This window comes from Quercus lobata, chromosome 4 (assembly GCF_001633185.2).
Source record: "Quercus lobata isolate SW786 chromosome 4, ValleyOak3.0 Primary Assembly, whole genome shotgun sequence".
Lineage (NCBI taxonomy): Eukaryota > Viridiplantae > Streptophyta > Magnoliopsida > Fagales > Fagaceae > Quercus > Quercus lobata.
This window is the reverse complement of record NC_044907.1, coordinates 236,758-297,705: the sequence shown is the minus strand read 5'-3', so window position 1 is coordinate 297,705 and position 60,948 is coordinate 236,758. Positions and strand designations below refer to the sequence as shown.

The 60,948-nt window shown below is 37.0% G+C and overlaps 2 protein-coding genes and 1 long non-coding RNA gene across 4 annotated transcripts; 2 read left to right on the top strand and 1 right to left on the bottom strand.

Annotated features, from left to right (window-relative positions):
• Positions 1-4,699: 4,699 nt before the first annotated feature.
• On the bottom strand, positions 4,700-10,605 carry LOC115984132. 2 transcript variants are annotated; one of them, XR_004090405.1, is made up of 5 exons: positions 9,116-10,605; positions 8,120-8,226; positions 6,897-7,317; positions 5,522-5,710; positions 4,700-5,278 (listed from the first exon to the last, which is right to left on the bottom strand). It is a non-coding gene; the product is annotated as an uncharacterized LOC115984132 (long non-coding RNA). The 2 variants fall into 2 exon arrangements; XR_004090404.1 differs by having other exon boundaries at positions 4,700-5,710.
• Positions 10,606-11,606: 1,001 nt separating this feature from the next.
• Positions 11,607-15,594, top strand: LOC115987790 (G-type lectin S-receptor-like serine/threonine-protein kinase LECRK1). Its single transcript, XM_031111396.1, has 2 exons — positions 11,607-12,049; positions 12,815-15,594. Exons 1-2 carry the CDS (start codon positions 11,932-11,934, stop codon positions 15,136-15,138), a joined length of 2,442 nt encoding a protein of 813 aa, XP_030967256.1. The 5' UTR covers positions 11,607-11,931; the 3' UTR covers positions 15,139-15,594.
• A 14,742-nt stretch (positions 15,595-30,336) lies between these two features.
• Positions 30,337-30,711, top strand: LOC115987775. Its single transcript, XM_031111371.1, has one exon. The coding sequence runs from the start codon at positions 30,337-30,339 to the stop codon at positions 30,709-30,711; it is 375 nt and encodes a 124-aa protein (XP_030967231.1).
• Positions 30,712-60,948: the final 30,237 nt, after the last annotated feature.

The window sequence follows — 60,948 nt, the reverse complement described above, 5'->3', positions numbered from 1 at the left end:
TTAAGATAGATTTTTTTTTTTTTTTTTTAAGTAGTAAGAATTTATGTACTTAAATTTAGAACAGTTATTTAAAATATGATCATCTATTTACTATGCTAATTTACTATGATAATTTATTAAAACCTATTTACTAAAAACAGTATCTACTTGCAAAAAAATTCTACTAAGGATGATAACAAATGTTGTTATCTTCCAACAATAGACAACTAAGTTTTGATAAAACATTATCACATTATTTAAATTTTTGCAATAAATGATGTTATAGGCTACAATTGAAACTCTTCATTAAATTAAATACCTACAACCATTTGCAATGAATATTTTGTTATTCATACTTCCTTTTTTATCATCTTATGAGTCTAATTACGACGTTTAGCTTACTTAAATTTTAATGAACACATTTTTAAGAAAGAAAGAAAATATAAAAAAAAAAAGAATAAGATAACAAAAGACATATGTCATTGAAGTTTCTATTAGATAAAATTATAAATCTTAAAGATTTAAGAGGGATGTATCCATTTATGATACTCCGAGAGTACTCAATAATTTCCCCAACTACAATACTATACATCACCATTTTTACTTTCTAAGTACAACTAACATATAAAACGTAAAATACACGAAGAAAATTTTTGAGATTTTAAAATTTAGTGAGACATTTTAGATATTACACAATAAAATATTCTAGGAATCATAAGATTTTGTTAGGGTTTAACTAAGAGAGTAACGACAAGGACTATATGCTTGTCTACAAAATATAAATGAGGAAATTTAAAAAAGACAGGAACACAATAAATGTCACGATATTTTATCAATACCTTAATTTTAGTTATGGTGGATCTTGGTATGACATTTTATTATTTTATTTTTTAGCAATGTTACATCCACAAAATTTTGACAACAAATTCTAGGTGATAAATTGTTATTGGTTTTTAATTGGGACAACTACTTTAAACTATGCATCAAAAAAACAATAAAAAAACCAACTGAATAAAATTGTGTGTGAAACAGTGAATTTTAGCTCACCAAATTTGACTAAACCAAAAGGAAGCCTAGGAACATAATTGGTAAATTTTATCGATCTATAGCAGCTTACCAATTACCACCTATGATTTGTTATAAAATTAATGTAAAACTGTTGTGGACTTAGCATTTCTTTTATCTATACAAAACTAAGATCTCAACAATTGTGAAAATATTGTGATAATAACAACAGGTGTTACAACACTTTTGCAAAAGATATATTTTCAGTTATGGTTGATCATAGTCTAATCATATACCCCAAAAAAAAAGGTCAGTGAACAGTGCAAATTGAAGAAAAAAAAATGTAGCTACTACTCTTGCTTTGCGCATTCACACTTTTGTTATGAAAGTATTGTGAAAAATGTTGTGAATGTAGTACTTCTTTTTTCATAATTCCTTTATTTTAGTTGTTGTTGATTCTAGTATGATATTTTATTTTGACCTATAAGGAATTAACACATCAATAATTATAAAAATGTTGTGACAATTTATTGTGTTAACTAACAACTTTATATATAAAAAAATAAAAATAAATAAATAAATAAAAGTGGACGGGACGAAATTACCAAATAAAGAAAAAAAAAAGAAGCAAAATGAGTTGACGAAACCAAAAGGTTACTGTAGAGGCATTGGTACTTTTTATATAGGTAAAATTGTGGCTAGTCAGTCTAATCATACCAAAAAAGAAAAAAAAAAGGGGCCAATGATCAGTGCAAAATGAAGAAAAAAAAAAAAATGTAGCTACTACTCTAGTTTTACTCATTCACATTTTTATTATGAAAGTATTATGAAAAATATTGTGAATGTAGCACTTCTTTTTTTATAATACCTTCATTTTTAGTTGTGGTTGATTCTAGTATAATATATTATTTTGACCTATAAAGAATCAACCCATCAAAGCCACCTTGTTCGTCGAATTACAACTAAAAATGCAAAATGTTACTAACCGATTAGACCAACTAAACCCAACCTTTGTGCTTCTATAAATTCCAACCAAAGTCATCAAACTACAGATCCTCAACAAACTCCAAAGAAAACCCAATCCAAGTGACCATCTGTGCTTCTCTCTCTCTTAGATTTGGACCGATTAAACCACCCAATGACTACTGATCTGGGTTTTCAACTATGGGTTTAAAGAGAGAGAGAGAGAGAGAGAGAGAGAGAGAGAGAGAGAGAGAGAACAGACCAGATATCAAGAGCTTAAATTGAGAGAGCCTTAAAGATCTGGGTTTTCAGTCAATGGTGGCGGTGGCGATGGTGTGATCTATGTTCTACCTGTGATCTGGGTTTTCGGCCGCCGGATGCAGTGGCAATGGCTTGAACCGAAAGAGAGAGACATCCAATTGTTTGAAAGAGAGAAATCCAAGGGCTCCAACGGGTTTGAGGGAGAGAAAACTTGTTTGAAAAAAAAAATTTATTTGTTTTTAGGGCAAATTACAAATACATCTAAATTTAAAATTTATTGATTTGGGGCAAATTTCAACTAAATTTTTTCTGTTTTTTGTTTTTGACTTATTTCAGTTAAAATCAAAATTGTTCAGTTTTTTATTATTTTAGAGAACCTAGAATTATTTCAGTTTTTGAATTATTTGTGTAAGGACTCAATTTGCAACGACCCCAAACGATTATTGGGTTCGTACGTCAAAGACCCAAACAATAAAATTTGTAAAGCATGGATATTTGAAAACTAGATTAACTCTTCAAAAGAAAAACGATTCACCCCACGTTTATAGATGGATTAGAACCGATGTCATTATGGGTCTCTCTTTGAAATAAGTAAAGTTCTAAGGTTTCTCAGTCTTTTTCCGCTATATTCTTTTTTGTTTCCTCCTTTTTTTTTTTAATGTTCTGTCCCCCTTCCGCATGTTATTCTTTCATGTTATATACTGTCCCCTTCGTACCATCTTCACCGCACACGTGTAAGTTGGGTTCGGGGGATTTCTTTCTGTCCCATCTAACACATTCTGGAGCTTCTTATTAGTAGTTGTAAGACTGCTTCATCACTGTTTAGGTATCACCTCCACATTAGTACGGCCAGAGAGTTGGTTGAAAGGCAATTAATGCGGAGGCAACTGTTACTATAGATATTTGTTTGCTTTCTCTTTCTTACCCTTAGTCCCTTATCCCACTTTTAGTGGTGACATAGTTCCGAGGTACGTTTGTAACAAGATGGCGTCCTAATCGTCCTCGGACTCATGTTGCCAAGGAGGATTGTGTTCTCGGACGAATACTGAACTCACCTTTCGTGATATTCACTATTCCCTTCATATGGTTACCCTTACAATCTGACCTAGGTCTCCTCGGACAAATTTTCATCCTCGGATGGGCCACAGGCCCAATTAACTTGACCTTAATAGTTTTGGCGACTGTCTGGCCCCCACAATTTGTTTTTGTTTTTGATAAATTAATTTTTTTTGTTTAATTTTTTTATTAATTTATATGTTGACATGACAATTTTTAAATGCGAAATAATTTTTTTAAATATTATTTTAATGGCCATATCAGCATTTATTGTGCCAAAAGCATACTTTGTGTACCACATAGGACTTAGGACTTTTATGTTAGTGAGTTGATGGCAAGGACCAAAATGGAAATAATTTTCTATTTTTAGAGATTGAAGTAGGTGCAAAATCTATTTAAGAACCAAAATGAAAATTAACCCAAAATATATGGACCAAAAATGTATTTTTGCCATAATTTTATAAAAAAATAAAAAATTAATTTTTTTTTAATAAAAAATTTAAAAGTACACGATGCCTTAAAAAGTAAATTAGGGGTGTGCAGAAAACCCACCGACCCGCCAAACTCGACCCGACCCACCGGGTTGGGTCGGTTTTTAAGGCTTGGTGGGTTGGGTTGGGTTGGGTTACTAAAAAAATTATTATAGCGAGTCGGGTTGGGTTTGGGTCATAAAATTACAAACCCGCCAAACCCGACCCGACCCACCTATATTTAATAATTTTTTTTTTAAAAAATCAATTGTAGGGCACTTATATATATATATATATATAAATATATATTATATATTTAATAATTTGTATTTCCTCAATTCCTTCTACTAATACTAATTTAATATATATATATATATATATATATAATATATTATATAATTAATAAATTTTTTTAAATAACCAATTCTTCCTATCCTATATAAAAGCCAATTAGTTCACACAAATTCTAATAAATTGCTATTGTTGTTTAGTCATTAGTGTTGAGCCTTCAAGGAGTTAGATTGATATTAATCTTTAGGTTTTTTTAATATATTAATATTTATATTTTTTTCTACTCAAATTAATAATAAATAAAAAATTGTCAAACCCATGGGTTCAACCCGACCCAACCCGACCCACGTGGGTTGGGTTGGGTTGGGTTGAATTTATGTGATGGGTTGGGTTGGGTTGAATTTTTTTTGACCCACCATGGTGGGTTGGGTCAAAAAATTCCCTCAACCCGACCCAACCCGACCCATGCACACCCCTAAAGTAAATCAGTGTACATGTAATTGAAAGAATGTTCAATTACTTTCGTCTTCTGATTATGGGTTATCCAAGTCTGAGGACTAGAGAATAATTAATATTTAATATAAACTTAGTTACTTTTTCATCAATGGAGCAAGACAGTAAACATCACCATGCAGCTGCAGGTACTCCCAACAAAATGAAATTGACTTCCTATTAAAACCTTGAACACTTGAAAATGATTTGGGTATAAGTAAACAATGAAATCAAGCAAGAAATTCTATTCCAAAAAAATATTTACTCTAAATTTGACAAGCAAAATAGATATCCTGTCAAACCTTTCTCAATAACCATTTCCTCGCTGCAAATTTCATGGCCATTCTCTCGTCTATTTCAGGAACAATTTGAAGTGTTGTATCAATACATTCTATTCAATTGCAGTCTTTGTCCTTCTCGTTACCCACATTTGTTTTGACTACTCATGGCCTTTCCCCAAGTGCTTCTTGTAACTCTCCCTTGATCTCTGAAATTTTGAAGAACGTGCAGAGGCTAAAGAAGTTGCAAACATTTTATTTTTCCCCTGATAAGAGATTTCAAACTCCCTTGCTGGATATTGCATATCCCAAGTTATCGTCAATCCCATCCAAAGGGCATTATTGTTGACCTCCATTTTCATGTCCAAACAATTTGATCTTCCATTCTGACTTTAATTACCATAAATCAAGCACAAATCAGAAATATGGGATCCCCTATATTTGTATGCAGTTGCATCCAAATGTTCCTGCAACATGTCATTTCTAAACAAAAGCTACTCAAAATTATCCAATTCATTGATTATTATAGAATTGATATGATCATATATACTACATCCCTTGTTACCCAAAAACACTCAGTTTACTAAATGAATACAGAAGTAATATCATTTCATCAAAGGAGAAAAAAAAATACAAGTTTGTATGCGATGCTTTGGGGTGCTCTTTAATGATAACTAGAGGAAAACCCTTTATCCTAGCAAAATTACCAACGGGATAGAATGGAACCTTGATATAAGCTTCCCAAAGTTAAACATCAGCTGCCATAAGCTTCCCAAAGCTAAACATCAGCTGCCACAGTGCCACTGTTTTGCAAATTTCATCCCAAGAAAAGCCATTCTAATTGAGGAGACCCATAATGCCTGTATACTCTTTCATCAAGCTCATTATTAGCAAAGGATTGATCATTCTCTTCACCTAAAAGAACCACACCAATATAAACAAGTTAGTGTAATGACTTGAACTTTGTGGCTTTGATCTACTTTCTCCTCCTTTGTCTTGACCGACCACCCTCCTCTACAACCATACCATTTATCTTATAAATCTTAAATTTCACAAACAGTTCAAAATCATGGCAGAGCCTCACTAGATTTTTCTGCTTTATGATATTTATATTAGATATCTTTGCATATATACCATCTATTAACAAACAAATGATATAATTGCCCATATTTGTGTACATAATGTCACAGATGTCTTTCATTCTAAGTGATACCTGAATAACAAAAGTACAAGAATATTGTACACAACTCTGACAATATCTTCATGATCTAATAGGTCTTTTTTTTTTAAATTTTTTTATTTTATGGTAGGTCATTTCCTGATAATCCTTGCCTGATCTGAATTGAAATCTGACTCTCAGTTTTTATAAACACCATTATATTGAGAACTACATAAAACACACAAATAACTTAAACCAGAAAATAATGCCACTCAATTTGGGTACATAATCAAAGGTAATTAGCATACAAAAGGGTCCCTTAATGAAGATCATGTCTAGCCTATCTGAACTACAAGAAATAGGAGAGAAGAGCATATCACATAGCTAGTGCAAAAGAACAAGATTTATTTCAACTTCAAATAGAAGCAGATACAACTACATGTTAAGTGTTAACTTGTCTTAATGCATGATTACAAATAGATCATAGACAGGGCTCCTCCACCTTCTATATCACTGACTTGCTAACATGATTACAAATGCATTTGCAAAAAACAATGATTAAAGCTTTGTGACAACAAAGTTGAAAAGGGAATTATTCAGGATGGAAAAAACTGGGATCTGAGAAAGGGCAGCCCCTTCCACAAAGCCTATATTAGGGCAGGACAAGAAAATATATTAGACAAAATGTCTTTTTTTCTACAATTTTACAAATATTTGATCTGATACTTAGAACGAAATCAAACACAAAAATGGAAAATGCACTTCAATTTATCATACATATAAACCACCTATATCAGCATACTAAAGAAAGAAAGAAAATAAGTAGTTAAATGCACTTCAATTTAATGTCCATATTTGTTCAATCATCAAATTCCAAGCAGCCTAAAACAGAGATCCTTGCAGCAATTAATAAAGTTAATTTCGCATGGAAAGAGAACCTACCTTACAGCCTACAAAGCTGCCAATTCATCTTCCGCTCAAACCAATTCACTTGAACCCATATTCTTTTTTACTGCAGAAGTCTCAATGCAAAGAAGCAGATAACTAAGATAACCAAGCTCAGTTAAATTTCCAATCGAAGATGATGCAGGGATCATCTATAACGAAGTTTGAAATCTCAATTTCCTTTCCCACCTGAAACACAATAAGAATGCCACTTGCTGCTCTTGCAATCATCCTTTTCAGCATCTTCATAACAAAAAAGAAACATAAGAGAAGGGCTATAGGATCCCCCTTACTTAACCATCTATAATGCTGAAAAGGCCAGTTGAAAATATGTTTACCAGATCTGAGAATGTCATAGTGGAGATACCAGCTAAAACAAAAACAAAGATCTGAGAATGTCCATTTTGACAAACCAAATCTGAAATAAATACAAAGAAAATTACAAAATGTCATGCCCCTACGCATAAAACAAAAACAAATTAGGACATCCAGACTCCAAACCCAAAACAACATGCATGTATCTCAAGCATCACTCTTCCCAAGAACCACATATTATTGGCTACCATGTGATTGATGTTTCCTATTTTTGATCTGACACATGGAAAGTATTGAATTTTTAATCAAGTTCAAGTCATTGGGTTCCAAATCTTGCAAGATTATGTGATTGATGTTTCCTGTTTTCAGATATGTTCAATACTATCACTAAATGTCATCCTTTGTTGAGAAGCACATTTTCTTGTATGACTTCCAGACTTTTATATTGCACTCCAAGCTTTCAATGTATTTTATATTTTTCTGCCCTGCTTGATCTTTTGAAAATGTTGGTTTTCTTTATGCTGGAAAAAATGACTAATAATATTAAAAAATAAATAAATAAAAATGGGGTACATTTGCTTCTTTGTTCTTTGTTATAATTGGGCTTACAAATATACTATTTCTCATCAAGAATCTGTCTTTTTTAGTGTAATAAAATAGGATGGATCATGGTTGATACATAAATTGGTGTGTATGAGATAGAGAACCTAATATAATTTGATGCCCCTCAAATGAATATTATGATTTAGAATCATACGTATAATACTTAGATAAACAATAAATATCTTCTGGTATGTAATTCAGATTCCGGATACATGTGCTAAATTGAAAAGTTTTGAATTTCTCAAAAATCAAATCAACAAGTAAAATTATAAATATTGAATGGAAAGAAGAAGAAGAATCACCAACTGCAAAAATGTTCTTTCTATTTTCTTTTTTTATCTTCTTTGAATGGATCAAGTCAATTAAATTGTCCAATAGACCTTAAAAAAACTTATACCAAGTCCTCAGCCTGCAAAGAAAAATAAAGACTTTACATTGATGGTAAAGAGTGAAAAGATCATGTAAATGCCTATAAAATGAAGAATTTGCACGCTAAAAAAAATTTTAAGTTCTTAGGCTGCAACATTTGAAGGAAAAAAATAAAAATAAAAAACAGGTGTAGCCATGAGTTTTAAGGCAAACAAATTAAGCAGAAATGTATTAAAAACATGTTCAATTGGCAAAATACCGATTCGTGCATAAGGTTTCTCAATAGATAGAAGCATCATTGCACACAAATTTAAATATCTGATTGGAAGCCAACTTCTAGGAATGATGGTTCACCAGGGCTGAATTGCTAATATTTTTACCCTTCAAAGGAATAACTTATGTGATTATATTTATCATGTAAATACAAGAACACATGATACAAGAACAAAAAAAAGAAGACTTTTACAGAAAAAGTCAAGAGTCAGAAGATCATTTAAATGCCTAGAATAGAACACATTGGACAGCAGGTGAGCATAAGAGAAAATAATATAAACTGAAACAGTGTTGAAAACAAAATTGTATACTTGACAAAAAATCTAGTTCTGGGAAGTCATGAATTGATTGTACCAATCTTTTCTACCTATAGGTAGTATTGAGAGAGAGAGAGAGAGAGAGAGAGAGAGTCCCAGCTCATATTCCTCAATGTCCAGAGTTTGGTAATTTTGCCTTTCATCATGGTTGTCATTTCTTTATATAAGAAATAAATCTTTGAAAATTGGGAAAGTTCTATTATGGTATGTTCGTTCAAAAGATCTTAATTTGAAATTTTATAGAGTTCTTTAAGATTTTGCAACTTCAGAAAAATTCTAAATCAAAGTAAATATAAATCACTGTCAGTCTGTTATAGGCTTGTGAAAAGAAAATCTTACAGACACCATTACATGAAACCAGCATCTTGATCAACTTGCTAATACCTGAATTTTCATAAGCAGCTTTTACAAACACACACACCCCAAAATTCAATGAGTGAGAATCCAGGAAATTATTAGAGAATTTAAAAACATTAGGAAAAAAAAAATGCAGCAATAGTCCAAAGTCCAAACCATAATAAAAAAGAAGTCATAGACTTAAAAAATGTCTATTCCAACAATACTAAGGAATCATTCCCTACAAAATTGTAAAATCAGATAATGATCTTCACCTCTATTTGGCAGCCAAGGAAAAGAATAACATCAAGTTGAAAGTTGATTGAGAAAAATACAGAATAGCATATTACCAAATGTATTAAAACAGAACATTTTGTGAGATAATACTGATAAACAAAAAAATAAAAATAAAAACAAATCATAGTTCAGCAATGACAAACCAATAAAAGAAGCAACAGCAAGCCTTACTAAGAGTGATAATAAACTTAACCTGGTGTTGTGCTCACGAGGCTTGACAAGCTGAGTAGGGGCATCATATTCGGAATGTTGAGCCACAGCCCATGAGAGATGGCAGTAGACACTCCTTCTCTCAAGCTAAAGGGGTATCCACGAACGAAGTCAGCTCCTTCCCTATATGGATCATAGAGGGGATTGAAGAATAATGGTGTTGATGGTGTCAGCAGGTTCTATATGTGTTGTGCTAATGCATTTATCTCTTTCCCGCTCAGATCCTTTGCCACCTTTTTTCACATTTTATTCCAAGTTTCAATGACACAAACAAGATAAGAAAAAGTAAAATGGTGCCATACATATCAAATTATTGTGTCAAGAATGAATTAGCATTTTATTCAACTAACTAGGTATAAAATGTTATGTTCAATCAAATTAGTATTGATGCTTTATTCCACTATCCTTTATAAGATCCCTCATGGACCTTACGTATTGGAATCATATAGCATTAGCATTTTATTGTGACTGGTTCTTTGGATCCAGATAATATGAAGCATGACTCATGAACAGTAACACATAAACACTTGCAGAAAAGAATGCAGACTTCTTCTTATTATTAGAGTATTATTATTTATTTTTTTTTAAAGAAAGATTTCCTATCAAAAACATAAAATAGAATACGCCAAACCTCATTTTCGAGTTTAAAACTGTAATTTTGTCAAATTTCAACAAATTTGACAAATTACTACCAAAAAGCCAAACAGTTACTGCAATTTGGTGGCAGTTTGGTGCTTTATTCTCTGACAAAATCTCTGTCATCCGAAGCCCTTCAGAAGGCTTATTTTGCCACCGGCACACTGAACTAGGAATCACAGTTGAACTTTATTGAGGACGGATACATGTACATCAAGAATGCAAACGAACCAAACGGAGCGCACAACCTTACCAAGGAATATCCTGGCTCAAAAGAAGATTTCTACTACTGGGCTAGGATTGATCATGATGGAGGTTTCAGACTATACAGACACTTCAAAAAGGAGGATAACACTGCAATATGCAGTCATTTGAAAGTCACAAACAACAATGGTTAAAAAGTAATTCCAAAATATAAATTTGGATGATTCCTTAAAGCTTTCAAATCTTCATCATACATAGAAAACTTCATTAATTTTGCATGCCTTAAAATTATAAATTAATATTAATTAAAAAAGCAAAGTTCCTTCGATCGCCGACTTCGAAGCCGGCGGGTTCTCGTACCTCGCGACGACGCCGTTCAATTCGATCTGCGACAGTTGCTCCAAAAGCCGATCGAACCCGGACCCCAACAGAAAATCCGACCTGCTCGGCGGCAACGGCCTTAGACCCGACCCGCTTCCGTCGTCGTAAAAGAGCTCGACCGTATGGCGTCGTTCTGGAGCTGGCGCCCATACGGTCTTGATAAGTGGGTTTTGATCCTTTTTTATTCTTTGTTTGATCAGTGGGTTTTGGGAATTTTGTGTGGCTTGTGTGGGTTTTGGGATTGTTTGATCAGTGGCGTCGATCTTCTGTGGTTTTGATCAGTAGGCTTCATTGATGGTGGCTGGGTTGTTTTGTGGCTTGATGATGGTGGCTGGGTTGGTTGTGTTGGGTCTGTGAGGGAGAGATGATAGTGTTAAAGAATGAATATTTGATTGAATAAAAAAGGATCAGAACTTCGGTGCGGTGGCGCCAGCTCCAGAACGACGCCGCGGCGTTTGCTCTCTGATACGTGTGTGCAGAGTAAGTTAAAATTGTGTGTGACAGAGTGTATTGGTTTTTCTTTAAATGTGTGACGTGGCAAACACTGATTGGTGGCGTAAATTAACACTGCTACCTCTGACCGTATGTTTTCTCTTATATTTTTAGTCTTTTGCTTATATTTATATATATATATATATATCGATGTCACATTATTTAATAAAATATTATATTGTTAGATCAAAAAATAAAATCCCAATTATCAAACAAAATGTCATAAGGAGTAAAATTTTTCTAAATAATAATAACTAATTAAGAAGATATTAATTTAAGGTATTCAAAAGTTCACATTGGATACATGTGCAATACGGATATTGCTAATTGTTGAAGTATTCATGCTTTTTAGATGCTAGTCAACAAATAAAAAATTACTCGGTAGTCTTTAGTTAGACGTTTTCCAAACAATATATTATTAGTTTATTAAAATATATTTGACCATGACAAAATGACAGTGGTTCTTAGAAATTTCAATCACAAGACTTGAACAACTGCTTAGGAAAGCGAGTTTCAACCTATTAGACGTTTTCTTCTATATAAAGGTTGCCCTGGGTTCTTTCTAACTCATAAACCCATAAGCCATAACCTTTGCGACAATGGCTACTTCAACACTTCCTCATTTTTGTTGTCTCTTGCTTTTGCTTCTTCCTCTCCTTCCCACTGTTTTCAGCTACACCGAAGAAGACTGTAACATAAGGTTGGACAAACCTTTAGGCTGTGTTTGGTTCGCGTAAAATCATTTCCGGAAAATATGCTATTTTCCGGAAATGCTATTTTCCGGAAAGGAAAATGTTTTCATGTGTTTGGCTGTCACAAAATTCATTTTACGGAAAATTAATTTTGGTGTTTGGTTCGTTTAATCAGTTTACCAGAAAATACATCAAATCCGGCGAAACGCTCGTCCGACGAGCGGCCGACGAGCGTCCGACGAGCGGCCGACGAGCGGCGCTCGTCGATCGACGATCGCGCTCGTCGATCGACGAACGCGATCGTCGATCGACGAACGCGATCGTCGTTCGACGAACGCGCTCATCGATCGACGAGAGACGAGCGCGCTCGTCGATCGCGATCGTCGATCGACGAGAGACGAGCGCGCTCGTCTGTGCTCGTCGATCGCGATCGTCGATCGCGTCGCTCGATCGACGATCGCGATCGTCGATCGCGCCACTCGTCGGCGCGATCGTCCCTCTCTCTCTCTCTGATCTGGGCTCTCTTTTCTCTCTCGCGCGATCGTCCCTCTCTCTCTCTCGCATCTGGGCTCTCTTTTCTCTCTCGCGCGATCGTCCCTCTCTCTCTTTTTCCGGATTTCATTTGAAGTGAAAATGAAGACAGAATTCATTTTCCGTGGTCAAGGCTTCAAATTTTGGTCAACCGGAATTCGATTTCCGGAAAATAACGTTTTCCGTCACAGCCAAACGCCCCATTTTCCGGAAATTGATTTCCGGAATTCGTTTGAAGTCGAATCAAACACAGCCTTAGTTGCAGGGCAAAACAGTAATCCAATCACGTCGAGGTCAACAGAATTTGCCTTCGGATTCCATCCTCTTGAAAGTGAGAAAGAAAATCAATTCTTGCTTGCAGTTTGGTTTTACAAAACAAAAGAACCAACCATAGTTTGGTCTGCAAATGGGAATAAACCAGCACCAGAAAACTCTGAACTTAGGCTGTCTAGCAACAATGAGTTTGTTCTCTATGACCATGAAGACAATGAGTTATGGAAGGCTCCAACTCCAAGGAATTCCAAATCCAGTTGTGCGGCTATAGGGGACAATGGGAACTTGGTGATTCTAGACCAGAATAATAATTCGGTATGGGAGAGCTTCAAAGAGCCTACTGATACAATTTTGCCTGGCCAAATACTGTACATGAATACCACACTCAGGTCTCGAGAATCTGAGACAAATTATTCAAAAGGGCGCTTCCAGCTTTCTTTTCAGATTGATGGCAATTTCGTGCTTTACTCTCTTTCTATGCCATCTGAAGCCCTTGAGAAGGCTTATTTTGCCACCGGCACAACGAACTGGGAATCACAGTTGAACTTTACTGAGGATGGGTACATGTACATCCAAGATGCAAATACAAACAGAGTGTACAACCTTACCAAGGAAAGTCCTGCAGGCTCAAAAGAAAATTTCTACTACTTGGCTAGGATTGATTATGATGGTGGCTTCAGATTGTACAACCACACCAGAAAGGTGAGCACCCCAAGTGAGAGCTGTTCTTCATCATGGACTGTAGTGCAAAGCATTCCCAGTGATATTTGTGCTACATTTACTGGTGATGCTGCTGCTGTTGGAGGTGGGTTTTGTGGACCGAACGGATATTGCCGTACCGCAGGTGATTCTAGTGGGAATGGGCCAGCATTTTGCTTTTGTCCTGAGGGATTTTCTCCCTTGGACCAATCCAATAATTTTGCAGGCTGCAAACCAGATTTTTTATTGCCTAGCTGCCAAATTGGATGGGAAAAGCAAAAAGAAAATATGGAGTTTAAACTGTTTCAAAATGTGAATTGGCCGTTCACAGATTACGGTCGTGTTACCGTGGCTAATGAAGCAGAGTGTAGACAGCTATGCCTTGACGATTGCTTGTGTATTGTGGTCATTTATGAAGGTAACGGTAATCAATGTTGGAAGAAGAAGTATCCTCTGTCCAATGGAATGTATATAGAAAGTAATACTAGCAAAGTTCTCATCAAGACACCTAAAAATATAGATTCAGATAAGAAACACCAGTCTATGGTAGTTGTCTTGGCACTACTCCTTGGCAGCTCTGCATTTCTTAATATCCTTTTCTTCTTAGGTAGTATTGTGGCTATTCTCTACTTGTACCACAAAAGGCTCAATTCGCAATGGAATATTGATAGAACACTTACAACAAATGTGAGAAGCTATACATATAAAGAGCTCGAAGAAGTAACCAGGGGCTTCAGGCAAACAGTGGGAAAAGGAGCTTTCGGAACTGTTTATAAAGGAGTCCTTCCATCAGATTCTAAAAGATTTGTTGCAGTCAAGAAGTTAGGTAAGGTGGTAGAAGAAGGTGAGAAGGAATTCAAAACGGAAGTGAGCGTGATCGGTCAAACTCATCACAAGAATTTAGTCCGTTTGCTCGGCTATTGTGATGAGGGGCAGCATCGGCTTCTGGTATATGAGTACATGAGTAATGGCTCTTTAGCTAGCTTTCTCTTTGGGATATCCAGGCCTCATTGGAACCAAAGAGTGCAAATTGCTTTTGGAATAGCACGAGGCCTAATGTACTTACATGAAGAGTGCAGCACCCAAATCATCCACTGCGATATAAAACCTCAAAACATACTCCTAGATGAGTACTTTACGCCAAGGATTGCTGATTTTGGATTAGCAAAGCTTTTGTTGGCAGATCAAAGTCGAGCAGCTCGTACAGCAATAAGAGGGACAATTGGATACTTTGCACCTGAATGGTTTAGGAAAGCATCCATTTCGGTTAAGGTTGATGTGTACAGTTTTGGTGTGATGTTACTAGAGATCATTTGCTGCAAGTCTAGTGTAGCATTTGCACTAGGAGAAGAGGAGGCATTGATAGATTGGGCTTATGAATGCTACAAAGATAAAAAATTAGATAAGTTGATAGAAGATGATGAGGAGGCAAAGAATGACATGAAGAGGCTAGAAAGGTTTGTGATTGTGGCGATTTGGTGTATTCAAGAAGATCCTTCACTGAGGCCCTCGATGAAAAAGATCACACAAATGCTCGAGGGAGTGATTGAAGTTTCTGTGCCCCCAAGCCCTTCATTGTTTACTTCTTCTCCCCCTTCATTCAAAAAATAGGTCATCTTGAGTTTTGATTGCCCCATAGTTAACCATTTGTGGTATATGACAATGGCTGACTTTGTACATCTATTTTCGTCTAATTTTCTAACTTTTAGGTTTAGGCTAGGGTTGTTATTTCCTTAGGTTGGAATAAAGTTTTTGTCATTCATAATATTTTAGAGAGTCCTCTCCTATATTTTTTAGTAGATTCCCAAATTCTCTTTGTGAATTCAAGGATTTTTATGTTGAAGCAGATATGTTCTGCATGTTAATTATAGCTTTCTACCTGTGTCAACTGAATATAGCCATCCTTTTTTAAGTTTTGGTGTAACACCTTTTCTTATTTGTATTATGGTATCAGAATTTGGCCAATAGTGGTTGGTTTCCTGTCTCTTGCATTGCGGTTTGTTTTTTACTATAAGGCTCTCTTGTCTCATGCGTATTATCCTTTGGTGTATTTCACCTTCTTAGTTGTAATTTGTAAGCTTGGATTCCTTGTTCAAAATGATTTTATTTTACTGGTTTATATAATCATTTTTACGTGATTATTGTCGGATTAAAGATTTCTTGTGTTTGGGTTGATTTGGATTTGTAATTGTGAGAACCGAGAGACTCAAGGAGACTGAGATTCTTAGTATACCTCAATAACGAGTATCATGGTGGAGATCAGTTGTGGATATATAACTTACTTTAATTTATGCTAAAGAAAAAAAATTAACAAAAGCCTCAAAATAAATTTTACAAAAAAAAAAAAAATTATAAAAGTTTCTATAAAAAAAATTACATGGTTTCGGTTCTAAATACAATCCAATATAAAGGAAAATACAGATTTCATGTCCTCGTTGCATTATAATGAAAAATATCGAAAGCAAGAAATTACATCGAATAAAACCTAATCTACATATCTACATTCCTTAGACAAACTTGAGAGACTAAGTTATGAAGTAAAAAGGTGTTAGAGGTACAATGACTAATATAAACCATCTATCTTTCCATCACACAATTACATTAAAACCTAGAAAATTCAGTAAAATAACATCCAATGCATTCAGCATTTACAACAAAGAGTGTTAGTCACTAATATATAAAAGGAAAATGAAAAACAATCAAGTAATGCAACCTATCCTAAGATACATAGGTAATATTGAAATGCATGAAAATGCGTGAAAATGTAAAGAGATTAAAATGCACATCCTAAATGAAATTCCTACATGTTGTATGAGGAGGTGCCATGGTTTTCATTTAAAAGACAAATTTCATAGTTAATTTGGGATTTTGACCTTCTCAGGCAATCCAAATCATTTCATGTGAATGTTTTCAAGTTACATAGGGAAAAATGCAGAAACCCATTTAATGTATAGGAAATCAAATGTTAATGATATGTACGAAAGAAAATCATATTATATTTTTAGTTTTTCATTATTTCATGTGACACAAAAATAAAATAACATGCTGGAAATTTCCTGATGTAAAGTCTGTACAACATCATTTCATGTGGTTCACATCAAAATTTTGTTGAAACAAGAATTTTTTTAAAAAAAAATTCTAAACACACTGATTCACAAATCTAAGAAGATTAACCATAAAAAAAAAAAAAAAAAAAATTTAAAAAACCTCTAATCAAATGTAGGAGGCAGCTCATAGCAAAATAACATGAAACCTCATCCTAAAGATCATAATCTGACTTGACATATTCAAGTCGATGCCATGATTTAATGCATGTTATCATGTATGATGAATGAACATATTAAAATACATGACAAGATGATGAAATAATTGGTTTTTTTGGTGTTTATCATTATGCCAAGACACTAATTAGTTTTTAAGCGTAGGCGGGGATCGAACTTCAAGGCTCTTATTCGACCACAATAAACTTTACTAATTGAACTAATTAGAAGTTTGGAACCCACCAGTTTTCACCTATCCTAAAAGACTAATAAATGTAATGATTACGATTGTCAACAACAAGCACAATTTCAATTTGTACTTATTGTTAAGTCAGGTGAGGCGTCCATCTTTGACATTGGCGTATAAGCACTGGAGGTTAGCCCTCCACAATGAGACTTTTCATTACAGGCAAATATCCAGGAAGGTGACGTGATATGAAGTAAAAGCACAACCAACTAAAACTGTTGAATTTTTGATAAACAATTAAGTAATAGTAGGTAAATATATGGACTCACAAATATTTTATAAAAACTTGGCCCCACAAGAAAATAACATTTTATAAAGACTTGGTTTCCAAAAGAAAATAATTTGACCCAGATATTCATATACATGACTGGTCTCTTTCTCCCTTTCCCAAATCACACTATTCATTTTTTTTCAGCTTTAACTTTTACTCTTTTAGCATTGGCTTCATTTGGAAAGCTTCATCAGCTTCTTCCCAAACCTTTTTTTTGTTTTTTTTGTTTTTTTGGTTTGTTTGTTTCCTTTAGTCCTTTACAAGTTGAAAGTTGAAACTCACTTTTCTTTTTAAGTTCCAACAACTCAAACAAAATTCTTTTTCTTTGGCTTACACAAACCCAGTCGCCCAGTACTCTTCACTTCACACATAGATTCTACTCCACAAAAAAATTCATTGTACTCTTGTTTCAACTTTAGAATTTCAGATTCAAATCCAAACTAAATTATCTAATTAGTGACTCCAAATTGCATTTGATATGGGTATCTATAGCTTCTTTGGATCAAATAAAGGAGTAAAGGAGGAATTATGCATATTGTTTCCCACCCCTAAGCATAGTATTCTTATTTGAAGGCACAAAATTCTTTATTCAAATCTTCCCCTTTTCAGTTCTATTTGTTTATCTTGTGGTTTATCATTTATTTCTCCAATTTATTTTTGTTTTCTTGTAAATATAGTTTAGTTTTGTTAATACTTATATTTATTTCTTTTTTATTATTGTTACACGTGACTGTAGCAAATTAGAAAACTTTGGTATACTCAATAGAGTTTAGAAATATGTAAAGCTTTCATATAAGACAATTTTGTAGAAATGAGTTGTGTGTGTGTGTTGGGGGGGACCGTGTGGTACTTTGAGTTTTTCTTAAATTGTGAATCAATGTGATAGTTTAGTCTCGACCCTCAAAGTGAAAATTCCGGTTCTGCCCCTAGTTTGGAGAGTACAATTTAATTAGAAGTTTAGCATGTCTCCAACCCATTTATTCACCCACCTTGCCCATTTAATATCTATATCTATATAACATTTAAAAAATAAGTGTATCATTTATTGTTGTTACATTTCTATTAAGCCACATCAATGGTCATGTTATTATTTTCTTTCCATATATATATATAATGCATTATATACCTTTACACATATTCTCAAAATTAATTGTAATTACCAATAATAATAGGACCATCACTTTTAACTACCGTGACTTTACACATTCTTGAACCTAAATGTAACTTATAATAGAAAATACATGCAATGCAAACAAGTTGTGCAAAGACACCATTTATTTATTTTTAGTTTACACTTACCGGAAAAGCAAAAAAAAAATCATATTTCATCACTTAGAGAGCCATATGGAATTTTCATCAACTTCAAGAAATAGAGATAACAAATACCCACTTCGGTCCAATTTGGTCCATTTCGGTCTAATCAGGTCCACTTTGGTCCAATTCGGTCCACTTCTGTCCAATTCAGCATACTTGGTTCATTTGGTCCAATTCGGTCCAATTTAATCAATTTTAGTCCAGTTTGGTTCATTCGGTCCATTTAGGTCCAACTCAGTCTTATTTAGTTCATTCATTCCAATTTGGTCTACTTTGGTTCATTTGGTCCAATTCAGTTTGGTCCACTTCAGTCCATTTTGGGTGAGTATAAATTAAAAATAAATAAAAAATTTTATTTTTATGTTCCCTATCTCTTAAAGTTGATGAAAATGACATTGTCATTTAAGCAAGAGCGAAACCAAATCCTTCAACTTGACCTTGAATACTAGTACTTCATTATTATATGGATATGAATACAATGGTAGAATGTGATTTTTTTTTTTGGGTAAATATAAATTAAAAATAAATAAATCTGTTGTCTTTTTTTTTCTTTGATTTTTAGATGTGATCCTATTTTATTATAAATATAATGATATAATATTATTCTATTATATAGCATGACTTGGATAATTTGGTGTTTACAACTATAAATTTCATTTTGAATATTCTTCTCATTAAAGTTTATTCTATAAATTTGCTATTCTCTCTCATATTCTCTTCCAAAAAACGTGATTATGCTATCTCTCCCTCTAGAATTTTAATTCTTTCTTGCAACTCTACTTTAAGCTGATGAATTTTTATTTTTTTAATATCTTTACTTTGGGTTGATATGTTTTGGTGTTGGTTTTTTGAGTTTCCCATCACGAGTCATCTCTATCCCTATATAATTTTGGTTTGATCTTTTTTTGAGTTAATTATTTGTTAGTTTGGAAATGAGAATTTGAGTTTATATCAAAACACAATCTAAATGACTATGTATTTGAATGTGTCTATCAATTATTTGAGTAATATAAATTTTAATTATGTGATGAGTTTTGATTATGATAATAATCTCCTTAAGTGAATGGGAAATTTAAATGATACATTTGGAACTTAATAATTTTAGTTCTACCAAAGGAAATTAGGAAAATATAATGAATAATAACAATACTTAGAAAAATAAAGACCACTTCAAAAAGAATAATATCAATCAAAATACCAAAAATTATAAAATTTTATATTTGTAAAAATAGAGAGATAGAAATTACTTTTATAAATTGTTCAATTTTTAAGGAGAACTTTCTAACCGCTTAAACTTTTGACACATTGAATAATCTATCACCTATGAAAAAAAACAAGATTCTGAGTGTGACACTTTCATAGGGAATGCGTTGCATTTCATAATGAAATCTAGAAACTAGATCAACCATTGTCCAATCTAGAATTTGGTACGTGGAGGTGCAATTCTAAATGGTATGTAAAGTTTTGATAGTTGGCCAGAACACTTCATGCCCTTTCACAAATAAATAAAGCATGTATACTTGGAATGTGTTCACTGCATTCACACTTTCCCACTTTAAAAACCGAGAAAAGCATCACAGTTTGCTGACTCGCTAAGCCAATGTATAAGGTACTAATCGTGCAATACCAAGGGTGACAGGAAACATCTTTCTACACCAAATTACAGTGTTGTCATAATTCATATTTAATTAAAATGATTCTTTCATAAACCGGTTTGCAATGTGTAATCTGTTTTCATGATGAAGATGCTCTATGTTACGTTATATCCAATGACAATACAAATTTAAGTTCTAACAATAGGGTCTTCTTCTTTCTTCTTTGTTTTTTTCTTTTTTCTTTTTAATAAATCTAGAGACATAAGATTATTCATAATTTTTTCATGACCACTAACATAGTCTATTAAATGTTGTAATTTGGGTATAATAATAGTAAAGTTGGTAGTTCAAACCTCACTTTTCCCTCCACTATTTAAAAAGTCGAACCCTATGCGCATAACGAAATGTCATAGTAAGCAGTTTTACTCCAAATTTAATTTGGGGAGGCTGATTTCTGGACTCGAACTTGCAACATGTCACTATTTATTTTTCCTATCTTAAAAAAATGTGGTGTTGGTGATTGACCCAAATGAAAGTGATGTTGCTTCGATCACAATAGATCATGTCAAAAGTTGTGAAAAATAGTGTCTTAACAATGCTTTTTCCTTTTTCTTTTTTCTTTTTTCGTGCATACTATGAAGACTTAATTCCCATTCCTTTAGCCAACCAAGGTCACTAGTGAGTTGTAACAAGTGGATGTGGATAGAGAAGATGTATGTCATCGGTGAAAACAAGGTGTTGGTGCAAACACAATAACAATGGAAATAACACAGTGAGAAACTAAATAGTACTTCTGAATATTATTAATTCAATGAGAAAAATTACACAACACTATTTGAACTGAAGCGCGGCACTCGCTCTCTTTAAGGAGATTCAAGCCCTTGGTTGGCTAAACTTTGTAACTGGTGCAAATCGTCTCTGACTTATCTCCCTCAAGATACAACAGCTCAACAAGTGTCATATGGCTAGAACAACCTCTGCACAAGGTGTTCAAGCCCAAAGCTCCACTAGAAAGAACACCTTTCTTTGCCAAGAACCTCTATTTTTTTTTTTTAGTGTATATTGTTTTTTTTTTTTTTGGGTAGTAACTTGGATTGGGTCTGAATGAATCTATTTATTGGCTCAATAGGCCTCACGAAATTACTACCCAATTTATTCTGATTAATTAGGTCCATTATTCTGATGTAGTGGGTGTTACAAGATTAATTGTTGGATATTAATCTGATGGGCTAGAGTTACACAATTAATGGTGATAAGGAGTTTCTGATGAATGAAAAGGCCCAAACGGATAGTCCATTAAGTGGTTAATGGGTCTTCATTTTCCATAATAAAAATGGAGTATTAATTCGGGCCATTTACTCACCAACAGATATGGTAATTACTCTGAATGGGCTGTCAAGTAGGAAGATCCAAGAGGCTGATTCATTTCCATTTTTTATACCTCCACCCTTCACCTCCCCCTTGCACACGTATCTAGCCCAATATCTGAGACAATTTATGTTAGCCCATTAATCACCACAATTAAAAATAATAAAATAGTCTCTTTCCTTTTTAATGTGGGATTAAACATTTTCACTAACTCCTTATCTTCCATATTCACTCCCATATCTTTACATTTATGTTGTAACATTTATCCATTTTAATTATTTAATATTAAAATGCTCCAACAATCCCCCACTCATTTTAATATTAAATTTTAGTTAAAGAGAGATTACCAGGCAAAGATGGGTCACTATGCATCATGAAGGTGTGCTCTGTATTGAACTTTCACTTAGTAAAACAGCGATCTCAACTCCAGAGTCGTAGTGGTCTCCGACTTGAACTAGGACTGCTTTAGGGAAATTAAGCATCACTGCATACACATAACAACCTAGATGTTGACATGAGCTTTTATAGCTAGCACTTTACGGCCGTGTGTTGATCCCGGTTTCATGAGTGTATTTGAGATTAAGTCCAAATCTCATAGGGAGCGGCCCCACCCCCACACTCACATAGGTGAAATTTTGTCAAGGATGCTCCTGTAATTCTGACATCCCACTCATATGAGCTACAAATTTCATTAAGAGATTTTTACTCAACCTCTTCACATTACAGGATAAATGCACTTACATCATAGGGATGAATAATTAAAAAATTATTTACAAAATAAATAATTAAAAAATAATAATAAATAGTGCATTTCTTACGACCATTGTATGATTCGTTTTTCCCATTGAACCCAATTCTCAGGATCTCTGGTCCTTAGGTTGGGTATCCTCATACATGGCTTATAATTCTATGGACTTTAGTCCCATCCCCCTCGATGTATTCCAGACTCTATCTTTTGCCAAGGCATTGGTAAATGGATCTGCAAGATTGTCATTATATTTAATATAATCCACAGTTATGATGCCACTACTCAAATAAGATTGCAAGGTATTGTGCTTTCTTCTTATAGGTTTGGATTTACCATTGTGGTAACGGTTTTTAACTCTACCAATTGCGGCAGTGCTATCACAATGAATTAATATAGGTGGAATTGGCTTTTCCCAAAGTGGAATTTCATATAACAAATCTCTAAGCCAATTTGCCTCTTCACTAGCTGAAGCTAATGCTATTAATTTAGCTTCCATTGTTGAATTAGCAATTATTGTTTGTTTTTTAGATTTCCAACAAATAGCACCACTACCTAAGGTAAAAATATAACTAGTGGTAGAGAGAGAATCACCTGACAAATTATTCCAATCGGCATCACTAAAAGTTTCAATCACAGTAGGGTACTTTTTATAAAATAAGCTATAACTTTTGGTACCAATTAAATATCTCATGACTCGCTCAATAGTTAGCTAATGATCTTTACTAGGCTTGCTAGTAAATCTGCTAAGCACTCCTACTGCATATGCAATGTCAGGTCTAGTACAATCAGTAGCATAACGCAAACTACCAATGATGCTAGCATAATCCTTTTGATTAAAAATCTCATCATCATTATTCACAGGAAATAAATGAATATTAGAATCAAAAGGAGTAGCTACACTTTTGTGATCATGAAAATTATATTTTCTCAATATTTTCTCAACATAATGTGATTGATCAAGAAATATCCCATCACCTGTTTTTGTAATTTTCATGCCTAAAATAAAATTAGCCTCACCAAGATCTTTTATATCAAAATGGCTTTTAAGCATATTTTCTGTCTCATTTATAACATGCATATTTGAGCCAAAAATTAACATATCATCCACATAGAGGCTAATAATAACATGTAAATTATTCCATGATTTAGAATAAATACATTTATCACATTCATTTGATATATAAACATTCTCAATCATACAGGAATCAAACTTTTCATGCCACTGCTTAGGTGCTTGTTTTAAGCCATATAGGGATTTAGTTATCTTACATCTTGTCCAGGCTCTACAAAGCCTTCGAGTTGACCCACATAAATCTCTTCCTCTAGGTCCCCATTTAGAAAAGCATTTTTTACATCCATTTGATGAATTTTCAAATAAAAAATTGCAGCAATAGCAATTAACAATCTAATAGATGTAATTCTTGTTACCGGAGAAAATGTATTAAAGAAATCAAGATCAGCTTTTTGTCTAAAGCCTTTTGCAACAAGTCTAGCTTTAAACTTATCTATTGATCCATCCAGTTTCAACTTTTTTCTAAGGACCCATTTACAACCTATGGTCCTACAACCCTGTGGAAGATCTACTAATTTCCAAGTTCTATTAGAAATTAGAGATTTCATCTCATCATTTACAGCCTCTTTCCAAAATATAGCATCAGGTGATGTTAAAGCCTCTTTTAAATTTTGGGGATTTTCCTCAATGTTAAAAACATAATAATCAGGACCAAAATCCTTTTCAACTCTAGCTCTTTTACTCCTTCTAGGTTCCTTTTCAAAATTTTCTTGATTTTGTAAATGTGAAGTAGAAGAACTAGGTTGTGACAAAACATTTTCTTCACCCCCACTATTTTTCATTTTAAAAGGAAATTTTTCTTCATGAAAAATTGTATCACCAAATTCAAAAATTATTTTGTTTTCAAGATCAAAAAATCTATAGGCTGCGCTATTAATCGCATAACCAAGAAAAGCACAGGTAGTAGCTCTTATACCTAATTTAGGCATTTTAGGGTCAGTAAGCCTTACATAAGCAAGACAACCCCATACTCTCAAATATCCCAAATTTGGCTTATGTCCTTTCCACATCTCAAAAGGTGTGGTGTGTGACTTTTTATGTGACACCCTATTCAAAACATGACATGCAGTTAAGATAGCTTCACCCAAAAATGTAAAGGTGCACCAGATTCAATTAACATGGCATTTGTTAACTCAATTAAAGTTCTATTTTTTTCTTTCAGCCACACCATTAGAAGCAAATGAATATGGCACAGTAGTTTCATGGAATTCCCAAAAACTGAACAAATGAGTTGAATGCACTTGATTCATACTCACGGCCTCTATCACTTCTTATTCTTTTTATTTTTCTACCGAATTGATTTTCAACTTCTTTTAAAAAATCTTGAAATTTTTCAAAAGCATCACTTTTATTTTTCAACAAATAAACAGTTGTATATTTTGAGAAATCATCAATAAAAGTGATAATATATCTATTTCCTCCACGAGTTAAAATTCCTTCAAATTCACATAAATCGGAGTAAATTAACTCAAGCAATTCGGTATTTCTTACAACACTTTTATGAGGCCTTTTTGTAATCTTAGCTTGACTACAAGTTTCACATTTTTCAAAATCTTTTGACAATCTTGGAATTAATCCTAAACTACTCATGATTCCCACATATCTACTATTTATATGACACAAATGAGCATGCCAAAAATTAATAGAAGAAAGCATATAAACTGAACTGGTAGATGATTTATTATTCTCAACATTCAATTTAAACATTCCATCACAAGCATAACCCTTGCCCACAAATAATCCCTTTTTAGTGATTACATAATTATTAGATTCCATAGTTTGCTTGAAGCCAGACTTGTTAAGCAAAAAACTTGACATCAAATTCTTCCTCATGGACAGAGTATAAAGTACATCTTTCAATGTTAGCACACGTCCAGAAGTGAACTTCAATTCAACCTTACCACTCCCAAGAACCTTGGTTTTGCTAGAGTCACCAAGCATAATAGTTTTTTCTTCTTCAAAAGGAGTGTACAATTTGAACCAATTTTTGTCATAGCAAACGTGCCTATTAGCACTAGAATCTGCCCACCACCCTTCAACATATTGCGCCATATTGATGTCTGTAATCATAGTCACTAAAGGCTCTTCGGTTACGTTAGCCTGCGAGACAGATTCATGTTTCCGAAATTTGCAAAATCGAGCAATATGCCCACTCTTGCCATAGACAAAACAGGATCTATTAAATTGATCTTGTGAAGGGGGTCCTTGGTTCTTATTATAATTTTTATTCGGGTTTCCCCTTTCTTAAGGTCTATTATTATTTTTAAAGGCTCTCTTTTTAGGCTTCAATTGACTATTTCTAGGAAAATGATTTTTGGGCATATTATTATTGGCTGAAATAAGGTTTACCTTTGTGGTGGAATTACCAAGAAAGTCAATACTGTACTAGATGCTGTACCGGTTTGGCCAGCGGTACGATATATTTCAGATACCGGTCAATACCGGTGTACCGTTTCAGATTTATCGCGATTTTTTACTATTTTATACAATATATAAAGTTATATTTCTAATAACTCAATATATCACATTGGCAAATTTTTATATTTTTTTATGGAGTTATTAACTTTTACCACAACTTCTTATATGATAAGTTGTGAGGGGTGAAAAAAATTGTGAGTGTATGTGGGTTCACATTTTTCTCACTCACAACTCCTCACACAACAAATTATGACGAAAATTGTTTAAAATGTTGTAATATTAACATTTTTCTAAATATAAATTAGTTCCAATGCCGTGGCAATATGGCAATTCATGTACATTATGTCACATCATTTGGGCTCAAAGGCCAAAGCTGAAAAGAAGTGATGGAGAGCTCATCTTTTATTCAAAAATTCAAAGCTTTTAATATTTCCAATGCTTGGCAGCTAGTGTCAGTGTACTACAGTCACGTGGAGAACTTAGGAAACTTAAAAAACAAATACAAAACAAAGAAAGAGAAAGTGAGAAACCAAATCACATACATAAGAAAGTTCAGCCAAAAAGAAAAGAGAGGGAGATGGACAGACTGATAGAGAATAAGAAGAAAAAAAAGGAACAACAAAAAAAAAAAAAAAAAAAAAAAAAGAAAAGGAGAAGGAGACGGACAGACCGACAGAGAAGAAGAAGAAAAAAAGGTTCAGCCAAAAAAAAAAAGGACAAGGAGACGGACAGACCGATAGAGAAGAAGAAGAAAAAAAGGTTCAGCCAAAAAAAGAAAAGAAAAAAGAAAGGGAGATGGACAGACCGACAGAGAAGAAGAAGAAAAAAAGGAAAGAAGAAGAAGAAGAAGAAGAAGAAGCAGTTGCTTCATGGCGCCACCCCTGCTTCGTTGTCGTCTTCCTTCTTTTCTCCTTCTTCTATATTTTCTTTCCTTACAAATGAGACTTTTTGTGTTTCGGCCCGGTATCCATTTATTGGCCAAAATAGCTGGATTTTGCTGGTACAGCCGGTATGCGGCCGGTATGGTAGGTATTTTTTCCGGTACGAAACAAGGGGGTTATTTGTACCAGTGCATTGACCAGTACGGTATATATCGGCCGTAGCGGCCAGTACGGTACGAAATTGACTTCCTTGGGAATTACCATTGCTCTCTTGTGTCATGAGTGCATCTTGTCCTCTAGCCTCCTTCTCCACACGGATGCGTGCGATCAAAGTATCCAAGGATGTCTCCTTTTGTTTGAGTCGTAAAGTCTTTTGGAACTCCCTCCAAGATTGTGGTAGTTTATCAATTATGCCAGCTACCACCAAATTGTCTCCAATCTTTATTCTTTCGGATCTTGATTCTGCCACAATCATTTGGAAGCCTTGTGCTTGATCCACCACCGATTTTCCATCCACCATTTGCTAATGGAAAAATCTACTAGCAGCATACTTCTTTGCACCCGCCTCCTCGGTATCATACTTGCTTTGTAAAGCTTTCCAAATTTTCTTAGTAGAATTATAAGTTGTATCATAATAATCATAAAAATGATTGGCAAGACAATTCAAAAGATAAGAGCAACAATTATATTCATCTTTTGTATACTTATCTATTTTTTCTTGATGGAGACTATATTCTTCCTCACTCATCTCATCGGTAGAAACTTTTAATAGATTCTTGTTAGTGAGGATATAGGCGAGTTTGAGAAGACTCAAGTAGAAGAGGACATTTCCTTTCCACCACTTGAAGTGGGCTCCCGTAAAGCAAAAAGGCTTGTTAAGATCTCCAACAGGCTCATTTGGTTTCTTGTGTGTAGGCTCTATGTGTTGAATCTCTTTAAAATTGTTGGTGCAAACACAATAATAATGGAAATAACACAATGAAAAACTGAATAGTACTTCTGAATATTATTAATTCAATGAGAAAAATTACACAACACTATTTGGACAGAGGCGCGGCACTCGCTCTCTTTAAGGAGATTCAAGCCCTTGGTTGGCTAAACTTTGTAACCGGTGCAAACCATCTCTAACTTGTCTCCCCCGAGATACAACAACCCAACAAGTGTCATATGGCTAGAACAACCTCTGAACAAAGTGTTTAAGCCCAAAGCTCCTCCAGAAAGAACACCCATCTTTGCCAAGAACCTCTCTATTTTTTTTTTTTTAGTGTATATTGTTTTTTTTTTTTTTTTGCAGTAGCTTGGATTGGGTCTGAATGAGTCTATTTATAGTCTCAATGGGCCTCAAGAAATTACTACCTAATTTATTCTGATTAATTAGGTCCATTATTCTGATGTAGTGGGTGTTACAAGATTAATTGTTGGATATTAATCTGATGGGTTGGAGTTACACAATTAATGGTGATAAGGAGTTTCTGATGAATAAAAAGTCGCAAACAAATAGTCCATTAAGTGGGTTAATGGCTCTTCATTTTCCATAATAAAAATGGAGTATTAATTCGGGCCATTTACTCACCAACAGATATGGTAATTACTCTGGATGGGCTGTCAAGTAGGAGGATCTAAGAGGCTGATTCATTTCCATTTTTGATACCTCCACCCTTCACCTCCCCTTTGCGCATGAATCTAACCCAATATCTGAGACAATTCATGTTAGCCCATTAATCACCACAATTAAAAAGAATAAAATAGTCTCTCTCCTTTTCAATGTGAGATTAAACATTTTTACTAACTCCTCATCTTCCATATTCACTCTCATATCTTTACATTTATGTTGTAACATTTATCCATTTTAATTATTTAATATTAAAATGCTCCAACACATGGTATCATATTGATTCATTTGTTCATATACATTATAATGTGTCACATCGGGTTCAAATATATTGATTGATTCAAATATTTTCTATTCTTATCTTTGTGTTCAAAAGTCTACTCTATACCTAATACACATATTCGAACAAATACGATTAGCCTGAGCTACTTCATCTTTATATAACCTATTATTATACACTTATAGTCTTTTGATGGATAGTTGTAACGTTTAACCAATAATTAATGAAGCATTTGAATTTCAAGTTCTACTCAATTTATTTTTTAATGGTATATGCATTTTGTAGAGGATGATTTAAAGCTAACCTAAGGTTTAGCACTTGAATCTTTTGTGGACCATTCAATCAATTTGATCTTTTTAAAACAATTTTCAATTGCAGTGACAAAAAATCTTGAGAAAGGAATGATGAAGCAAATATTTTATATGCATTCTCTTCATACATCTAAAGGTGGCCTATGAAGGCTAAGGCAAAGCCTATATAAATGGAACCAAAAGGAGGCCTTTAATTTTTTATTGATGGATAATGAAGAGGAAGAAAATTAGAGATGAAGGATTCACCTAGATGGGCTTGACGGTGCTAGACAACTGGGTGAACGGATCCTATGTGAACGGACATAAGGTGGACAGATCAAAGGGCCACTTGGCGCTCAATTGGTCGTTATGTGGTCTCCAAGAAACCCTAAATGGAAACAATTTACATCTCGAGATTAACCCTAGTCCATAGAGTCCTAATATGAATAGAACTCTAACACGATGAGGATTCTAGAGTATGCACGCATTAATGAAGATATTCCCTATAAGGAAAAGACTTGTTACGCAAGTATAAGAGTTCGATTCTACACTATTATAAAAACCCAAAGACTCTCAGAAAATAGGTATGCATAATTCGCCCTAACTTTGGCGCTCTGGGGTTGTAGAAAGGTTTTTTGACTTAACCTTCAAAGGGTCTTCGGCTGGTACCACACCGGTACTCTTCTAGGGTTTTCTCTTTGTGTTGTGCAGGGTTCATTTTAAGCGTACGAGGACCATGTGGCTTACTATTGATTTTTCGGCATCATCAGTTGGCGTCGCCTGTGGGAACTTGCGATTCATAGGCCATACTATCTTTTCCCGGACAAAAAATTGCATGGTGCTCACTCGCTCGATGGTGACCACCAACGACATTCAAGGAGACGAACCACCCACAACTGCCCTCGAGAGACAGGTTCAAACTCTCGCCATTGCAGTGGAACGCCTCACCAAACAAAACCTCGACCTAGAAGAACAGTTGCGCCAAAAAAATGTAGCATTAAACACCCAAAGGGAAGATCAAGAAGGAACCAGCGCTGAAAGAAGGAACCAAGAGAGACTGGAAGGCAGCAACGCCTCAAGCAGACAAGAGCGACAAGATACCAGTCGTCCTTTCGGCTTGGATACGGCTCCCCCTCACATAGTCGCGAAGATGCATATGATGAAGGAGCGGATGGACCTTATGATGAACGCCCTCAGGAGACGAATGTCTAGCGACCTCGATGACTTGGTCCATCGAACTGATTCGCCTTTCACAACATCTGTTACTTCATTCCCCCTTCCACCAAAGTTTCATATGCCATAAGTAGAAAATTACGACGGGTCCAAGGATCCCTTAGATCACTTGGAGTCTTTCAAGACCCTGATGCACCTTTAAGGGGTGTCGGACAAGATCATGTGTAGAGCTTTCCCTACCACGTTGAAGGCACCCACAAGGATCTAGTTTAGTAGGTTAATGCCCAATTCCATCAGTACCTTCAAAGACTTAAGTGCACAGTTCACTTCACACTTCATCGGGGGACACAGGTACAAGAAGTCCACTACATGTCTGATGAACATTAAGCAGCAGGAGGACGAGACACTGAGATCCTACATCACCCGCTTTAACAAAGAAGCCCTCTCGATCGATGAAGTAGATGATAAGATCCTCGTAGCTGCATTCATAAATGAACTACGTAAAGGTAAGTTCTTGTTCTCACTATACAAGGACGACCCAAAAACTATGTCAGATGTGCTGTACAGGGCAACTAAGTATATGAACGCAGAAGATGCATTGTTAGCTCGAGAAGAGAAGCCCAAGAAGAGAGAGACACAGGAAGACATACGGTAAGATAAGGGATCGAAGAGGGCAAGGATCAGAGAACAACAGGAGGACAGGCGTCCAAAACATAACACGGGGAAATTCACGAGTTTCACCCCACTGACTACCTCGATCGACCAAGCCCTGATGCAGATTAAGGACGAAAGAGCCTTGACCTTTCCCGGCAAGCTGAAGGGAGATCCTAATAAGAGGTCTAGGGAGAAGTATTGCCGGTTTCACCGCGATCACGGCCATGACACGTCTGACTATTATGACCTAAAGTAACAAATAGAAGCCCTTATCCGACAGGAGAGGATGGATCAACCACAGGAGTAGGCTCCCCGACGGGAGAATGAGCGCCTCGGGGTACCTGTAGGGGACATAAGAATGATTATATGGGGCACGACGGCCACTGGGTCGTCCAAAAAAGCCAGGAAAACTTATCTAAGGATGATTCAGAATGTCCAGTTGACGAGCTCCATGCCAAAGATGATACGGATGGACAATTCCATCATCGGGTTCTCAGAAGAAGATGCCCGGCATCTTCACCACCCACATGATGATGCACTTGTGGTCAGCGTACGAGTAGATGATTACAATATGCATCGAATTCTAGTCGACAATGGTAGCTCGGCTGACATACTTTACTACTCGGCATTCCAACAGATGAGGATTGATAAAGAACAATTGATTCCAACGAACGCTTCACTCATTGGGTTTGGAGGAACACGAGTCTTCCCACTTGGTGCAGTCACATTATTCGTGATGGTAGGCAACTACCCCCAACAGATCACTAAGGACGTAACCTTCCTTATGGTCGACTGCTCCTCTGCGTACAATGCCATCATAGGACGACATACTCTAAACTCATGGAAGGCTGTAACCTCAACCTACCACTTGATGATCAAATTCCCTATGGACTACGGAATAGGAGAATTGCACGAAAGTCAGCTAGCTACGCGCGAATGCTACACAGCAATGATGGAGATGGATGACCACCTCCAAGTCACCAACATAGAAGAACATTGGGCGACCACGAAACCCATGGAAGAGCTTGAAGAGATACCCCTAGACAACTCTAGAAACGATCGAACAACGAGGATTGGTACCCTCGCCAACCCGACGGTTCACCAAGCGCTGACAGCCTTCCTCAGGGATAACTGGGATGTATTTGCTTGGAGTCATGAAGACATGTCGGGGATAGATCCCGCCATTATGGTACACAGACTGAACATGTTGCCCACCTTCACACCCATCCGTTAGAAGAAAATGGTATTTTCCCCCGAACGGGACCAAGCTATAGCGGAGGAAATTCGCAAGCTACAAGAGATGAACTTCATTAGGGAAGTCTACTATCCCGACTGGCTGGCAAATATGACAATGGTCAAGAAAGCCAGCGGAAAGTGGAGGATGTGCATAGATTTCACCGACTTGAACAAGGCATGTCTAAAGGATAGTTACCCCCTGCCACAGTTTGACATCCTGGTTGATTATACGGCACAACACTAGTTGCTGAGCTTCATGGACGCTTTTTCAAGCTACAACCAAATCAGAATGGACGAAGCCAATCAGGAGAAGACTTCGTTCGTCACCAGCCAAGGCCTCTTTTGCTATAAAGTAATGCCATTCTGTCTAAAAAATGTGGGGGCGACGTATCAAAGGCTAATGAACAAGACGTTCGCACAGTAGATTGAGAGAAACGTCCAAGTCTATATGGACAACATGCTGGTAAAAAGCAGAAGGGAGGAAGATCACTTGGAAGACCTCAAAGAAACATTCGACACCCTTCGCTTCTACAACATGAAACTCAATCCAAGAAAATGTGTTTTCGGAGTGACGGCAGGAAAGTTCCTAGGGTTCATGGTGTCTCAAAGGGGTATCGAGGCCAACCTAAACAAGATCCGGGCCATAATGGAGATGGAACCTCCAAGGAATGTCAAAGAAGTCTAAAGCCTTAATGGCAAGATAGAGGCGCTCAACAGATTCGTATCAAGGGTGACAAATAAGTTTTTACATTCTTCCACACATTGAAGAAACTTTTAAATGGACGACCGAGTGTCAGCAAGCATTCGAGGATCTGAAGGCTTACCTTTCATCCCCTCCGTTGTTGAGTCCTTCCCAGCCTGGGGAAGAACTATTCCTCTACTTAGCAGTATCCCTGGCGGCCGTCAGTGCAACGTTAGTCAGGGAAGAAGATAGGATACAGAAACTCGTGTACTACACAAGTCATGCGCTCTAAGGTGCAGAAGAGAGATACCCACCAATGGAGAAGCTCGCCTTCACTCTAGTTACTATGGCTCGCAAGCTCAAGCCCTACTTCCAAGCCCACACAGTGATCGCCCTAATGGACAAACCCCAAAGGAGAGCAATGAGTAATCCTAAAGCTGCCGGATGAGTGGCGTTATGTGCAATCGAATTGAGTGAATTCGATATACAATATCACTGACTTCATTGCAAAGTTCACCAACGTAGAAGGACAAGGGGTAGAAGAGGTCGCACAATGGAGCATCCACACAGACAGATCCTCCAATAAGCAAGCAGGTGGAGCTGGCGTGATACTCTATAGCCCGAAAGGAGATAAGATCGAATGCATGGTCCGCCTGGATTTCCCTATGACTAACAATGAAGTGGAGTATGAAGCCTTAGTAGCAGGACTGGACCTTGCGAAGGCCGCAGGAGTTGAAAATCTGGTCCTTTACTACGATTCCCAAGTGGTGATAAGTCAGGTCAATGGAGAATACGACTGTAGGAATGAACGGATGAAAAAGTACCTGGAACAGGTGAAGGACCGGGTCCACAATCTCCGAGTAAAGTTCATTCAAATCCCAAGGGAGGATAACGAACACGCTGACCGACTCGCCAAAGTTGCATCAGTAGAACATATGGTCATTCCAGTCAGGTACTGTCCTTCGTTTAGATTTCACCACTAATAGATAGCATCAGTGTGAAAGAGGTAGGATTCGAGAACCAGTGGACAACACCAATAGCCTCTTACCTGAAGGAAGGCATGCTACCAGAAGGAAAGGAGACCACCAGAAATTGAAGGTCCAAACTACCCTCTTGGTCCTGATCAAAGACGTTCTTTACAAAAGAGGTTTCTTTCGACCATACCTAAGGTGTCTCGGCCCCGAAGAAGCAGACTATGTCATAAGAGAAGTTCAGAGGGAATTTGCGAGAACCACTCGGGATCGCGTTTGTTGGTGCATAAGCTAATCAGGGCAGGATACTATTGGCCAACCATGCAGAAGGATGCCCATGCATATGTCAAGGCTTGCAACAAATGTCAGAGATTTGGTAACCTCATTAGGCAACCAATGGAGGAGCTTACCCTTATGACAGCCCTGTAGCTGTTCGCTAATGAGGACTAGATATAATGGGTCCGTTCCCAACAGCAGCTGGACAATTGAAGTTCTTAATAGTTGGTATAGACTATTTCACAAAGTGGGTAGAAGCAGAAGCCCTGGCTACCATCACTGAAAAGAATGTCTGAAGTTTTGTATGGAAGAACATCATTTGCAGGTATGGCATACCAAGGGTGTTGGTCTCTGACAACGGGAAGCAGTTCGACAATGATGCATTCCGAAACTTCTGCTCATAACTAGGGATCAAGAACCATTACTCATCACCTGCCCACCCACAGGCCAACGGGCAGGTTGAGGTGACGAACCGATCCTTACTCAAAATCATTAAGACTTGGCTTAAGGGGGTAAAGGGTATATGGCCGGAGGAGTTGTCAAGTGTTTTATGGCCATACAGGACAATGGTGCGGACACCTACAGGAGAGACCCCATTTCGATTAACATATAGGAGCGAGGCAGTCATCCCGACAGAAGTAGGACTTGCAAGCTACAGGGTAGAAAACCATGACGAAGGCAAAAATGAGGAAGCAATGCAATTGCAGCTTGATCTGGCGGATGAAGTCAGAGCAACAGCAGAGCAAAAACTAGCACAATATTAGAATCTCATGGCTAAGCACTACAACTCCAAGGCCAGACCTAGAGACTTCTAGGTAGGGGATCTTGTCCTAAGAAGGGTAATGGGCACCATAAGAGACGCCTCCCAAGGGAAGCTAGGACCAAACTGGGAAGGACCGTACAGAATTGCGTCGTGGTATAGAAAGGGAACCGACCACCTGGAAACACTGGACGGACGAAAACTACATCACCCATGGAATACGGAGCACCTGAAAAATTACTGCCAGTATGCTACTAGCAGTCGACGAACAGCAACACCTCCTCATTGCCAATCTTTTTCTTTTTAGTTTTGTAGTATTTGTTATCTACCTTTTAAGCTCGAGGGCAGGTTTCTTTTTTTATTTTTCAAAGAACAATTTTCTACATGCATTTAATAATAAGGGGAGGATTATTCAGATTCATATCGTATTATCAGTTTCTACATACTCTACAACTCTACAGGTTGATGGGTCCACCACAAAGTGGACGAATCTATTATTAAAATAGATTGACCTAAGTTCACCATATGGACGGTACGCTCATAAGGTGGACGGGGTCTACTATTAAGTAAACTACTATTAGTCCATAAAGTGGACGGGTCTACTATTAAGTAGACTACTATTAGTCCATCAAATCGATGGGTCTATTATTAGGTAGACTACTATTAGTCCATAAAGTGGACGAGTTTTTATTATTACGTAGACTACTGTTAGTCCATAAAATGGACGGGTCTATTATTAAGTAGACCACTATTACAAAGTCTATAAAATAGACTGGTCTACTATTAATAGACGTTTATTACACAAGTCCATAAGTGAACGATGAACCATAAAGTCCATATGATGGACGGGTTCACAAGTCAACATAAAATTAGTTATTATAAGTAGACAAGTTCGTCATAAGGATAAACTATAAAGTCCGTATAGAGGACGGACCCATCATAATATTATGTTGTGAACCTTGCCCTTAAAATAGACGAGTTCAAGCTCACAACGTGGACGAATTCATCCGAAGAGATTAAATCCTTGAGTGGATGGATCCAACAATTCATTGAATCAACATTAAAGGACGGGGTCAATAATACGATGGAACCAACATTACAAGCCCTTAGTATGAACAGAAAGATGGTTGTGACGGTTGTATTCATTCCCAGCTGTAAAACATATTTGTTCATAAAAAATGAATAGACAATAAAGCAATTAAGCTAAAGCCCATGAATGGGAGAAGTTTAAATACAGAAGACGACGGTTAAGTTAAGCACTTAATGTTTTCTAAGACCATTCAAAAAAAAAAAAAATTCCTCAAGGTGACAGGTCTGATCATCATTTGGTTTAGCTTGGCTTTCAACATTAACTCCGTCACCATGAATGTCGTTGGCGGGGGCATCCTCGACAAAAAGTTCATCCGTACTTTTGGAATGGATGAGTTGAACTGATGTTTGCTCCTAGACATTGATGTTGACATGTGACACATCCAGGTCAGGATAGAAAGTCTTCACTTGACGGAGGGCGTCATCAAAGCCTTCACCGTATGAGACTCCAAGCTCTGCCAGAAGGGCATCGGAGTCACGGTACTCATGTACAGCAGCTTCCTTCGCTAGACGGAGCTGGTCCTTAGCATCACAAATCTCCTTTTCCTTATCTTCCAAGACCTGCTTCAGCTGCTTCGTCTGCTTTTCAAACTCATCCCTAGCTTGCTTTGCCATGACAAGCTTCTTTTCCTGGACCACCTTCCAGGACTTAAGCTCATACAACTCATCCTCCGTCAACCTCGCCTTATCCTGAATACGGCCCAACGACATCTCATGGTTAAGGCAACGGCCCATCAACCCCTTCATCATTACCATTGCCTAAAAATGAAAAGATTAGTAATTAAGCAAGTAGATGGAAAGGAAGTGATAGAGTAAGACGGGCATAGAGTTACCTGAGCGATGCAAAAGAGACCCGTCTCCCCTATGGCCTCGGTTGCATGATTGCTCAAGTCCTCATAATCATCAACTGTGATGATGTATGGGAGCTGCTCTAATGCATATTTGGAGTCCTCATGAAGGAGGACGAGCACTTTCTCTGTGGAAGGATCAAGACTCGTCATAAGTCCCTTTCCAATTCTTAGGCCAAGTTTTGTGACCGTCTTCTTAGTCTCAGCCTTTAAACCCACGACGGGTTTAAGAACCATTTTAGGCTTCTTGATATGTTGACGGTTAGGCTTCTCTGGTTGTTTTCTCTTGGTGACGGGTTGGTTGAGCCCGGCCCCTTAAAGGTTTGACCCCTCTGTTATTTTTGCAAGCAGCTTGCTGCTTTATGAAGGCTCTCCTCTTGGCAACATCCATTTCTACACAGAAGTAGACGGATATTTTAGAGTAAGATCAAGGACAAAAAGCAAGTGTGGATAACAAACTTACGTTGACAAACTTGGGCGTCGTATCGACGGGCGGCTAGAGTTGGCTCGAGACCGTTGCAGTACAAATGAAGGTGTCTAGCATGACCAACCTTGCCCATGTCCTCTCCTCTAACTTAGTTTTGCTAAAAATCCTCTCCAAAAAACTCCACTATTCTAAAGAGACTTGAGGACGGTCTTGAACTGCAAAAAAGAATGAGGACGGTCATAGAAATAATTAAAGGAAATCGGTAGCTTGAGTATAGACGGATGCATACCAGACGGGGGCGTTATTCCCTATGTTGTGTCGACGGGCATAAACTCGCAGTCACCAGGACGACACATCCACTCGTCGCCCTCTAAGAAAAAATACTGACTCTTCCAGTTTCTGTTAGAATCGGGGGTTTCACACACGAGCCTAGTGTGGGGGTTCCCAGGCACGAAGCTATACATGCCCTTTGACTGAGCAATCTCAACCGAACGGTAACAATTAAAGAACTCTTCTAACGTCAACCTTTTGGCTCCGTCAGACATTGCCTCATACAAGACCTCTATGCCGAGGAAGACCCTCTAGGTGTTTGGGGAGATCTGGTTGATGGACACGCCTAGGTACTGAAGGAGTTGACGGTGAAGGGAACATAAAGGGAATCTGAGCCCTGCCTTCAACATTTGCTCATAGACCCCGACACCTTCAACACCCTTGTAGTAACATTTTTCCGACATATAGGGAAGATAGATGGGAATATTGGTAGGTATTTGGTATTTTTCCCTCGGTGTCTTGAAATGAGGTTCTTTGATTGTGGAAACAAAAGCATTAACCGTCCATATGGGTAGCATTATAAACTCCCTCATTCCATTAGGACCAATGACAGACTGAATTTGGGGTTCGCATCTTCTATACCGTTATTAGAGTCACCCTTTGACCCATCCATCTCCATACCCTCATCCATTGAAGGAGAGGTGGCTGACAGAGTCCTATCTTCATTTGATGCATTTGGGTCTTTATGACCTGAAGGGTACGCTTCATCGTAGCCTGCCCCATCGCGGACAAACGACTGGTTACTCGACGCAATAGACATGACCTACATGTAATAGTAAATCCTAAGACTCTGACAGGTCTATAATGGATGACGGTAGTACCAAGACTAGAAATGAAGTGCATAAAAATTTTAAGGGGAAAGAATGCTTACTAGCTTGGAACTGGACGGTAAGAGGCTTTAATGACGAACGTGACAACTGGATGGTATGATCATCTAACAACAATGACGAGTGCGCCCTAATCGTAGATTTTAGTAGAAAATAAGGGAATGGGAGCAAGAGAGTTTGGCTTATATAAAGGAAATGGCATGGAAGAGGGGACGCTTCAATCCCAGTGAGCAGCCATTCAATAAGCGCCATGTGTCCTTCATCATTTAATGATCTTAGGCCAGCCTGTCAAGGCTAGGGGTATTCATCAAGAGGCCAGACTGAATTGTCACCCCACGAGTCCTTCTACTCATAAGGCACGGACCCATGGGGTGAAGGGGCAACTAAAGAGGAAGAAAATTAGAGATGATAGATTCACTTAGATTGGCTTGACGGTGCTAGAGAACTGGGTGAATGAATCCTATGCGAATGGACATAAGGTGGATGGATCAGGGGGCCATGTGGCGCTCAATTGGTCGTTATGTGGTCTCCAAGAAACCCTAAATATAAACAATTTACATCTCGAGATTAACCCTAGTCCATAGTGTCCCAATATGAATAGAATTCTAACATGATCAAGATTCTAGAGTATGCACGCATTAATGAAGATATTCCCTATAAGGAAAAGACTTGTTACGCAAGTATAAGAGTTTGATTCTACACTACTATAAAAACCCAAAGACCCTCAAAAAACATGTACGCAAAATTCGCCCCAACTTTGCCACTCTAGGGTTGTAGAAAGGTTTTCTGACTTAACCTTTGAAGGGTCTTCGGTCGGTACCATACTGGTACTTTCCTAGGGTTTTCTCTTTGTGTTGTGCAAGGTTCATTTTGAGCATACGAGGACCATGTGGCTTACTGTTGATTTTTCGGCATCATCAAATAACATGGTTACCTTGGTGCCTAGTTTTGTGTACGTCATACAAGGATTTGTTTATTTTGTGGTCTCTATGTTTGATTAATATTAGAAATTAACAAGATTTGGATGCATTTGGGAAGTATCGAATCCTTGTAGAGATTCTTGCATTGCATCATCAAACTCCTTTAGCCATCAAGGAACCTAATATTAAAAAACAGTAGGTGCAGGTCCTTAAATTATGTTAGGATGCACCATTATTATAGAGTCCAAAAATATTCCTCAAAACTAATAGTGACAAGAATTTTCCTAAAAAAGTATTACTTACAAGATAATGACCCCTAATCAGCCTTCCTGTGTTGATTGGTAACTTTAAATTCTCATCAATTATCATAAGCATTTAGGTTTAAATATTTAGAATCATATTTGTATTGTGTTGGCAAACTGAGAACAAAACATGTCTAATTTAGGTCTTTAGGCAATGCTTAAAAGTGGTTGTTTCAAGGTTCAAGTCCAGCTGATTATAGAAAAAGGAAGTCTGGCTTTGCCTTGCTCAACTGATCGAGAATTAGGCTCAACCGATCGAAAATCATAGGTCTAGTTTTTAGGGTTTCATCTAAACTTCTCCACATATGAAAGGGAAACCCTAGCCATGTTTTGAAAACTTTTGGAAGACTTGTGTGTTACTCTTTGTGAGATCTGAGAGGTTTTGTACCTTTTTACTACACAAGAATCTACCGAAGCCAGAACTACAATCAAGCATTGGTAGAACATAGTTGCTGCATTAAGATCATTACTAATAGTGATCTAAAACCTTTGAGTGGAATCTCAAAGTCACAAGCAAGGCTGCTTATGTTAGTGTAAATCTGAGAAGAGGAGTCTATGGATTCGGAGCTTGTATATGGTCATGTCAGTAAATTACTACATGAGGTAGCAATAGATTTAGGGTTAAACCTGATTGTAAAAACTTCAATTCTCTATTTTTATATATTGCTTAATTTCTAGATGCTCCATTTTGTAACTTTAAAAAGTTTTCATTTTTTAGCAGAATTGAGCTTTAGGGCAAATTGTCATTTCTCATAAATATAAAAATTTCATAATATATTGACCATCATAATGGACCATCATGGAATTAAGGGCTTAATGTTCTTTTTTTTTTTTTAAATGTTAAAATCAAGGGTTTTTATTAAATTAAGTGGTTCAAAGAAATAATTTTCAATGGTTCAAATATGGTTTTAATGCATGCAATTAAAGTTAGTTAATATGGGTTCCAGTTAGCTCACCTTTTTTTTTTTTTAGAAACTAGAATGATATTTTATTGGAAAGGAAAAAACATCTATCTTGCCAAATTGGCTACATCTTGTTGAACAATATTGAATAATGGTTCGGGAACTCCCTCCATCCAAACTACATAGCTTGAGACATTAATAGAATATCTTGCTAGACTATGTGCTAATCTATTGCCATCTCTTCTACAATGAGAGTATAGCAATTTTGCATAATGACTAGAGAAAACCGTGGCATCATGAATCAAAGGCTCCACTGAAGCAATTGAGTGTCCACCTTTGAAAGAGTTTATAAGCTGCTCTGAGTCACCTTCAAGGACAGCCTCTGTTATACCGATTTCCTCACCAAACTCCAGTGCCCGAGCAGCAGCTACTGCTTCAATCTCAATAGGCTGCAGAGCAGGTGCAACGGTTTGAGCAAGAGAGGCCATAACAGCCCCTATGTGATCACGAATAACCACCCCAATCCCGCTCATATTTTCCTGCTTGAAAATTGCGCCGCCGAAGTTTATTTTGAAGCTCCCAGCATCAGGTGGTTTCCATTTCACTCTCTGTCGAGGTAAGGGCGCTGGTTTAGCTGGGATTGTAGCCATGAATTCCTCCAGTTTTTCCTTCGCCTGGGCTTCAATCATGTCCGATGGGCAGCAAGGTTTGTTGAGCCGAATCTGATTCCGTTGATTCCATAAGCACCACGTCACCAATGCAAAGAGCTCCGGATTGCCACTGTTTTGAAGTATCCATGATAATAGTTCCTTAAAGTTGACGGGGCTTATGTTGTTGCAGCCGTTCCACTCTGATGATGTCCAGGCAGACCTGTTCTTACTGCAAGACCACAATGCATGTAACGTGGTTTCATCCTCCATCCTACAACGCTCGAATCTGCCATTCTCCAGAATGTGTCGTCGTCGCAAATTTTCTTTTGTTGGGACTGCCTCACGGCTTGCTCTCCACAGAAAATTTTTAATCTTATTTGGGACTCGTAAATCCCAAATGCTGCGCCAGAAAATTCTGTCCTCTGCCAGTGCTTCTGTTGCCCCTGAAACATCATCTTCATGCTGTAAAAATCTGTAACCAGATTTACAATTATACTTCCCTGTTTGAGTCCATGGCCAAAACACCTTATCTTCAGTGGGGAATCTTGAGAGTGGGATTGATTTAATGATGGCAGCTTCCCCCGGAGCAAAAAGACCATCGATCACATCATCATCCCAAGTCCTTGAATCTTCCTTGATGAGTTTGTCGACTGTGGCTTCCTCCCAACCTTCAAGAACGGGTGATAAAATTCTCGTCAGTGGTTTAGATGGAAGCCAAACATGATGCCACACCTTCACTTTCTGCCCATCGCCTATTCTCCAACATGCACCCCTTTTGATCACATCTCTCCCTTGTAGTATGCTTTTCCAAGCATAAGAACCTCGGCTAGATTCTGGCGCCTCCATGATTGTACAATTTGGGAAGAACCGAGGTTTGAAAACCTTGTAGAAAAGGGAAGTTTTATCCTCCAATAACCTCCAAGCTTGTTTGGCCAAGAGGGAGTCATTGTGTAGGGCTAAATCCCGAAAGCCCATACCCCCTTCCTTTTTGGCTTTTTTCATCTCATCCCATTTTAGCCAATGAACCTTCCTCTTCTCCCCTCGTTGTCCCCACCAAAACTTCCTAACCATCACCTCAATTTCATTGCACAACCCCAAAGGTAATTTGAAGCAACCCATTGCATATGTAGGTATGGCTTGGATGACCGCCTTAATAAGCACCTCCCTTCCGGCTTGGGAAAGGAGTTTTCCTTCCCACCCTTGCAACTTCCTCCACACTCTCTCCTTGATATAATTGAAGCTTGCTTTTTTTCCCCTACCAGTCAAAGATGGCAGCCCCAAGTATTTTTCATAGTGATGGATTTCACGTACTCCCAGAATGCCTTTGATGATTTGGCGGTTTGCTTCTGTAACTGCTTTGCTGAAGAATAAAGCTGTTTTCTCCCTGTTTAATTTTTGGCCAGAGACTTCTTCATATGTTGATAGCAGCTCCAAAACTTTACTGCATTCTTCGGAATTGGCCCTACAAAAGAGAAGGCTATCATTTGCAAAAAATAAATGGGTTAGTTTGGGTCCTCTTTTGCACAAACTGAATCCGTGGATGTCACCATTATTTGCTGCTTTATTTATCAGGCCATGAAGGCCCTCAGTGCAAAGGAGGAATAGAAAAGGAGAGAGAGGATCTCCTTGTCTAAGCCCTCTTGAGGGGTGAATCATACCCTTAGGTTCTCCGTTTACAAGTATAGAGTAGGTGACTGATCGCACACACACCATAATAAGCCCAATCCACCTTTCTGAAAATCCCATTTTCCTCATCACATTTTCTAGGAACACCCACTCCACCCTATCATAGGCTTTACTCATGTCAAGTTTCAAAGCCATAAAACCCGATGCACTTGAATTATAATTTTTCATGCAATGTAAAGTTTCGAAGGCAATAAGGATATTATCTGATATGAGGCGGCCTTTGGCAAAAGCAGATTGGTTTTCATTGATAACTGAATTGAGGAATTTTTTTAGTCTATTGGCAAGGAATTTTGCAAAAATTTTGTAAAGCACATTGCATAAACTAATTGGGCGATAATCTGACACTAAGCTTGGGTTTTTCTTTTTTGGGATAAGAGTAATAAAAGTATGATTCAGTGGATGTGGGATAGTACCTGAGTTTAACCAGGATAGTACCGCGTGAGTAACATCACCTTCTATCATAGGCCAAAAGTGCTGAAAAAACAAGGGGGGCATTCCATCAGGTCCTGGTGCCTTCATAGGTGCCATTTGTTTCAATGCTTGGAGTACTTCCCATTCCTCAAAAGTACAAGTCAATTCACTATTCATATCATCAGTGATCACTTGAGGAATATGGCTTAGAGCTTCATGTTGAGTGAGCGGATTTGAGGTAGTGAACAAGTCACTGTAGTAGTGAATGAGGATACCAGCAACTTCAGTCGATCCTTCCTTCCAAACTCCATGGCTATCATTCAACCCCAATATCACATTTTTCCTATACCTATGAGAGGCTCGACTATGGAAAAATTTAGTATTTCCATCTCCATTTTTTAGCCAAAGAATTCGAGAGCGTTGATTCCACAACCTTGTTTCCCGATCCAACAACTCATTTATCTCTCTTTTCAACTCTTTGATCCGTACATTGCTTCCAGTTCTCAATGCCACTGCTTCCTCTTCAACTAGCATATCCCTCTTCTTTTTTAGCTCCCTCCTCACATTCCCAAATACATTGTAATTCCACCATGACAAGTCTTTGCCACAATTTTCTATTTTTCCAAGGATTTCCTTATTAGGATCTAATGATGCACATGACCTCCATGCTGCTTCAACCACCTCCCCACACCTACTATCAGCTAGCCACATCTCCTCAAACCTAAAAGGTTTTTTATAGGATGGAATTTCAATTCCTGAAGGGTTGATAAACAATGGACAGTGATCCGAGGAAAGACAGGGTAAATGATGCACTTTAGTGCCTGGAAACCGCAAGAACCACGGATTAGTTGCTAATCCACGGTCTAATCTCTCCCAAATCGAATGTCCATCATTGAAGTGCTTTGCCCAAGTGAAATTTGGGCCTATGAAACCCAAATCCATAAAACTGCACTCATCGATAACATCCCGGAAAGCTTGCATTTGACTATTTTCACGACATGCACCTCCTCTCTTTTCTTCCTGTCTTGTAATTTCATTGAAGTCCCCCGCACACAACCAAGGAATGTGCGGCTTATCATTTAGGGTTCGTAGCTTTGTCCATGCCTCATGCCTTCTATGTGTTACTGGTTCGCCATAGAAACCCGTGAACCGCCATTCTTGAGGAGTGTTTTTCTCAACAATTACATCAATACAATACTTTGATGAATCTTCCACTGAGACTTGAATATCTTCCTTCCACAACAAAACCAATCCACCACCTCTTTGGCCACTAGGAACTGACCATTTATTTCTGAAACTAAAATTTCGTAACACTTCATCTAGCCTTGCATCGTCTGTCCATGTCTCGGCTAAAAACACAACAGCAGGATCTTTTGCCCGAATGTAATCTCCAAGCTCTCTCACTGTACGTGGGTTCCCAAGCCCACGACAGTTCCAAACTAAGAGATTCATTGTGTAGGGCGGGGCTGAGCATCAGCCTCCGCCAACTTTGAAGAAATAATCTCAACAGAAACCGCACGTTTTTTGCTTGGTAAACCATTGGGATTGGATAGTTCCTCATACACTCTTTTGCTTGATAGCACCGAATCAATAGTGCTGGATTTTCCGATCAGCTTGCTGGGACCATCTGCTCTGTTCAACCTCTTCCATGACCCTTGTTGCCGTGGAGATGGAATAGTCTGTGTTTCAGTAGTTGCTGCACGTGGGTTTCCATGATAGACACCCTCTAGGACTTGAGAAACCCTAGCCGCCTCCTTTGCATCCTCACTAGTCACGTGCACATTGATTGGAGCTTCAGCATTCAAAGAGTCGGTTACTGTAATTAGTCCGGTCTTTAATTTAGACAGCCCCTCATCAATTTCGACAATCTCAGAAAGGAAAGTTTCCTTTTGCGTTGATTCCCTTGATTTCATAGCTTTGTCCGGGTCAATATTGGAAGGGAGTAAATGCGGATTAATTCTTGGTGGGCTGGCAGTCCGTTCCCCTACAGGTGGCTCATCATTCTTCTCTACAGCACCTACCTCTCTCTCTAATTTATTCTCCAACGGACCATCCTGAAGATTGCTCTGCTCAAAAACCGTTGGAGAGTTAAGTGCATCAGTAGTAACCGATCTCCTTAAATGGTCCATTGATGATTCCACGTTGCAATGGTCCACGTCAGCTGGTGGTGATTGAGCTGCCGAGGACATCCTGGACTTTGCCGAAGCTTGCCTTGACTGAACCGGAGCTGTTTGAGGTAACGTGCTTCCTTTCTTTTTGTGAAAGATTCCGGGCACTGAAATTACGTTTTTTTGTACTCGACGTACAGGTGGAGCACGAAGCCAAGGACCAAATTTCTGCTCTTCAACTTTTAGGGAGCCTTCACTATCAAGCCACACCTCACAATCTCTATCATCATGGTTAAGACAGCCGCACCAATAGCAAATATTAGGTAGGCGCTCATATTTAAAAGAGACCCACTTTTCTCTGCCTTGTCCAACTGATACCATTCTTCCTCGACTTAGTGGACGAGTGATATCCACGTTGACTCTTACCCTCATAAAACTCCCCCCATTCATCTCCGTCTCAGACTTCCGGACAACCGTGCCCACAGTACTACAAATCCCTTCCGCCACCTTTGGGTTCATGAACCACACTGGAATGTCATGTACCTGCACCCAAAATGTTGTACTATTAAATTTTAAATCTTCAATTGACTCATCCTTGTCGTAACGTTGCAGCACCAAAAGGTGCTTGTCAAAGCTCCAAGGTTCATTTGAAAGAATGGATTCTACTTCATGTTTATTATCAAACGTGAAGAGGACTACGTGGTTTCCCATATTTTTGACTTTGAAGCCATTCCTGGATCTCCACAATGGCATAAAAGTCGAAGCTATGGCTTCCATATTCAAAGCCCTTCTTGTATAGAATTTACCAGCAATGATGTATTCTGGCGTAGCCAATTCCTCCTCAAGGTTGAAAGTTGGCCCTTCTGTGTCCGAAATCGATAAACCTTTACAATGGTTTGCAAGATCCTCCATGAATTCACTGTTTCCCTAACCCCCGAAAAGAAAAAACCACTAGCCTTAAGGATAAACTTGTTACCCTAAGGGACAAAAGCACCTACACGTAGGGACACAATATTCTACAGCCTAGGAAAAGTTCACAGAGAAACTTTTGCTAGTCAGAGAAACATGAATAGTCTGAATCCAGTTAGCTCACCTAGTGTTGAAATTCTCTATAAAAAAAAGTTGGTTAATTATTCCATCTTTAAAATAAAATAAAAAAACTTGGTTAATTTTTATTGGTCCTTAAGAAGACTAGTAAAAAGTTAATCCTTGATTCTTATTGATCTAAATGGAAAACAATCATTGGACATACAAGTATAAGATAATCCTATAGGATGATTAGGAATTTATAAATTATTAAAATCAATTAATTTATTTTATGAATAAATAATTATTTAAATAATTTAGAGAGGCTAATCATGCTTAAGGTTAATTCAATCAGACGAAGAGTCCATCACAATCAAAAACCTTGAATTTATTTTTAAAATTCCAAAAATCATAATAAAATTAGAGAAAAAAGAAAATAAAGTGTAAAAATATAAAAATTCTGAAAATTATGGCCAAAGTGCCAATAAACACTCTTTTCAAATGGTAGAGACGTAGAGTGCAGATTTGATCTCATGCGAGAGAGCATGAGGTTCTGCCATGTGACACACTCTATGAAGAGAATTGAAATACTCTTAAGCCTACTATCTTTGTTACATTATTATTTAATGTTTTAAGACTACTATTTGTTTCATTTGATTCAATGTTTCAAGACTATTTTTGTTACATTATTATTCAATGATTTAAGACTACTATTTGTTTCATTTGGTTCAATGTTTCAAGATTTTTCATCTCTCTCACAAAAAAAAAAAAAAAAAAAAAAAAAAAAAAAAAAAAAAAAAAAAACTCTTTGCATTTCCATTCACCCTTTTCACTTCTACTCCTTTATGTACACATGTCCATAGCCTTTCATACCATCCCATCTCAAACACACATGTCCATAGCCTTTCATTTACTTTCAACCTTTCAATGACATCTACATAACTCCAACATTGTAGTATCATTTGATTGTACCTCATATGAGTAATGACCAAGGAAGGGGCTTGCGTTTTTTATTCACTGACAGTAGCTTACAGTTTTGATGTTGAAGTCAGACATTGTAGACTTTGTGAAGATTATGATTCCCTTGGTGTAACGTCCTAGTCAGCTTTAAAAAAAAGATAAAAAAAAGAAGTCAAGATAAGATATTTTCTTTTGGGTTCCCATGTGCCAAAGCTCCACCTAACCCCACTACCCATCACACAATCACTCCATCTTATCTTCTCTTTGGCCAGCTCACTCTCAGCTTTTCCTTCTTTTCATTTTTTTTTTTTTTGTTTTCTCTCATACGTTCTCCTCTCTACTCTCATCCTCTCCACTGGCACTTCCACACCACCACCATCACCATTTCCACCATCATTTTTCCGACAAGATCACTGGAAAATTCTTGAGAACTCATAAACACCTTCACATCCTTTTTTTGAGGTAAAAATTTCTCATCTTTTTGGTGGGTTTTGTACTTTTGCTTGAGGTTATTTTTATCTAAGTTTTAATAATGATACTCATATGATTTATGAGCATTGGAAGTGATATTTATGTGTTTTTATGTATGGGTTTTGTATTGGTGGAATTATTTGATGAGTGGGTATATGATTTGTGCTAATGATGACTACCTAAGATTTATTTATGGTGGAAAATTTAGGAGTTTTAAGTTATAACATGTGATGGTTGATAAATTTAACTTTTTCATTGCCATTGGGTTTATTTGGAGTTAGTCGAAGTTCTAAATTTCTTATCTTCGAGGATATATTGATTTTGCTTCCATGGGTCTTTAATGATGTAGTGTAAATTTTATGGAAGCTAGTTATAATGTTGGAGATGATATTAAATGGGTTAACGTTATAAATTGGAGTTTATGCCTTGTGAATCATTTTGTTGAGAAACTATGGAAGTGGAATATATTATTATTGATGAGGTTAAATACTAGGCTTGCCTAATTAAGTGATTATTTGGCAATTCCTAAATTGTGGCTAGATGCAATTTCAAGCTCTATACTTATTGTGACAGGTTTACTTGATACTGTTTAGGTTCTAGCTAATCTCCTTGGAGCTTGGAGAATTAGGATTTTGCGGTTGTAAGGTAAGTAGTTTTTTAATGGGATTTTTGGAAAATAACCATGTTTTATTAATGTTGTTTTTGGGTCAAACACATTTTGGAAAATTATATATGGATACATGTTTTCTTAAAAGCATTGTGTTGTGACCCTATTATATATGAAAAGTACATCATATTTGGTATAGCATTTAGGGAAATGCATGAATTGTTGATATGAAAAAATGAGCATCTTTTGTTTAATCTTTAATAAGGAAATCATGAACTTTATGGTATATTAGAAAATTCAAAGATGATAATCTCAGCACCCATCCTCCATCAACAAATTATAAGCACTTTTGTCGACTGTAAATTGGCCACGCTGCCCAAATTTAAGCATCACTTGTTGTCCTCGAATTCAAGGGGATACGATTCATATGAAACCAATTGTGCTTCATGTGGCAAAAAGATCTCACTTTATAAAGCTGGTATGGCCCAAAGCTGACAAAAAGATCTTCACACACAACAGACACTCCAAAGTTTTGATCCTTACTGCATTGTCTATTACTGCATTGTTATTTCTATTACTGTGGGGGTGTGGGACAAAGACTTCCACACGCGAGTCTTTTTTTTCTTTTCTCAAAAAAAAAAAAATCATCTTGAAAGGTTTGAAGGGAAATGTTAATGGATGCTTTAGGCTTTATTTGAGAGTTCATAAGGGAATAGAATGAAATGGAATATAATGTATTTAAGTAAGGGAAATGAATGAAATGTAATAGAATTAAGTAACCTTGATTGGATGTTTTAAAATAAAGAAATGAAAATAAATGAAAATGAATGGAATATAAGTAATCTTGTTTGGGAGTAATATGGAAGAAATGAAATAGAATCATTTTATGACAATATTACTATTAGACCCTTATTTTAAAATAAATGGTTGAATATATAAGGGTATTTTGGGAGTTTTAGTAAAAAAATCATTAAATCTAATTCTATTCCCTCTCATTCCTCCCAATTTCGGGTGGAATGAAAATTTGAGATTTTAAGGGAATAGAGAGGAATGAGTGTTTCCTCCTATCCATTTTATTCCCTTCCACTTAAACTCCCAAATAATTGAATGAATTTTTTATTCCATTAAAACTTCCAAACAAAATAATGGAAGAATATTATAAAATTATTATTTTCATTTCTTTCCATTCCATTCCTTTCTTAACTGTTGGAAAGGCATACAATAGTTACATGTGTCTTTTTATCTATAGTACTTTCAACAAAATTTTTTCAATTTCAACAAAATAAATAGTTCTCAAATAGACCCTTACTTTTCTAAATCTCATATTCTCATAGCCAACGTCTACATCCATGACAGTAACAAGAATCTAACCCGATGGTCACCAAATACGGCCCAAGATGAATTCCATAAAACCCAAATTGCATGAGAAAAGTGGACCAGGAATTAAAAATAAATAAAAAACAAAAAACAATAAGTGAGGGATGCAAAGTCAGTTTTGCCTTAACAAACAAGATTAGAAAGTGGACAAGTTTTTTAGCCATTAATTAATTTTCCAAACTCGGCAAAAAAATCAAGACTATCACATCAAGAAATAATTATACATGTTGAAACGGTCCAAATTGAACTTTCTAAATTAGAGAAGCTACCTTAAAAGTCAACGTAGATCCCATAATAAATTAAAAAAATAATTCAACATAGAAATATCAGCCACGGAGGGCGTCATGTCAGTCAAGTATGTGCATCATGTGTTGGTGAAGGACTTGGCTTGGGTTGAACTAGAAGTCTAGAACATTAAAACTAATCTTCTCTTTTTCTGTTGGAAATGCATTTAAGGACACTGAAAATACAAAAATGGTGATAATTCGTACGGGAAAATTCTTAGTAATCTCTTGACATGAATAAATAATGCTTCTTTTTTATGAATGTAAAAAGAAGAAATATCATTTTTCGTACTCTGAAAGTATCTAAGAATTACTCGTTGGTGAGACAAAGAAATAAAAGTGACATGCCATAAATGCATAAAAAAAAAGTCAGCAAACCATGTGCAAATGCCATTTTGAAAATTTAAGATTAGATATAATCTGATGAGTAATGCTACAACTACATACTATTTTACAATATTTTTACAAAATATTGATATAGTCAACATTTTATTGGTTTTTATCTAGACCCAAAATTAGTATCACTTTTTCATTTATCAATAATCACTCACCACATCAGCAGTTTATAAAAAAATTTATAAAATAGTTTGTATCTCTAGCATTATTCTAATATGAATACTTTAACTACTCTTCCTTTAAAATAAATTAATGTTATAAGTACATATAATAATTTTCAATTCAAAACATAAACTAATAGACTAGTAATTCTTTCCTCTTCAAATATCAATTTCTTGGTTTAGAACAAATATTATAATTTGAGAATTGTTGCATAATGAGTTATGTGGCAGCCAAAAGAAAATAACGTGTCCAAGAGCCCAACTAATCGCAACAAAACCTTTTCCTTATAATTTTATCTTTTGAAAGGGAACAAATACTATAAATTTTGAATGTGACTTTCTAAGATTTTAGATTTTATTTATTTATTAGATTCTTAAGAAGCTATTAATTAAAGGAATTCAAAAGTTGGATAAATGTCTAATCGTACTCACATTAATACGGATATTGCCACCAGTTGAATTGTTGAAATATTCATGCTACACATCTGAAAAAGTCAGACCATGAAAATTGATAGTGAGACTTGAACTACTGCTTAGACATTTTCTTCTATATTCCCACTGTTTTCACCTACACCAAAGATGACTGTAATAAAGGGCAGATATCACCTTTTGTTGCAAAATGCGTACAAAAAGTGTCATTCAAGTTGCAAATTGGTACAAAAAGAAGCCTAAAATAACATCTCAGATCAAAACCCAAGTTGCTGAACAAACTTTTATTTATTATTATTATTATTATTATTATTATTATGAAGGATGATGACTTGATCACATTTTTTCTACTTATTCTTCGCCAATTATCATTAGCATATAAATCCTTTCTTACCTATAAAAAAAAGATAAACTATAATAAATCAACCACAAAATAGCAAAAAAATAAGACTAAACATGCAAATATAAGGGTACTTTTTGATAATCTAAATATAAGGGTACTTTATTGTCTATATTTCATGCTCAATCACAATTCAAAATGGTCCGTAAAGTTTTGATAGTTGGTAGTACTCTTCATGCCCTTCCACAAATAAATAGAACGTACTTGGAATGTATTCACTGCAGCACTTCCCCACTTTAAAATCCGAATAAAGCTGACAGTTTGGTGTGAAATGCAGTGTAGGTTCTAGTACATGTAGGTCGATCTGGGCAATTATATAAACGTATAGTCTTGAAATTGATTTTTGATTTGGTTGCAAGTAAAGTGTTTAAGGCCATTGTTAAACAACCTGATTTGAAGCAAATGCTTTCTTTCCTACCTTTCAAAAGGAACCTAAACTTGCTTTCAAGAGGCACCAAGGTAGTAATTTATATAGATAAGTTGATGGTTATTTATTTTATAATTTATGTTTTGTTGAGACTTTATGTCTTTTTAGTAATTTTGACAGTGTTCTTAAGTTAATACTCAAAAAATTTAGGCAAAAATACCATTTGTCCCCACATTTTGAGATCACAGTCAATTTGGTACATACATTTTGGTAGCAGTCAATTTGATTTTTGATATTTTCAACTTGCGGTCAATTTAGTTCATACCATTAACTTAGTAACGGAAAATGTATATGTGACTAACGGTGTGCATAGTTGGCACATTTGATACTGATGTGGCAAATAAATTAATAAAAATAATGTTTAATAAATATTTTAAAATTCAATGTTGGCATTTTCCCAATTTTAATAGAAATAAAAATAATTTTTATTTTAATTTCACGGTAGAAAACATAATTAGGAATCTCAGATTTTCTTTGATTTTCATGGCTCCCAAACACAAAATCACCTTCTTTATTTTTCTATCTTAAATCCTTGAATTCATAAATATATTCCACAACATCTCACCTCTATACAATTGAGAAACATCCTAATTAGAAATAGCCAATAAGAAATTGGAATTTTAGAATACAAAAAAAATTCAACAAATTATTCCCAACAAACTTTCTTGGTAACCAAACAAAAACCAAAACAGAAAAAGAAAAAGAAAAAGAACAAACCCAGATGGAAACCCTCTCATTTCGGGTTGGTATCTTTGTGTTGAGTCCAATCCTGTGGCTTTGATGGGGACAAGTCTAGCCAAATTTGTTTACAAAAAATCCAGATAATCTGGTGGCCAAATATCCCCTTGAAATCTCAAAAAAACAAATCAAAACACCAAACCCAGGGAATCTAAAATCAACCTCAAAACCCCATTTTCCAAACCCTAACAACCAAAAGAAAATCCATTACAAAGGAAACAAACTTGATCATTGGGTGGCTGCGATGAGATCTCCGTTCAGTGATGGGGTTTGGTGGCTGGTGACAACGCAAGGCAGGAACGGCAGTGACACAAGGCAGGACGACGACAGTGGCGCAAGGCAAGAATGATCGAATCATCTCAGGTTGGAGCACGCGTGGAGCTCCGGTTGGTGTCACGGTGTGGCTGGTGGCGGCTTGGCACAAACCCAGAACCCTGAACCCGCATCCCTAAGCTCTGGCTATATCTCTCTTTAATCTAGTAACCTTGGCTCTAGTTGGTGTGTAGGGTTTTCTGGTCTCAAAATGGGTTTGGTGATATCAAAGAGTGGGTCTGTTGGTTGTAGTCTTCGTTGTCTACATTTGTAATTGAGATTGTGAGGGGTAAACTACTAGTTTAAAGGTGGTCTCAAATGAAATGGGTCTATGTTGATGTACTAATCCAATATTTGTATTTTTGTGTTTTGTTGCCAAGAAAGTACACAAAGATGCAAAGAAAATCTGAGATTTCTATTTTTTTTTTTCATCTTTAAAACTGTGAAATTAAAATTAAAATTATTTTTATTAAAATTGGGGGAAAATGCCAATGTGGAATTTTAAAATATTTATTAAAAATTATTTTTATTAATTTATTTGCCACGTCAGTATCAAATGTGCCAACTGTGCACACCGATAGCCACGTGTGCATTTTCCATTACTAAGTTAATGGTAGGGACTAAATTGACCGCAAGTTGAAAATAGAAAGGACCAAATTAATTGCTATCAAAATGTAGGGACCAAATTGACTGTGACCCTAAAATGTAAGGACCAAAATGGTGTTTTCGCCAAAAATTTATAATGAAAAGTTATAACATTTAGCGTTGGGTTTGTGCTCGATATATTTTCTTTCTTACAGGACATTTAATGTAGGACAACCACACTATTTCAATGGAACAAACAAACCATAAAATAAACCCTAAGAGTTAGCACCTAAAAGCTGCTTGGAGTCAGCACCAAGCAAAAACTGGAGTCGGCACTAGTGTAAAAGAAACACACGTTTTTTTTTATAATTCTCTAAGCTGTCTTACAATAATTAGAAAAAATGCTTAAATAGCTAACAATAAAATGCATAAAGAAACCCTAATTATTAAATACTTGGGCTTGCTTAATCTCAAGCCCAATAACTAACAGGCTCCATCCATAAGGCCACAAGTTAGGCCGTCTTCTTTTTGCTCTTCCTCCCATACATGCGTATAATTGGGGGCTTGTACTTTGTGTCCGCACCAACTCCCCCTGGGTGAGAAGAACTCAACCCTGTTGAGTGGAAATCTGAAGAGCTCTGATAATACTCCAGCAGGTCTAGATTAAGTCGTTGTAGCTCATCTTGAGTAATCCATGTGCAATCAAAATCTGGTCGCCCTCGCCACTGAACTAGGAAACAATGAACTCCTCCATCCCTAGTAGAAAAAATTTGCTCATCTAAAGTAGCATCAATAGATTCTTTATGTGCCTAGGGCAGATTTAAGGGTAAAGGGGTAGGAATAGGGGCATCAATAGGATTAACCAAAGGCTCATCAAAAGGGGTATCAGGAATAGCTGTGGGGCTTTTATAAGCAACTAGATCCTCAATATTAAAGGAGAAGCTAATACCATAATCATGAGGAAGGTCAATGACATATGCATTTGGGCCCATTCATTTCAATACCTTGAATGGACCGGCACTACGAGCCTGCAATTTCTTTATGGTTCCAGAAGGAAACCGTTTAGGTCGAATCCAAATCATGACATAATCTTCTACCTGAAACTCTACATGATGCCAATGAGTGTCAACATGAATTTTATATTGAGAATTACTTACCTGAATTTTTTTGCGAATCTCATTATGCAAATCATGAATCTGTCGTGCAAATGCCTCAGCAGATTCAAAAATCCTAACATGTAGAGACATGTGCAAAAGATCTAAGGGCTTCCTAAGTGTATATCCATGCACAACCTCAAAAGGACTAGTGCCTATAGACCTATTGACAGAACTATTATATGCAAGTTGGGCGGTAGGAAGAATTGAATCCCAATTCCGATTGGCTTCACCCACTAGACAGCGAAGGAGGTTGCCTAAACTACGATTAACCACCTCTGTTTGACCATTAGTTTGAGGATGAAATGCCGTGGAAAATTTCAATTTGGTGCTTGCTAAATGCCAAAAAGTCTTCCAAAAACAACTCATGAAGTGAACATCCCTATCAGACACTATGGTTTTGGGAAGACCATAAAGTTTGACAATCTCATCAAAGTAGAGCTTTGCAATCTTAGAAGCATCAGAGGTCTTAGAACATGGTAGGAAATGAGCCATCTTAGAGAAGCGATCAGCAACTACTAGGATAGAATCATGCTTCCTAAAGGTGCGGGGCAATCCTAACACAAAGTCCATACTCACATCTTGCCACGGGTGATTTGGCACAGGTAGAGGCGTGTACAGGCTAGTGTTTTGCTTGCGATGTTTGGCTAGTTGACATGTACGACACTGACCTACTATATTGGCAATGCCCCTTTTAAGACCAAGCCAATAGAATTGATGCTCCACTTCCTCAATTGTTTTGTCTCGGCCAAAATGACTTGCCAAGCCTCCCGCATGTATCTCCCAAACTAGGAAATCTCTCACTGAAGACCGAGGGATACATAACTTGTTAGCTTTGAACAAGTAACCATCCTGAAGGGTATAATCATCCAGGACTGGCCGTGAGGCATTACATAGGCTAGTGTAGAGCTCCCCAAAATCTGGGCAAGACTCATAGTCATCCTTGAGTCATTCAAACCCAGTAACCTTAACACTCATGACTGACAGCAAAGACGCCCTTCGACTTTGTGCATCAGCAACCTATTCTCAACTTTCGCCCTATGTTTCATCACAAAGTGGTAGCATTGCAAAATTCAACCCAGCTACCATGCCTAAAATTTAGCTTCTTTTGGGACTGGAGATAGCGCAACGCTTTATAATCAAAGTAGATAACAAATTCTCGAGACAACAGGTAATGGCGCTAATGCCAAAGAGCTCGAATAATGGTATAAAATTCCTTGTCATAAGTGGAGTACTTTTGCTTAGTATCATTCAATTTCTCACTAAAATAAACAATTGGGTGGTGCTCTTGACTAAGTACTCCCCCTATACCAATACCTGAGGCATTAAATTCCACTTCAAAAGGCTTGGTAAAATCAGGGAGACGCATGACAGGCGCCTCAGTCATCTTTTGTTTGACCTCATTGAAAGGCTTAGTAGCAGCTTTTGTCCAAATAAACTCCCCTTGTTTCATGTAATCAGTGATGGGGGACATAATGGTACTAAACCCTTTGATGAATCGGTGATAAAAGGCAACAAGCCCGTGAAAGCTTCGAATTTCATGGATATTTTTGGGCTCGAGCCAATCCACAATCACTTGAACCTTTTGGGGGTCGGCAGAAACTCCCTCAAAGGATACTATGAAACCTAAGAAGACGACTTTATTGGTAAAAAAAGAGCACTTCTTGAGGTTGCCATATAAACTCTCCTTCCTAAGGGTAATACAAACTTGAGTTAGGTGGTCTAGGTGTTGCTCCCTAGAATTGTTATAGATGAGGATGTCATCAAAGTACACAACCAAGAATTTCCCCATAAAAGGCTTGAGTACTTGAGTCATCACTCTCATAAAGGTACTAGGAGTATTGGACAATCCAAAAGTCATGACCATCCACTCATATAAACCATCTTTCGTCTTGAAGGCAGTTTTCCATTCATCATCAGGACGAACCCTAATTTGATGATAACCATTTTTCAAGTCTATCTTTAAGAAGATCATTGCTCCAGCCATCATATCCAACATGTCATCCAACCAAGGGATGGGAAAACGATATTTCACAGTGATCATGTTGATGGCATGACTATCAACACACATCCTCCAAGTTCCATCTTTCTTTGGAGTTAAGAGTGTAAGGACTGCACAAGGACTCATACTTTCGCCGAAAAAAAAAACCCTTCCTAAGTAGTTCTTCTACTTGCCTTTGCAACTCGGCATGCTCTGTAGGGTTCATCCTATAGTGAGGCAAGTTTGGTAGGGTCTCTCTGGGCACAAAATCTATGGCGTGTTGTATGTCACGCATGGGAGGTAAATGATCAGGGAGGTCCTCAGGGAAAACATCCTTAAATTCCTGGAGCACTGACTGAACCTCTTCAGGTTGCTCCTCACGGATTTCTCCATGAAGTTCCCTGGCAACCAAGACAAACACAACAAATTCTTAAACTGCTACCCGTTCAAATGCCTTTGGGCTTATAATGTTCAGGTCTTTCGCCTTTGGGGCTTCTGTCTTCTTGCTCATGTCAATTGGCTTAGGTTTCAAAGGATTGAGCACAATTTTTTTACCTTTAAACATAAATAGGCAAGAGTTGGATCGCCCATGAAGGGTGACATCCAAGTCATAAAGCCAAGGTTTACCTAAGATAATATGCCCTCCATCCACGGGAATTACGTCACACCATATTTCAGCCTTGTAGGTGAGGAATTGAAGTGGGACAACACATCTTTCTTTTATGGCTATGGAGGAAGTATCCACCTAAGAAACTTTATATGGGTTAGGGTGTGGGATCAATTTCAAACCTAGGTGGGAAACAACGTTAGAGGACACTGTATTAATGCAACTCCCACTATCTATAATAACCTTGCAAGTTTTGTCCCCACACTTGGTGTAAGTTTGGAAGATGGCAATCCTTCGCCAATCATCAGTGTCCCTCTGCTCTGCCAAAGCACACCTTACTACAGTTACTCTAAGGATACCAAAGATGTCCTTGAAGTCATCAACCTAGGGAGAGATGGCTCTAATACACGCGAGGTAGCTAGGATCATCTTCCCATTCTGCCTCAACATCTTGGATTTCTTCAACATTTGGATCATACACCAGCTCCTCAACATCTTCTACCTTTTCATCATCATCTTGAATGACAAAGGTCTTAGAGGGACATCTAGCTACGATATGCCCAACCCCATTGCATTTGAAGTATTGGAGGCAAGAGCCTAATCTTGAAGGCTCATTGATCACACATTTTCCCTTGTCCTCTTTTGCTATTGAGATGCTATTGGGGTTGACCTTAGGGGGTAAGGCAAGTCTAGATTTGCTACCAAAATGTTGAGGGTTGGTAGAACACTCCGGAGCTCAGAACGTCGCCAAAAGATAGATTTGGATGCTAACTCACAATTCCTAGCAAGGTCATAGGCTTCTCCTAAGGTTGTGACTCCCCAAGTGATAATCTCGCCTAGTAGGTTAGCATTTAAACCTTTCTTGAACCTATTGAGTGTGACAAGCTCTTCCTCGATTATTCGAATTTGCCTCTTGAATTTCGTGAATTTCTCTATATACTCAGCCAAAGAAGCAGTGCCTTGTTTTAGGCGATCCCATTCCTCAAGGAGGGAGCTCCTATAAGTTGGAGGAAGATAATTCCTCGAGAGTGCATCCTTCATCTCAAGCCAATCAGTAATGGGGGGCTCACGTTGTCGCCTAAGGGTATCCTCAAGGTCCTCCCAAAAAAGGTCAACTTTTCCAATTAACTTCATTTTGGCATACCTCACTTTATTATTCTCAGCCCAATGGTAATAGTCAAAGAATTTCTCCATCTGACGTAACTAATCAGTAAAAACCCATGGGTCTTGGCAGCCATCAAAGGTGGGTGCTTCTATCTTTTCCTTAGACATCCTATCATCGTAATCCCTAGGGCCATTGTGATTATAATGATCATGTTCAAAGTTTGGAGCCCTATTAAAGTAACCATGGTTATTTTGCCTAAGCATGTTATCTACTTCATGGTTAATGGTCTCTCTTTGAGATGCTTCAATTCGCTCTACCCTATCCAGTAAAGCATGAACACTTTTTGCTAGGTCGTCTATGGTTTGCTCTAAGGAGGGCCTAGGCTCGGAAGTGGATTGATGTTCAGGGTTTAACATGATGCGACCACTACGTAGATGCATGCAACACTATATTTATAAATGCAGTTAAGATTCCCAAAATTCAAATAACCAATTCTCAATATAAAATCAAGGTCAAGCAAGAGTACATGTAAAGACTATATCAAAGAATCAAAGGAATAAATTGCAGTCAAATAGTAACAGTGTCACAATATTGAGAGATAGCCCAAATAAAAGTCAAATTCCAATAAGCTCCACAATTAATAATGAGAATCAGATATTTCAAAGAAATTGGGTTATGCCTTTTTTTTTTTTTTTTTTTGGGAATTTTAGAGTGGATATTGAAAGAAAGCACAAATAATAAAATAACTAACTCGAGAACAAAATGGGTAGGCCAATGGAGTATGGTGGGATATGCACATAAAAAAAATAAAGATAATATTTTTTTAATGAGACAAAATTGAATCCACCAAAAAGAGAGTAAGAAATGTACCCTTGTCAGTGGCCAACTTACTACACTTGATAGTCAAGGGCTTGGCTCCTCAATTGAGTGGGTCTAATTGGACAATGTGAATCTGTGGAAAAGCAACTTAAGGGCCCAATACATGCAATGGGCTGTCACAGCAACAACACTTTATTTCTTTTCCTTCCTTTTGATTTTTTGATTTTTTTAATGAAAGCAACAAAATACAAAAGTCAAACACAATAAACTAAGAGACAACAGAAACTCAAAACTAACAAAACTCAAAAGAAAAAAACAGTTTTCTATACGATGGACTTCGACTAGCACTAAGGATCGACAGCTGGCAGCGGCGCGAAGGCGGAGAAGACAGCGGCGACACGAAGCATGGATGAGTGGCGACTGCCTGTCTCGGGTTTTGGCATCGGCAGTGGTTCAACGTCCTCAGCAGCGACGGTCGAGGTTGGTGATGGTGTCGACAATAGGTGGCTGATGGGTCTGCGGCAAGTGGCTGATAAGTTTGCGGCAAGTGGCTGATAAGTTTGCGGCGGCTGAGTGCTGAATTGTGGGTTTCAACGGCTGGTGGCTGATGGGCTTACGTGGGTCACAACTTTTTTTTTTTGGGTGGCTTGTGGGTTCTGTGATCAGAGACGAACACTGATGGTGGTCACCAACTTGGGAGGCATCTCTAGCTTCTCTGTTGGCTTGGGGGTGAAAAACCTGTATGGGGCTTAAGGGTATATACAGATTGTAGGGGCTGGTTTGGACTTGTTTAAGATCTCATGGAGCAAAAACTTGAAAGGTACTGTCATATTTGGTTGGCTTGCTCTTTTGATGGTTTTGCTTTCAAGTGGTTGTCTACGATTGTGTTGTATGGACCTGAAACCTGGCTCTAATACCAAAACTGACGTAGGACAACCACACTATTTCAATGAAACAAACAAACCATAAAATAAACCCTAGGAGTTAGCACCTAAGGGCTGCTTGGAGTCAACACCAAGCAAAAACTAAAGTCAGCACCAACGTAAAAGAAACACACGTTTTTTTTATAATTCTCAAAACTGTCTTACAATAATTAGAAAAAGTGCTTAAATAGCTAACAATAAAATGCATAAAGAAACCCAAATTATTAAATGCTTGGACTTGTTTAATCTCAACCCCAATAACTAACAGGCTCCATCCATAAGGCCACAAGTTGGGCCGTCTTCTTTTTGCTATTCCTTCCATACATGCATATAATTAGGGGCTTATACCTTGTGTCTGCACCAACATGTCAATTTGTTATTTGATGATTTCAAGCCACATGCTCATATCTTTAGATTTTAATTATGGAAAAATTTTATGTGAATTCTTATTAAAATCAACTGTGGATTGGTGTGAAACCAAAGAAGAAAATTATTATTCTAATATGTGGATAATTTCATAGGAAGGTTTTTGTTGGATTTTGAGGAAGTTAATAAGAAGTTTTTTCTTTTTCAAGGCATGTGAGTTGCACTTTGGGAGTATCTAAGGCACCATGGAAAAGAAAGAACAATGCCAGGAGCCAAGTTGAACTTTCTAAATTATTAGAGAAGCTACCTTAAAAGTCAACATAGATCCTGCAAAGTATTTATTTACAACTATTTTGTGTTGGCTTTAATTCCGTGCCAAATTTGATTGTAATTTTGTTCAATCATGTTTACCCTATATTTTATATGGGATTTCATTGTACGGATTGTGTGTGAGAGAGAGTGTGAAGACTCAAGCTTGCATTGAAGGAGTGGTTTTCGCAAGTATCTCGTGAGTAAACTTCCCGCGAAGTAAGCCACATGAAGAGCTTATGACTGGAATGAGAAGAATTATGACAATCTAGTGATAGCTGGTTTTCGTGACTATCTTGCGGGTAAGGCCTTCCCGCGAAATATTCTGTTTTATTATTTTGGCTTATCTACTCCACCATATCTTCACCCACACTATA

What these genes read in the sequence shown, in the direction of transcription:
- LOC115987775 (XM_031111371.1), top strand. Translation starts at nt 30,337, where the DNA reads ATGCCCAATTCCATCAGTACCTTCAAAGACTTAAGTGCACAGTTCACT.
- LOC115987790 (XM_031111396.1), top strand. Translation starts at nt 11,932, where the DNA reads ATGGCTACTTCAACACTTCCTCATTTTTGTTGTCTCTTGCTTTTGCTT. An exon ending in AAGGTTGGACAAACCTTTAG is followed by an intron (nt 12,050 to 12,814) that starts GCTGTGTTTGGT and finishes ACACAGCCTTAG; the next exon opens with TTGCAGGGCAAAACAGTAAT.